Source organism: Oratosquilla oratoria, chromosome 12 (genome assembly GCF_046742065.1).
Source record: "Oratosquilla oratoria isolate Oo_2021 chromosome 12, ASM4674206v1, whole genome shotgun sequence".
NCBI classification, from domain to species: Eukaryota; Metazoa; Arthropoda; class Malacostraca; order Stomatopoda; family Squillidae; genus Oratosquilla; species Oratosquilla oratoria.
The window spans coordinates 66,659,172-66,729,362 of record NC_134788.1 but is presented as its reverse complement, the minus strand read 5'-3'; the positions used below and the strand labels follow the sequence as shown (position 1 = coordinate 66,729,362).

The 70,191-nt window shown below is 40.7% G+C and overlaps 1 protein-coding gene across 1 annotated transcript; it reads right to left on the bottom strand.

Annotated features, from left to right (window-relative positions):
* Positions 1-9,567: 9,567 nt before the first annotated feature.
* On the bottom strand, positions 9,568-50,746 carry LOC143031963 (uncharacterized). The gene is made up of 3 exons (XM_076196364.1): positions 50,600-50,746; positions 15,479-15,598; positions 9,568-15,231 (listed from the first exon to the last, which is right to left on the bottom strand). Exon 3 carries the CDS (start codon positions 14,767-14,769, stop codon positions 13,060-13,062), a length of 1,710 nt encoding a protein of 569 aa, XP_076052479.1. The 5' UTR covers positions 14,770-15,231; positions 15,479-15,598; positions 50,600-50,746; the 3' UTR covers positions 9,568-13,059.
* Between the last annotated feature and the right edge of the window lie 19,445 nt (positions 50,747-70,191).

Sequence of the window (70,191 nt, the reverse complement as noted above, 5' to 3'; positions counted from 1 at the left end):
ACCACAAGATCCAGTCTCCGAAAGAAGATACTCCACCTCACCCCTACCGTCCTCACCCGAGAATAACGCAATATCTGCAAGCTCAGCACCTCACTCGGTAAGCATTCCTAACCAACACCCCTCTATCCCTTCAATCAGTAATCCCAAGCCGAGACCGGACACATCCATTCAGCAGAGATCCAGCGCACCAACTCCTAGATCGACACGACATCACGACTTCAGTCAAGACGCAGTGGACCCAGGCCGACGAGACACATCCGAGAGACAATCTCATCCGCCATCCACAACTACCGTTACCAATCACCGTGAGTATAAACCATAGACTCCCACTAATTCCCCCTTTTTTTTATCATTCAGGAGCCGGACGAGAACCCGCCTCCACCCCCACCCCTCCATGACCAGCCAGACCAGGGAATTCGCAGCGGTTAGGCCCAGACTCGCCTAACCAACCTCCACCCCCCCCCCTCCAGCCAGACCCGGGAATTCGCAGCGGTTAGGCCCAGACCAGCCTAACCCACCTCCAACCCCCTTTTCAGTTTCTACCGTACCGCAGAATTAACCTGTATGAATCAAATTGTAACATTGAACTCCAGTACCCTAGACAGTTGCACATACAAAGAAATCAACCCCAACAAACCCCTTCACGTACACATTAATACAAAATACTTCCTATTCTTCCCACGAACCACACTCGTTTCTGTAATTTGTATAGAAAACCCCTCATCTTGGCAAAAACAAGTCTGTGGACCTGTCTCAATTCCCGATTCATGCGAAATCTTCTTTGAAAACACAAGATTTCAACCCAACCACCACCACAACATCCTTCGTTATAACCTCACCTCTGTCCTCGACCCCATTGAACCCCTTCCAATACCCCTAAACCCCCCCAAACCTCTTTCCATTTCCTTAAACCCACAGGACTACGTAGCCCTACTAAACACCACCCATTCAAATATAATGGACACGCTGCAATTCACCACCCCCACACTCCCATCAATCGCTATATCCCTCAGTTCCTTCGCCCTTCTAGTCCTGCTCCTACTCATTTGTAGATTGGTATATGTTTGTGCATTAAAACGCACTGGCTAGAAGATCTGAACCCCATATACTGTAATATGTCTTAACCATAAGATTGTAATCCATATGTAACTTTACGACAATAACCCATCAAAGGATGTTAGAACCTTTCATACATTTGACCTTATTACCACTCCAATTATCCGACTCCCAGAAACGAGTCATAACCCAGAAAACTACTTCCCAATATCTTAACTAAAGGGAAGAATCCCTTTATTCCTTGATGACCCAAGAGTGCAACTCACAGAAATGACCCCTTTTATTCACCAGTGACAATAGACAAAATCCAGTCATAGAACTGACACATAATGATCTCCCAGAAAGGAGAGAAGTGTAAAGTGGTGGAACCGAGTGTACAAAGAAAGGGAAGAGAAAGAACGGAGTGGTTAACCCAGTCTATTAACTAACACCCTTTGATGAACAATGAGTATGCCATGATACCTATTAAACCACAACCAACAAACAATGACAATTAACCCCCCCCCCTCAACACCTATTAACCCATTAAATTCCGATGACAAGATGTCTTGTCATTTGGTCAAATAAAACAAAAAATCATAAAACACCAAAATGTTTGATCAAGAGCGAAGCGAGGAGTGACGTCATATTTTTCTGGTGTTTGATCAAACATTTTGGTGTTTTATGATTTTTTGTTTTATTTGACCAAATGACAAGACATCTTGTCATCGGAGTTTAATGGGTTAAGGTTCAAAACAGGTATCACGTCATACTCGCCATATCTATATATATGTATATATCTATGTATGAAAATAAATTTAACAAGCCCCCTCGCCGCTCCTTATTCCAGGTGACAGGAGTCACCTCTCGCCGGGAGGGAGGTATTATGTAACCATAATCTCACACATTACAACACAATGGAAAACTACACAGCAACACACATACGAACATACATACACACACACCACCAACCTCTTCCTTCACGTGACTAAACCGTGAAGTACCCCTGATTCCTAAGAACACCTTTTACCCATATCCAATATACTATGTAACCTAGATTGATAACCATAATATATTTATGAGCAGAAAGAACTAAACATTTTAACCATTGTAAAGTAAAATAGTATCCAAGACTTATATCACTGTAATAAATGTATGATATTAGATACCGTGCACCATTCATTATTGCTGATGCAAGAAATTTGGAGATGTACACCACCCGAGAGAGGCGACAGCCGTCAGTCTTTTGAGGTGGTAGGAAAGCAGACAAGGGAGGTCTGCGAGTGTAATCATTTTCGAAATAGACTTCTCGATAAGTCTTTGAGATTTTGATTTTTCCCCACCTACGGCTAGAACATTTACACTGGTGGCAGCGCCACCCACCCCCCGAAATACGTGACACGTATAGACACAGTGCCAACGTAAATGACATGCATACCTACATTACTCGTCGAGTAATTCGAGTGTTCGAGGACCAAGTGACTTTGTGTACTTTTCAAAGCACTACAATTGAATTGTAGTTCGCTACTAACGGGTAGCCATAACCAAAGTGCATCAATTGCCGCTACCCAACAACTCAGCACAATTGTGACCTGTCACAATTAACCCCGCTACAACGAACAGTAGACCTGCGAACCATCGTCGCCACGACTCATCCCAGTAAAGATATTCACCGCGGTGCCAAATCTACAGAGCGGGAAGTCAGGGTCTACCATCTAACTGACAGATCACCCCTGCTACCATCCCCTTTGGCACCCCCCCCCCCACCTCCTACGGGTCCAACTACACACCCGGCTCTCTACATCATCCCAAGACCACCTAGCTGATTCAACGGTCTGCTGTGCAAGTAACTCTTCCAGTCAAACCTTTAAAACCATTATTTTGTCCTTTTTAGCTACATTATATATATATATATATATATATATATATATATATATATATATATTTACATATATAAATACGTGTATGTGCATGCATATTCTTATATTCTCAGAATACTTCATCTTGGATTTCAATTTTCTTTGAAAGTGAGCAAGCAAAAATTATATATATACATAAAACTAATTATAGAATAACATTTTAGGTTGACCTTCATCAACAGCACAAACCCCTTGCTCTATAGAACCACCTTCGGAACCATGAACAAGTAATATATCCTTTTTTTTTGTTCATATGTATTTGTATATTGTCTTTCTTTCATGATTGATTACATGTACGACAATAGTAACGATGTCACACAATACCCGATCACGTTCTGCGGCTAGGAACCTAGTCGAATCAGTAGATCATAGCTTTATGAACATAGACGGCTCCGACGGAGCACAGGAAGCTGATCCCCAACCGCCCCCCCTCTACACCATAGAAGATTACGCGAAACGCGTAGAACTTGCCATGCACTTGATCCACAAAGAAGTCAAAAAGAACCTAGAACAAGAAAAACAAAAGACAAAAACCAAACAACATAAATACTCTCGATCATTCTCTCTCACCCCAGGTGATGTTGTCATGCTTAAACAACACAACAGATCTAACAAACTTAAACCAAAGTTCTTCGGCCCCCTGGTAGTAGCGAAAACGCTAAGTAATAATAACTACCACCTTATTGACCCATCAGATGACACCCTCATCACAGCACACGGAGAAAAACTAAAACAAATAAAATCAAACCTCGACGTAACCTCCATCCTAGATAGGCATAGATTCCTACCAAACCAACCTCCACCCTTTCCCACGGTTACAGGACCACGCTGAAACGAGTTTGAACACTCTGGTGAAGACTTGGGGTGCTGTGGAAAGTCCGAAGCATAGGCAGGTGAACTGGAAGGTGTTGCCCTTGTGGACGATTCTGAGGAATTTCCTGGAGGAGGGATGCACTGGTATTTGGAAATAGGCATCTTGGAGGTCCAGTGACACCATGAAATCCCCTTCCCTGATAAACGCCCTTACGGACTCTGGGGTGTCCATTCGGAACTTCGTCAAGGAAAGGAACTTGTTGAGTGGAGACAAATCGATGACTGGTCTCCACCCCCCTGTTGTCTTTTCTACTAGGAGTAGTCTTGCGTAGAACCCTGGGTCCGGAGTCGAGACTTCCTCTAAAGCTCCTTTCTGGAGCAGAACGGAGATTTCCTCCGCTAGGGCCCGCCCGCGAGCCGAGTCCGGGTGGTAGCTGCTGACTTGGATGGGATAGGGGGAGAGGTTTGGGACAGCGTGAAAGGGAAGACGATAGCATGGCTTGATGACTTGCAGAGTCCAGTCCTCCGCCCCGGCCTCTTCCCATGCCCTCCAGTAGAGAGAGAAGCAACCCCCTATCTTCTGCGAACGGGCTGGCGAATTCCTAGAATTTTCTGTGTGTGTGTGTGGGGGGGGGGGGGTCCGGAGCCTCTATGATGTTTGCGTCTATGTTCTCTATTCAGAAAGGGGCGGGGCTTTTCTGTCTGCATTTTCGACTTGGAGTGGAGGGGTGGCTTTTCTTCTTTCTTAGAGTGAGGAAACGGCTGTCTCTGCGTCTGAGAGGTCTTAGGGGCTGATGCGTGGGTTGGCCTTGGCATCGAGGTAGTGACTGCTAGTCTCTCGATGGCTCTGTTATGCATCAGTTGGTTTTTGCTAGTGATTGCTGAATCCACCATGTCCGGGGGAATCAGCGTGTGGGTTAGAAAGGGGGCCCTCTTCAATGGAGCATAAATTTCTCTGAGGAGGGGGTCACTGGGGTCCCCTCGGATGGTGTCTCTCCTGCGTGACTCGATATTGGCCCAATACGTTGAGAGGCAGGCAGCTTGATGCTTCAGGGCTCTGCTCGAGCTTTTCAATAGAGCATGGAGGTCGTATTCCTCCTGGGGTTGCAGCACGGGTAAAAACTCCTTTACTGAAGCCAAGATGCGTTCCAGCCAGGAGTTCACCGCGAGAGAGAGAGCCAGGCACTGAACGAGGTCCCTGGATTCTCTGCCGGAAAAGATGACGTTTCTTCTAAGTAGTGAATCCACGTCCGCTTTGACCAGCTCTGGTAACCTAACCGGGATCGAGACTTCTTTGAGGTTTATCCCTGATGGGGTGTAGAAGCGTTTTTTATTTTCCACTGGAACAGAGAGCCAGCGCGCTTTCTCGGTTGCCCGTTTTGTGAGTGAGTCGGAGGCCTGGCTCATGGCTCTTACCGTCTGTGTACTCCATGGGAGTTGGATTGGAGGTGATTTTGTTGTCTGAAAATTGCCCTCTTAAAGATTTCCGACTCGAACGTGGCTTCCTCTTCTTGTGGAGGGTCCAGTTGATTAGCTCTCCTAACTTTAGTGAGGATCTCTGAGAAGGAGGGTTTAACAACCATCGGGGATTCCGACTGGGAATACTGTGAGGTTTGGTAACTTGCCCTCTCATCCACGGTGCTGTGGACGTCGTCGTCGTCGTAGTTGGAGTCTGTCCGGTCAGCGAGAAACACCGCGTCTTCATCCTCGTCACTGATCGGTTCGGGGGTGGGGGGTTCCGATCAGCTGGAACATGTTCTAGGGGGGCTCTTGTGGGTGTTGAATCCTTTCGAACTTCCGAGTTCAACATGAACTTTTCTTGAGTTGCCCGGATGAATTCACGTTGTTCATCCACCATCTGTTCTTCCATTGTGTGAAAGAGGGAATAGATAGTGGGGAGAAGTTCCTGTAAATGCCCGCTTGGAGAGTCGCGATTGGGTTAGATGGTCCGGGGGACCGTAAGGGGAGGCTCTCTCTTCTGGTCGAGGTGGTTTTACCCGCAAGTAACGCACGCGTAGGCTCACCTCTGTCCTCGTGATCAAAGGGCATGGAAAGGTCTCCGTTGATCACCCGGCTCTTCCTATGATGGGTTTTAGGTGTACTGCGGGATTCCTGAGTAGAAGAAGAGGCTGAGGGGCTCTTTTTCTTCGAACCCGGGTTCTTTGTCCGTTTCGGAGTCGAGTTTCCGGGAAGGGTCGAGGGCAAGCCGCAAGCGACCTCATCCGGGAAAAAACTCGTACAGGAGCGGTAACTAGAGGTGGCCGGAGGCGTATGTCCGTCTAAGCTAACCGCCCTGGTTGAAGGAATGGAGGACAACTTGGCCTGAGATTGACTCGAGGTGGACGTTGTACAACCTTCCTGTCTACTACGCTTTGGAGGGAGAGAATTGCTCGTCTCCTCTGAAGTCGTAGTCTGCCTTCTCTTGTTTGTTTTTTTGGGGGGGGGGTGAAGGTGGAAGCCATTTTCTATGCTTGCGCACCTTTTCCCTGCATGCGCTTTCTTGTGAACATGAAAGTACACTGACAACTGACTATCATCCCATTGAGTGCACGTCGCACACGGGGATGAAGGTGAACACTTTAGAGCCCTGCACTTGATACACCAAATATGAGGGTCCGCTTGTGCTGGAGGGAGAGGAGGGAGGCAGGGATATCTCCCTTCGGCGAAGGCACACCTTTCTTGAACAACAACACTAGAACCAGATTCCATACTTACAGTGAAGGGTAGGATACCCGGTGGCGGTTAAGGGAATGATACAGGAAAGGAAGAGGGCACTCAAGAAATTCCAGGGCACAGGATGCCGTAGGTAAACCCCGATGAAATGTAAAGACGACGAACTCCTTAGCATCCTGGGAGTGAGCTGGCGACGATCGAAGCGGGTTGCCTGATTTTCGTCGGCACACAAAACGTAAATATTGAACCGTTGATTAATTAACGGTTCGCTGTCGTTCCAATAAGGGATTTTGACTTCACTATCGTCCCAATGAGGGATATATATAAAACAAATTTGGAGCAGGTGTTGTTGAGAGATGTTGACTCGTTGACTACCACGAAGAGAATGGTGTATAGTGTGCGAGACTTGTAGTAGAGGGGAAGGGCCCCCTTGCCCCAATAGGGCCCCTTACTGAGGATAAGCGTTTCCCAGACGCACGGAGTGAGGATTTTAATTTAGCGGTAGAAATATTGCGCTACGCGAAGTATCCTATCGTAAGGAGTACCGAAGAGTTTGTATTTTTCGGAACAAATGTGGTAACCTACACCAACCAGGGAATCGATGTTTTTGCACCAAAATATGCTAATCAAGCAAAGGGATCACGTGGGCACACATGCTCAGACGAAATTTTGGCCCCCATTGGCATTCTTGTAGAGAGTGGAGCCAAACAAGATGATAAACGAACATCAAAGGAAATGTTTGATCCTCTGCATGGGTCACTTTTGTACCGTGCTGGGCTAAGTGAATCAACATTCACTTTGCTTTTACAGGCCACATGTTTTGATGACCACAACACCACACGGGAAGAACGAACCAGAACTGACAAAATGGCTGCATTTAGGCACATTTGGGAAAGGATGTTAAGAGATTGTATGAAGGAGTGATTGTGCCAACAGCACTGTATGGGGGCAGAAACATTGAACATAAGAGAGAAAGAGAGGAGGAGTTCGAATGTGTTTGAAAAGAGGTGCCTGAGAAGTACGGCTGTGGAGTCGGAGTCGGAAGCAATTACGGTGTCACTGGAGTCGGAAAAAATATACCGACTCCGACTCCAGTTAAATATACACTTTATAAGGCCTTCGTTTAGTCTGTAGAGTTAAGCCGTGCACACTCTTTATAAGTACATTATATGAAAAAAACATTTTATCAAATGTAATAAATCTCATCGTCTTATCTTCGTGGTCATTCCACTAAACCCCCAAAACGTCCTAGTGCAATGCTGGCTTTCAAATTTATACATAGACCGATAAACATCCAAAGTATTACTTGAATAAATTAAACACCTCAATATTACACCTTCTGTTGACACACAGTCACGGGAGCTGTAATATTCCTGTCAAGTTCCATATGCATCGTTTCCATCACTCCATCAGTTTGGTGGTTTCTCCCACTGCTGTTTTGCCAAACAGTAGGATAATTATTATTTCAACTGTAGACTAACGCAATAATACTATCTCTTCTCTCCTTTCCCCTTCTTTTTTCCCTCTATACTTTTTAACAATGAATTGTTGAAATAAGGATATTTAAAGTTGAAAAAAATCACGTTTCAAACATGTACAGCTGTATCTTGTTTTGTACCCGTATCGATAAGATCGGTTCCAGAACCAGAGTAATGTCCATCGCAATAATTGCATAGCAGTACCAGTATGTAGTTAAACCAAGAGGTACTTGAGTCAGTAATTTCAGTACATTAAGATGAAAGAAGGTATGAAAACATATGAAGGATAATGATACCCAAAAAGTGTGTATATATATATACCTTTCAGTATCATACATGTTCAGCTGTAACACTCGACCTTGTACCGTACTCATATCAATAAGGTTTATTTTTTCTATATCTACTGTTTCCTTTCAAGAAATTTGCCTAAACTTCTTTTCTAAAGTATTCTCATTTTTTTTTATTTTGTATTTGCAAAACTATATATGTAAAAAAATCTTCCATTATATCTTCTTATCAGGTTTGTATATCCTTTATAAAGGTTATATTTCAACTTTTGTTATAAAGAATAGATAAAGTATTAATGAAGAGGTCAAACATAGGAAAGCCACACTATAACATATACAGTACTACTTCTCATTAACGGACTAAAAGGGGGGTAACGGTGCCCGTGGTTGATGTGAATAATCCGTTGATTTGGAGTAGTTTTTGGGTGATTGCATAATAGTGATTGCACAGCAGCACTAAACAAGAGGAGCACCAAAAGCACAGCGAAAACACCGCATACACAGCTAATTAATGTCCGTTAATGAGAGGTCTCACTTCTTTGATATAAACCAGTTATAATGATATAAGTCTACTCAAGATTGGAGCGTATGTGTTATATAGGCTTTATGAAATATGTAGGCCATAATCAGTTGATTACATGAAGAGGAGTCGGTGTCGGAGGTGCCAAAAATAGAGGAGTCGGAGTCGGAGGTTTTGTGTTCCGACTCCACAGCCCTGCTGAGAAGTATGATTAGGGTTACCATGCTGGATAGAGTGAGAAATGAGGTGAGGAGGAGAACGGGGGTGGTAAGGGAGTTGTGAGACAGGGTGGATGAAAAAGTAATGGGATGGTTTGGACACATGGAAAGAATGAGTGAAGATTAGTGAAAGAGGCGTGGAAGGAGTGAATGTGAGGGGGTGACCTAGGATGAGATGGATGAAGTAAAAGGGGCACTGGGAAAGAGGGAAATGTCTGTTGAGGAAGGACAGAAGATAGGGGTGAATGGAGAATGGTTATATACAGATTTTGCTGTCATACATGAAGGGGAGTGGATGGGGGATGAGGGTGATGGGGTATGTGTGAAAAATAAATTGACGTAGCCCAAAGGAATTTCTCCTTGTCTTTTTCCTTTTCTGCATGAGGGGATGAGAGTTGCTGTGGATGTGCTGTCATATGACACTGCTTCTGATCCAAGGCAGTGGGTGAGATGCAGGGATGACCCATCATCCAGGAAGTGCAAGATACGAGGGAGGGAAGGGGGTGTAAGGCTCTTTTAGTATTTTTTTTTTCTTTGCTCATGTTATTCCTTAACAGTAGGTCTTTGTGGGAAACTCTATTGATTTTTTCTCTTTTCCAAATAGAATTTGATATATTAGGTAAATAAAACACTGAAATTGTATCAAGTATTCAAATTTATTAAGCCAACAAGAACTATTTGAGGGGGGGAATTGATAAGATACTTATTATTTTATTTCACTAGTTGTAAAATGTGTGCACGCATGCAGGCACATAGATTAGAAGGAACAGGGTTCATCATACAAATCACACTGGAATAGATTCTTACCAGTGTGAGTCACCATGTGACATTTGAGAGACCTGAGTGAGTCCTCATATGCTTTGTGCGACTCCTTTTATGAGAAAGCTGCATCACAATGGCTAGGACCCTTGTAAAGAGCGAGAAAAAAAGGTGGACACAGATGGACGTCACAGAGGTCATGGGAGACTACCAGGTAAAATTCTTAATGAATCTAATATCAACATTAAACATTAATAATTAGAAGGATAGACCCAAGCTGTTGAATAATGAGAAAAACAATGAGAGGGGGTTGGAAGAAATAACGCTAACAATCCTCTAAGGCTGTTTGATTGGGATACTACAGAACCGAAACAGCTACAAGGTTATCACTGGACAGTCAATCTGCTGTTCCACTGTGACTGCAGGAACAACTACTGCCATGACCATACAGTCTTCTGCTGGCATGGTTACTGCCACAACTATGTGGTCCTCTGCTGGAACTGGTACACTGCAAGTGCTGTAACACACAGCCACAACTATGTGGACTTCCTTCACTGCATGGCTGCTACACATTTCACGAAGTTCGTCAAAGATTACAAAGGCGGAGCATGCTGACAGGAGACCTTTTGGTCCATATCGAGGTCGGATGCGGAAAAAATTTATGATAATAAAATAATAGATAAAAACTATAACAATGTAAATAACAAATAAAGTACATAAATAAATGCATAGGTAAAGTTAAATAATAAACAAACAGGTAAATAGTAAATAATAAAAAAAACGACATATAATTAATAATAAATGAAAATCAAACAGACAAGTGATAACAAATCAAAAACAAATATAAAATAAATTATAATCATTACAGCATCTTGCTTAGGTGTTTATCTAAATGATTTTTAAAGCTTTGAACTGAACTACATAGCACTACCTCAGCAGGAAGTTTATTCCATTCATTAACTATACGGTTGGCAAAGTTGTTTCTACCTACTTCCAAATTGAATCTATTTCTGGACAGTTTGAGACCCTTGTTTCTTGTCTGATTCTCATGCAATGTGAAAATTTTGTCACTTTTGATGTTGTCAATTCCCTTTAGAATTTTAAAGACCTGTATCAAGTCACCTCTTAGTCTACGCTTTTTTAGGGAAAACAGATTCATATGTTTTAGTCAATTTTCGAATGATTTATTTTTTATATTTGGAATCAGTTTTGTGGCTCACCATTGCACTTTTTCTAGTCTGTCAATGTCTTTAATGAGATTTGGTGACCATACAGAAACAGCATATTCCAAATTTGGACAAACTAACGATTTATATAGCTTGTTAATGAGTGATGGACTTTTGAAATCAAAAGATCGCGCAATCAGTCCTAGAATCTTATTTGCTTTCTCAGAGGCTGAAATACACTGCTTGGATGATTTGAGGTCGTTACTGATAATTACGCCGAGATCTTTTTCACTATTCACTTTTGTTAACGAATTTCCAAATAACTTGTAATCATACTTACTGTTATTTTTACGTATGTGCATTACCTTGCATTTACTTGTGTTAAATTTCATTAGCCACTTTTCAGTCCATTGCTGTAATTTATCTAAATCTTCTTGAATATCTAATTGGTTAAAATGATCATTTGCCATTCCGTATCATCAGCAAATTTGGAAACATTAGATTTTAGTCCATGGTCTATATCATTTGTATATACTATGAATAGAAGTGGCCCAAGAACGGAACCCTGAGGAACTCCACTTGTAACATTTTTCCATCTAGAAGTTTTCCATTTAAAACAACTATGTTTTTGACCATTCAACCAATTACTAGTCCAACCTAATAGGCTACCACTTATTCCGTGTAAAGCTAATTTAGTAAGTAGTCTTTCATGTGGGACGGTATCAAAAGCTTTTGTAAAGTCTAGATATATTAAATCTATATGGTTTCTTTTGTCATAATTCAAGATAACTGTGTTGTAGGATTCGAGTAAGTTAGTCACGCAAAAACGTTTCTGTCTGAAACCATGCTGGCTATCATCAAACGGTTAGTTTCTAAATGATGTTCGATAGCATCTCTGATGATAGTTTCCATTATTTTTCCTATGGTTGAAGTCAAACTTATAGGCCTACAGGTATTTGGTTTCTTTTTGTAACCTTTTTTTTAAATATGGGAGTAACGTTAGCTAGCTTCCATTCTCTTGGGACATCTCCAGATATCATGGATTTCTTGAAAGTAATTTCTAATGGAACAATCTCATTTTTAAATTACTTTAAGATTCTTGGATGCCAACCGTCAGGCCCTGGTGTTTTATTAACTTTGAGTTTATCTATACACCTTTTAACTTTTTCTTTTGTTATATTTACCGTAGTAAGTTTACCCTAGACTTTTCACAGGTTTCAGTTTGGAGTTCACTTTGAGGTGCATCGTTTACGAATACTGAGCTAAAATAATTGTTTAAGATATTACACATTCCTTCATTTGAATATTCAAGTTGACCGTCAGCAGATAATAGTGGACCAATGTGATTCCTGACAACCTTTTTATCTCTAATGTAACTATAGAATTCTTTGGGATTCTCTTTGGATTTATCAGCGATGTTCATTTCGTATTGTCATTTTCTTTTTCTTATTGTCTTTTTTAAATCTATTTGCTACACTTTTTTAAATCTAATTGCTACACTTGCTCAACGGCTTCTACCTTCATCAAACAACTACAACTGGAAATGAACAACTGGAACAACTACAAATTAGACTCCAACTGGGGCAATTACAAACTGGGGTGCAAATAGAAGTAAACTGGCAAACTGTACTACAAATGAAACCCAACTGGCTACAACTAAATCTATACTGCAACCAGGTCAGTGAACAGATTTGAATAGATGAGGTGAAGAGTGCCATCTACGACTAATTAGTCGTCCACATACATGGACTGCAAAATGATTCAGGTACTCATGCCTCATGGGATCAAACAGCTTGGGTCTTTACCAGGAGAACAATTAACATTTTTTGTACATAAATTGAGGACAAATTCCTTATAAATTGAACTGTAAGAATGAATTTTGTTCACTCTTGAATGACCCTACAGGTAAAACAAAGGGAATGCCATGCTGGATTCTAAGTGTATAGGTATCAATTGTGTAATTGCCTTTCTGCTGGCTTAATCCAAGACATCAGAAAAGTGTGAGCTTTTCATCATATAGGTCATACAGGAATGGCTTCTCTCCAATGTCCATACTGTGTCTTGTGAGAGAAGTCTTATGTGAAAAACCAGAATCAAAGAGGTCACACTGGAAAGGCTTCCCTTCTGTGTGAGTCTTCATATGCTGTGTGGTATAACCCTTTTATGAAAAAGCAAAGCCGCACAGGTCACATTAAAAAACCTCTCCTGTGTGGACCCTCATATGTTGTATGAGATTGCCCCTTTGTGAGAAAGCAGATTCACATACATCACACTGGAAAGGCTTCTCTCCTGTGTGGGTCCTGATATGTCTTGTGAGATTACTCTTTTGTGTGAAAGCAGAGTCACACAGGTCACACTGGTAGGGCTTCTCTCCGGTGTGGGTCATTGTATGAAATTTAAGTTGACCCTTATCTGAAAAAGCTGCATTGCACAGATTACACTGGAAAGGCTTTTCTCCTGTGTGGGTCCTCTTATGGATCTTGAGAGAATCCTTTTTTGAAAAAGCAGAATTGCACAGGTCACACTGGAAAGGCTTCTCTCCTGTGTGGGTCCTCCTATGCCTTACGAGAGTAGTCTTTTGTGAGAAAGCAGAATCACACAGGTCACACTGGAAAGGCTTCTCTCCGGTGTGGATCATTGTATGATATTTAAGATCATTCTTTCGTGAAAAAGCTGCACTGCACAGATCACACTGGAAAGGCTTTTCTCCTGTGTGGGTCCTCATATGGTTTGTGAGATCACTCTTTTGTGAGAAAGCAGAATTGCATAGGCTACAATGGAAAGGCTTCTCCCCAGTGTGGGTCCTCATATGCTTTGTAAGATGACTCTTCTCTGAGAAAGCAGAATCACACAGGTCACATTGGAAAGGCTTCTCTCCTGTGTGGGTCCTGATATGTATTGTGAAAGAGCTCTTTAGTGAGAAAGTAGAATCACACAGACCACACTGGAAAGGCTTCTCTCCTGTGTGGGTCCTCATATGCTGTGTGAGATATTGCTTTCGTGAAAAAGCAGAATGACACAGGTCACACTGGAAAGGCTTCTCTCCTGTGTGAGTCCTTGTATGCCTTGTGAGTTCAGACTTTGTTGAGAAAGCAGAATCACACTGGTCACACTGGAAAGGCTTCTCTCCTGTGTGGGTCTTCTTATGCTTTGCGAGATATTTCTTTTGTGAAAAAGCAGAATCGCACTGGTCACATTGGAAAGGCTTCTCTTTTGTGTGGGTCATCATATGGCTTGTGAGAGAGCTCTTTAGTGAGAAAGCAGAATCACACAGGACACATTGGAAAGGCTTCTCTCCTGTGTGGGTCCTCCTATGCTGTACGAGACGTTGCTTTTGTGAAAAAGCAGAATCACACAGGTCACACTGGAAAGGCTTTTCTCCTGTGTGGGTCCTCATATGCATTGTGAGACCACTCTTTAGTGAGAAAGCAGAATCACACAGGTCACACTGGAAAGGCTTCTCTCCTGTGTGAGTCCTTGTATGCTTTGTGAGATCATACTTTGTTAAGAAAGCATAATCACACTGGTCACACTGGAAAGGCTTCTCTCCTGTGTGGGTCTTCTTATGCTGTGTGAGATATTTCTTTCGTGAAAAAGCAGAATCGCACTGGTCACATTGGAAAGGCTTCTCTCCTGTGTGGGTCATCATATGGCTTGTGAGAGAGCTCTTTAGTGAGAAAGCAGAATCACACAGGACACATTGGAAAGGCTTCTCTCCTGAGTGGGTCCTCATATGCTGTATAAGATGTTCATTTCGTGAAAAAGCAGAATCACACAGGTCACACTGGAAAGGCTTCTCTCCTGTAAGAGTCCCTGTATGCTTTGTGAGATCACCCTTTTGTGAGAAACCAGAATCATACAGGTCACACTGGAAAGGATTCTCTACTGTGTGGGTCATCATGTGATCTTTGTGTGAAAGTTTTATTGCACAGGCCAACCTGGAATGGCTTCTCTCCAGTGTGGGTGATCACATGAAATTTGAGATGATTCTTTCATAAGAAAGCTGCATTGCACAGGTCACATTGGTAAGGCTATGGTGTGGGTTCTGATATACTGTGTGAGAGAACCCTTTTGTGAGAAAGTAGAACTGCACAGGTCACATTGGAAAGTCTTATTCCTGTGAGGGTCCTCACATGATCTTTGAAGTGACTTTTGTACCATTTGAGATCATGCTTTCATGAGAAAGCAGAATTACAAAGATTACACTAGAAAAGCTTCTCTACAGTGTGGATCATCACGTGATATCTAAGATAATTCATGATATAGCTGTGCTGTAGGTGTCACACCAGATCCTCTTCATCATGTCACACATATGGATTCTATGGATAGCTCTTCCAAAGGAATGGTGATAGTTACCCTCTTCCTGGAAAAAAAGTAATCATATGTTTGACATCTCTTTGAAATTGTGTAATACACTATAATAGGATTGTGAATGTTGTGTACACAAACCATTTAATATTCAAGTCCCTTTGTACCTAAACAGACCCTTTGTACTTGCTATAACATAAAATAGATACAAATACTAACAGATGAGCTGTTATTATATATTGCATTCTACTTTTTTATTAGAAATGTACTGAAAACCATCCAGTAGCTACATGCATACTCACCCCATGACAACTGGAATGACTCAAATTTTTCAACCTACAGAGGCATTATATACACAAAACCTGGTCATCTTCCAAGAAGCCTGTGACTCCCTTACTAGTTGTGACACTTGTGTCATAATGCTGTCAAAAAATAAACAGATAAAATGAAATTAAATAAGTTCTCTTTGTGGAACCTTTATTTGATATATTATCTCAGTTTAGAAGGTGTCCCTGCCTATTAACCTTAATCAATTCTGAAGTTGGATATTATACGAGTTTTTATACCATTTGAACATATCCCTCATTGAAAATGACAGCCTAATTGCTGAGATCATTTGATCAAGGAATGTAGTTGACAGTGAGGATGATCACTGTCCCAACTTCTTCAATGATGCTGAAGAATGTGCTACCAAACTTCACCATGCCCCTACATCTAACTGGTTTGTGACATACTATAACAAAAATAGAGGTAACTTTATATCCATGATGCTAAGTATCTAGAGAGATTGGAGTGTTCCCTACAAATAACCTCAAAATATAGGGTAAAGATGATCCGAGGTAAGGATTTAACACCATCCATGATGTTCCTCCATCTACCTTGCCCATCAGATGGAATTTACAAATCCATCAAACCACACTGAACATTCAATTCCTGCAAACCACATATCTACAACCAAGACATACACAAATTCTCAGGAATATTAATTATGCCCTGACAATGTTCACATTGACAAAAAGAAAGAGAAAATAGTAGCATGCTCATGTTCACATTTTATGGTTCATATCTCCCTGAGTGAATAAATATTGGTCCTTTTTCTCTCCCAATAAAAGCTTTCATCAACTGTCTTTTACAGTGTTACCAGTGTCATGAGTTTCACCATGGAAGGAAGAACTGTACAAATTGTCTACGATGTGGTCATTGCTCTGTCCGTGACTTAAACCCTACTCCTAATTGTGAATTAGAACTCCATTGTTTCCATAGCAGAGAAGCTCACTTAATACATTCTCAACAAAACATTCTTGAACAAAACATTCTTTAGCTGGCTAGACTTGGTAGTACCAAGGAAGTTCTTCATTTTAGACAAATGGATGGTGCGGCAAAAAGATACGTCTCCTCCCTCCGCTCCATCAAATACAGTTAGGGCACCTTCCTGCCTTTCTCAACCACCAATTGTCCCCCTCCCCCATCCCCACTCCTATATAAATCCTGCTCCTGCTGTTACAGTCCAGAACAAGTTCTCTATTTTGTAAAATCACACTGTATCATCACCAAATCCCTCCACCTCATCTTAAGCAAAGCATTCCATTGCATCTTCAACAAAACCCTCTTTTACATCATCAGCAAAACCCTCCACAATATTCTCAGCAACATCACAGACTCCCAAAAGAGAAGCCCATATCGCAGAAGTCCATGCTCACACAGATTCCCAATCAATTACCCATACTAAGGATAGTAAATCCATACACACCTTTTCAACAACAAAATCTGGTATACAGCAATGTGTTACCAGAATTTTTCGCTAGACCCTCTGATATCCATCCCTCCAAATCCTCATAGAAAAGGAGATGAGATATAAGAATATTTCATGGAATTAAGAGATTACAGAGCTAAAGAAAGAAATCATGGAATACATTGTAATGTACGACACGAGTGAATAGAAAAAGAATTAATCAAAGTAAAAATGAAAGGAAAAACAAAGATACCACTAAAAGTGAGGCCTAAAAAAAGAAGAGGTGAATGAACAAATTAAGGAGGTGACCAAGAAGGTTGGAGGAAATATAGGAGAGGAAGAACTATGGGAAATCAGAAAGTAATGGAAAAAAGACCAGGAAAACCAAAAGATAGATTTTAAAGAAATTATCCAACAAGTGCAAGAGAATACAAAAGCAACAGTTGTTAAAGTAGTCAAAGAGAAAGAAAACTGGGTTACAGATACAGTGGAAAAAAAGTATGTACATAGTAGTATATGGTATAGAGGAAAAACATAACTTAGGTACTTAAGAAAAAAAAGAAATAGCAAGAAAAATTCTGAAAGAAGTGCAAAGCAAAGAGTAAGAAATAGAAGTGCATAGAATAGGGCAATACACACACACACACAGCTTTCCCCATAGAGTAATAGACATTTGGAACAAGTTAGATGAGAAAGTGGTGTGTGCTAAAACAATACACAAATTTAAAAACAGTCTAGATAAAATGAGATATGAAGATAGGACACCACACAAACTGGGTTAAATTCTCTAATGAGGATATAGGTACAGGTAAACGTCGACTTACGATGGCATTAGGTTTCGATAGAGCCATCGTAAGACGATTTCATCGTAAGTCGATCCCCAATTTGTGTATCACTGTTCCGTGGTCACTGTACCTAGCCTACCTGTATATTAACCACCAGAGATACTGAATATAGCCTATTAAACATGTACAGTAGTTTATTTAATTATTTTTATCCTTTTTTACCATATTCAAACACTATAATATGTATTTTCAGTACGGAACTTAAATCTCGCGGGCAGCAGCCAATGCCAGCCGTACGACGTGACGTAATAATACTCGCATCATAAAATATAGTCACCGCTTATATCGATCGTTCTCTCTTTCACCCGCGAATTTTGAAAACCACAGAGAATGGGATTCAAGGCACATTTGAGAGAATGTAAAAACACAGGGGCGACTACAATAAATATAATCAAGACGCCGATATGGCAGCGTCGCGAATCCACTTGCTCCTCATGACGTTTACGTGTGCGGCACCGTATGGAAGGGGTTAAATTATCATATCGTCGTCGTCGTCGTCGTCATCGTAAAGTCGAACAATCGTAAGTCGCGGCCATCGTAAGTCGACGTTTACCTGTACTATGTTTGCATCTTTCCAATCTTGCGGTACCTTTCCTTTTCTTAGTGAAAAGTCTATTATCTTGTATAATTTGTCTGTCAGTTCATCTATACACTCTTTCAGTATCCAATTTGCAATTGTGCCCAGTCCATGTGATTTCCTGACATCTAGGTTTTTTTATTTGGTCTCTTATTTCTTTCTGTGATACCTTTATTTCTTTCATTTTTGGTGATCTTTCTTGTTGTCCATCTTCCCAAAATTGTGAGCTCTCAATTGTAAACACAGACCTGAAATGTCTGATCATAACTTCTGTCATTTCTGTATCATCTATATATTCTTTATCTCCACACAATTTCACTATTTCATGTTTATCCTTTAGTTTTTCATTAATATATCTGTATAAGAGTTTAGGTTGATCCTCACATTTGACTATAATAACTTTTTCATAATTTTTTTCTTTCCTGCATATTCGTTCCTAAGTTTTTTATATGTTTGTTATTTGGATTTTTTTCTTTTTCTTTTTTTTTCCAGGCTTTGTCTCTTGTCTCTAGCCTCACTACACCTTTTGTTATACACTTTATATAATTTTTTTTTTGTACATATTTGTGAATTCCTTCCTTGTATTTTTCTTTGAATATGTTCCATTTGTCTTCCATCTTTGTTTCCTCATTAGAAAATTTATCCCAGTTTGTGTTTTGGAAAGATTTTCTTAGTTTTACAAAATCCATTTTGTTGTACATGAATCTTCCTTCTCTATGTTTATCATTCCTACCTACACTGTGCTGTTCTTTTAATTCAAATTCTATTACCCCGTCTGGGGTATTGGTTACTTGTTATTGTGGCAAAGTAGCATGCAGTCGATACTTTAGGGTCTATATGGGGCGCCCCTACGGACCAGAGCCACACATCATTTTGTCTATGATAGAAGAAATTCTGTTCATACAGAAATGATGACACTTTTATACTACGACTGTCCCTCCGTTATGCTGTCCCCCAACCCCTTGTTGCTGTCCTGTACCATTTCTCTGAGTATTCTCTTTCTGATTGGGGGAATTCCCTGTGGTGGGGGAAAAGAATACTGCCACCAAGTTTTCCCACTTGGATCGTAAGAGGCGAGAAGAAAGGGACGGGGAGAGGGACTAGGCATCCTTCTCCCTGTAGCCCCAAGGGGCAAATTCCTAAAAATCAAAGGAAAGGCATAAGGGGTGCTGGAGGGCCTCGGGCCAGCACCCTAAGGTTTGGGTCTTTTAATGTGCGTGGATGTGGTACAGATGAGAGTAAAAGGGAAGAGATAGGTAGTATGTTTGTGAGAAGAAAGTTGGATGTGTTGGCTTTGAGTGAAACTAAGTTGAAAGGGAAGGGTGAGTGTAAGTTTGGGAGTGTAAGTGGGAGGTTATCAGGAGTGAAGAGAGGGCGAGGGAGGGAAGGGGTGGCTATTCTAGTAAGTGAGGAGATAGGTAAAGGGGTAGTGGAGTGGAAGGAGGTTTCCTCAAGGATAATGTGGATGAAGGTGAAACTGGGAAAGGAGATGTGGGTCTTTGTAAGTGCATATGGGCCAGGCAGTGAAAAGAGCATGGAAGAAAGGGAGGCCTTTTGGATAGATTTAAATGAGTGCATAGAGGGTTTAGGAAGAAATGTCAATGTAATAGTACTGGGAGACCTTAATGCTAGGGTGGGAAATGGTCCAAACGATGGAGTGGTTGGGAAGTGTGGAGTTCCAGGAAAGAATCGTAGTGGAGAGTTGATGGTGGAAATGTGTCTAGAAAGAGAGTTGATGATAGCAAATACAGTGTTTCGGAAGAAAGTCAAGCATAAGTACACATGGGAGAGGGTGGTGGAGGGAAGGGTGGTAGATAGAGCGCTAATGGATTATGTAGTGGTAAATAGGATTATGATAGGAAGAGTTAAGGATGTACATGTGCTAAGGGGAGAGGGTGGGGGAATATCAGATAATTTTCTTGTGGAAGGTAAGCTGAGAGTGGAGGATAGATGGAGAAGGAGGAAAGGGACAAAAGGTAGGGAGGTTCTTAGAGTGAACTCCTTGAATGAAAAGGAAAAGGAGAAGGAGTACGAAAAGAAGCTGAAGGAGGAGTGGGAGGGAGTAAAGGATAGAGCAGAGATGGGTGTGGAGGAGGAATGGGGATGGTTCAAGGAGGGAGTCTTAAAGTGTGCAAGGATGGTGTGTGGAACAAGAAGGACAGGGGGAAATAGAAGAAAGGGTAGTGAATGGTGGGATGAGGAAACAAAGAAGGCTGTAGAAGAGAAGAAGCGAGCATTCACAGATTGGTTACAAAAGAGGACAGGGGAGTCATATGAGACATACAAAGAAAAGAAAAGAGAAGTAAAGCAAAAGGTAAAGGAGGCAAAGAGGAGAGCAGATGTGAAATGGGGTAGGAGTATGACAGAAAATTTTGAAAGTAATAAAAAGATGTTTTGGAAAGAAATTAAGAGAGGAAGAGGAGGCGAATCAAGTAGGGAAGAAAAGGTAGAAGGTACAGATGGAGAGTTGATAATGGAAGAGATGGCAGTGAGGGGAAGATGGGCAGAATATTTTAGGGAGTTGCTGAATGTGAAGGAGGATAGGGAAGGAAAGATAGCTGTAGTGGGAAATGCGAAGAAAATGAGAGTGATGAGTGAGGAGAATGAAGGAGAAATAAGGAAGGATGAGGTGAAGGCAGCTGTAAAGATGATGAAAGCAGGTAAGGCACCTGGTCTGGATGGATGTCATGCAGAATGTCTGAAAAAGGGAGGTGCAGTGATGGTGGACTGGTTGGTGAGGTTATTTAATGTTTGCTGGAGAGAGGGTAGAGTACCGGAGGACTGGAGTAGTGCCTGTATAGTTCCTCTTTACAAGGGAAAAGGGGACAAGTGTGAATGTAGTAGTTTCAGAGGGATTAGCCTGTTGAGTGTAGTAGGGAAGGCTTATGGGAGGATCTTAATTGAGAGGATTAGGAGAGGAACAGAGGGAGTAATTGGTGAGGAACAGTGTGGATTTAGGACGGGTAGAGGTTGTGTAGATCAGATCTTTGTGGTAAGACAGATATGTGAGAAAGCTATAGGTAAGGGGAAGGATGTTTTTTGGGCTTTCATGGATCTGGAAAAGGCTTATGATAGGGTAGACAGAAAGGCACTGTGGGAGGTTATGCAGATTTATGGGATAGGAGGAAAGCTTTTGGGAGCTGTCAAGAGTTTTTATGAGAGTAGTAGAGCATGTGTTAGGATTAGAAATGGAGAGAGTGAGTGGTTTGAAGTAAAGGTGGGACTTCGTCAAGGATGCGTTATGTCGCCCTGGCTGTTCAACTTATACATGGATGGGGTGGTGCGAGAGGTGAATGCTAGGGTAGTGAGTCAGGGATTGGAGATGGTTAAAGAAAATGGAGAAAAGTGGGAGGTGAGCCAGCTGTTGTTTGCGGACGACACTGCGCTTGTGGCAGGGTCAGAGGAGGGATTGAGGAAGCTGGTGGCAGAGTTTGGGAGAGTATGTGATAGAAGAAAGCTAAAGATAAATGTGGGTAAAAGTAAGGTGATGAGATGTACAAGGGGTGAAAGTGGCAGTAGACTGGAAGTGAACATTAAGGGAGAGCGACTGGAGGAAGTGGATAGTTTTAGTTACTTGGGTGCAAGTGTAGCAGGAAAAGGTGAAGTGAAGGTGGAGGTAGAATGTAGATTGAGAGAAGCGAGTAAATGCCTTGGTGGTTTAAAGAGTGTAATGAGGAATAGACATTTGGGAATGGATGCGAAGAGGAGACTGTATGAAGGAGTGATTGTGCCAACAGCACTGTATGGGGCAGAAACGTGGAACATAAGAGAAGAAGAGAGAAGGAGTTTGAATGTGTTTGAGATGAGGTGTCTGAGAAGTATGGTGGGGGTTACTAGGCTAGATAGAGTGAGAAATGAGGAGGTGAGGAGGAGAACAGGGGTGAAAAAGGATTTGGGAGATAGGGTTGATGAAAGAATATTAGGATGGTTTGGACACATGGAAAGAATGAGTGAAGAAAGACTAGTAAAAGAGGTATGGAAGGCAGATGTGGAGGGAGTGAACATGAGGGGACGTCCTAGGATGAGGTGAATGGATGGGGTGAAGGGGGCTTTGGGGAAGAGGGGAATGTCTGTTGAGGAAGGAAGGGAGAGGACGGAAGACAGAGGTGAGTGGAGAATGGTTGTATATGGATGATGTTGTGACTGCATGAGGAGGAATGGGCGGGGAAGTGGGGGGTGGGGTAGTATGTGTGAGTGAATTTTGACGCAGCCCGAAGGGATTTCTCCCCGTCCTCGCCTTATATGCAAAGGGGGACGGAGAGGGGGGGTCGCCGATTAAATGAAGCGGCCTCGCTGTGGATGTACTGTGTCTTGCGACACTGCTTCTGACCCAGGGCGGTGGGCAGGGTGCAGGGATGACCCGTCATCCAGGAGGTGCTCAGATGAGAGGAAGGGTGGGAGGGGTGTGGAGTGTATTTAGGGATGAAATGGGTGGGAGTGTTTTTGTGCCTTTCCCTTTTTGGCTACCTTCCTTGGAAGGGGGAAAAAGTCTTGGTATATGTATGTATGTATGTATTAGTATATGGTCACTCTTTCCAATTAGTGTTTTATACTCCATTTTGTTCACAATATTTGGTTCAGAAGTTAATAGTAAGTCTAGATTTGATGGGTCCTCGTTGTTTCTACATCTAGTGTTTTCCTTAACCCACTTTGTGTGTGTGTGTGTATTTACCTAGTTGTATCTTACGGGAAAGGGAGCTACGTTCGTGGTATTCGTCTTTGTATCTCATTTGCTCTTAAATTCATCTGTGGTGTTTGCACACACTATTGTTCCAGACATCCACCACTCAGTGTGGAAAGCTGTTCTTTTTCAGATACCTTCTATAATTGTCCTTTTTGAGTTTCTTTTCATGTTCCCTTGTATTTCTTTTATCCCAATTCAGTAAATCTTCTCTATCAAGGATTTCCATACCTCTTATGATTCTATAAATGGTCAATAGGTCACCTCTCTCTTCTTTGTTCCAGAATTGGTAATTCCAGTTTTGACAATAACTCCTAATATGGCAGTTTTGAAATGTTGGGGCCACCTTCATAGTTGCTTTTTGGATTCTTTCAATTTTCCTTATATTCTTTTTAGTACTGGGTGTCCATAGTGTCACTGTGTACTCCAGTCTTGGTCTTATCAGTGTGACTGGTATTTTCTTCACCATTTCTTCATCCAAGTAGGTAAAAGCCACCTTTATTAACCTTAGCAAGTTGTAGGTTTCTCCAATGATTTTATCTATCTGTTTATCAGGGGACATATCTCTAGTGATGATTATTCCCAGTTCTGGATCCTTCTGGGCATTGAATTGGCAAGTTCGGTAAAGTAGGTGGCGTCCATTGTTGCCCACATCTCCTTCAGCTTTCTATGCCTTTTTTTTTTTGGCTACCCCCGTGTAAGGGGGAAAAAGCTTTTGGTATATGTATCAAAAGTAGATGAATTAAACATCTGGAAGAAAATAATATACTGAATCCAAAACAATTTGGATTTAGACACCGAAGATCAATTGTCACTAACTTGATTTGCTTTTACTAAAGGCTAAGAGAAATAATGCAGGAAAGGGTCGGATGGGCGGATTGTGCTTTCCTGGATCTACAAAAAGCACTTGATAAAGTACCACACAAAAAGCTATTAAAAAGAATTGAAACAATAGGTGGTGGACAAGGAAAGTTATTGGAATGGATGGAAGATTTCTTGAATGGGAGAAAAATGAGGGTGGTACTTAGAGACAAAATCTCGACCTGGGAAGAAATAATAAGTCAAGTCCCACAAGGTTCTGTATTGGCTCCGATAATGTTTGCCATATAAATAAATGACATGAAGGAGTGAAATGTTATATGAACTTCTTTGCAGATGATGCAAAACTGCTAAAGAAAGTAAGTACAGAGGAAGACTGTGAATCACTACAGAAAGACCTGGACAAAGTCTGGGAATGGAGTCAAAAGTGGGAAGTGAACTTCAACATCAAGAAATGTAGTATAATGGAGTTTGGAAAAAGTAAAAATAGAATATCAGGGCAATATAAAATTGGTACAAAGGAAGTTAAAAAAGTTATCTTGGAAAGGGACCTAGGAGTAATTATCAGCAAAGACATGTCACCAGACAAGCATATCAACAAAATCAACAAAATAGTTGGAGAAACCTTCAATTTACTAAGATCAATGAAAGTGGTCTTTAACTATTTCAATGAGGAAATGGTAAAGAAAATATTAGTTACACTGATAAGTCAAAGATTGGGGTATGCTGCAACATTATGGACAACCAGTACTAAAAACAATATAAAAAAATTAGAAAGTTGTGACTGCAGTGACTGCAGTGACTGCGTGACTGCGTGAGGAGGGGTGGGCGGGGGGGTGGGGGGTGGGGTGGTGTGTGTGAGTAGATTTTGACGCAGCCCGAAGGGATTTCTCCCCGTCCTCTCCTTATATGCAAAGGGGGATGGAGAGGGGGGGTCGCCGATTGGGTGAAGCGGCCTTGCTGTGGATGTGCTGTGTCTTGCGACACTGCTTCTGACCCAGGGCGGTGGGCGGGGTGCAGGGATGGCCCGTCATCCAGGAGGTGCACAGATGAGAGGAAGGGTGGGAGGGGTGTGGAGTGTATTTAGGAATGAAATGGGTGGGAGTGTTTTTATGCCTTTCCCTTTTTGGCTACCTCCCTTGGAAGGGGGAAAAAGCCTTGGTATATGTATGTATGTAGAAAGAATTCAAAGAGCAACAATAAAGATGGCACTAGCACTCTAAATTGACATACAAAGATTGTCCAAACTAGAACTACCAACCCTGGAAGAAAGAAGAGAAAGAGGAAATCTACTGACCATTTACAGACTTATGAAAGGGATGGAAGTCCTAGACAGAGATGATTTATCAAAGTGGGATAGGAGAAAAACAAGAGGACATGAAAAACTCAAAAAGGATAGTTATAGAAGAGATCTGAAAAAGAATAGCTTCCCACACAGAGTGGATCTGGAGCAAACTGGATGAGGCTACAGTGTGTGCAAAAACTATACAAGAATTTAAGAACATATTTGATGCTGAAAGATACAAAGACGGGTCACGACAAGCACAGCTCTCTTCCTGTATAATACAACTAGGTAAACACACACACACACACATATATAATATATATATATACATATATATATACACACACACATTAAGGCCTTTTCCCCCTTATAAGGGAGGTAGCTCAGTCAAAAAGGCTCACACCCATTCCCAGTACCATTTCCTCCCCCTCATCTTAGCTCATTATGAATGATGGGTTATCCCTGTATCCCTCCCACTGCTCTGGGTCAAAAGCAATGCAGCAAGACACAGTACATCCATGGCAAAGATGCTTCACGGGACACTATGAGCATAGCTCCCCTTCCCGCAAAATACAACTAGGTAAATGCACACACACGCACACACACTCAATTGGATACTGAAGGAATGCATGGAGGAACTAACGGATAAAATACACACTATAATAAAATACTCATTCAAAGAGGGAAAATTACCACAAGACTGGAAAAATGCAAACATTGTACCAATACAGGTATATAAAGGAGGAAGTAAGGAAGATCCAACTAACTACAGACCAGTCTCCCTAACAAGCACAGTAGCTATATGTGAAAAGGTGATTAAAAGTAGATGGGTTAAACATTTGGAAGAAAAATCTATACTTAACCCAAGCCAATTTGGATTTAGACAAGGAAGATCATGTACAACAAATCTAATCTGCTTCTAGTCGAGAATAATAGATATAATAGATGAGAGAGAAGGATGGGCAGACTGTGCCTATCTAGATCTACAAAAGGCATTTGACAAAGTACCACACAAAGAATTAATAGGAAAATTAGAATCAATAGGTGGCATTGCAGGTAATTTATCAAAATGGATGGAAGACTTCCTGACTGGGAGAAAAATGAGGGTTGTAATTACAGACAAATACTCGAAATGGGAAGAAATGATAAGTGGGGTTCCACAAAGGTCAGTACTGGCTCCAATCATGTTTGCCATATAACGGTACATAAACGACATGGACGAAGGGGTTGAATGTTAAATGAATTTCTTCGCAGACGATGCAAAAATATTAAAGACAGTATCAACAAATGAGGACTGTGACTCATTACAATCATACCTGGACACAATCTGGAAATGGACTCAAAGGTGGGAGGTAAACTTTGATGTCAAGAAGTGTAGCATAATGGAGTTTGGTAAAAGCAAAAACAGAATGTCAAAAAATTACAAAATTGGTGAAAATGAAATAGAAAAAGTGCACTCGAAAAAGGACCTTGAAGTGATAATCAGCAATGACATGACACCGGACAAACCTATAAACAAAATAGTAGGTGAAACATACTACCTGCTAAGGTCAATGAAAGTGGCATCTGAATACTTGGATGAAGAAATGATAAAAAAAATATTAGTCACATTGATTAGACCAAAACTGGAATATGCAGCGACACTATGGACACCCAGTACTAAAAAGAATATAAGGAAACTAGAAAGAATACAGAGAGCAACAACAAAGTTGGCACCAGCTCTTTCCAAATTAACATACGAACAAAGATTATCGAAGCTAGAACTACCAACACTAGACCAAAGAAGAGAAAGTGATCTACTGACTATATATAGAATCATGAAAAGAATGGAAATCCTAAAGATTTACTAAAAAATGACATTGGAAAAACTAGAGGTCATGAAAAGAAACTCAAAAGGGACAACTATAGAAGAGATAGGAAAAAGAATAGCTTCCCACACAGAATACTGGATATATGGAATAACTTAGATGAAAAAACAGTGTGTACAAATACTATTCACGATTTTAAAGAATAAACTTGATGCTGAAAGATACAAAGACGGGTCACCACGAGCATAGCTCCCTTCCTGTATAATACTAGGTAAATATATATATATACATATATATAGATATTGTAAGTAGGCCATTGATAATGCATGTATTGTTAAAGTCAACAGCTGTGATAGCATTATTCTGTTTATAGAATTTCTTTTCTATGTTACGCACCAATGTGGATGCAGATTTCTGAGTAGAGTACTGAAGTCCATGGTATTTTGCTCTAGATGTCTTTTGGCCTTAACTGGCCATCTTCAGGTGTTGACTGGTCAAATTGTTGACAAAGAATGACTTAGTCATTGTTATCTGACGCCTTATATACTTTAGTGTAAAAGGATAGAAGATTAGTCACACATGACTTACCCTTGGAGAAACCATGCTGTGAATCACAAATTAAATTATGTCCTTCGATGTGTTCTCTGCGTCTATTTACTATTATTGATTCAAGCATTTTTCCCATAACCGATGTCAAACTGATTGGCCTGTAGTTGCATATAGACGATCTATCTCCCTTCTTAAAAACAGGAACAACGTTTGCCTGCCTCCAAGCAGTTGGCACAAAACCAGTGTCTACCGATTTATTGAATATTTCAGTTAACTGGTCGCAGATTTCAAAGTTACACTCCTTAAGCATTCTTGGAAAAATTTCGTCTGGACCCGGAGATTTTGTAGCTGTAAGTCTTTCAATCTGCTTGACTACTTCTTCTTTACTAATGCTGATATTAGATAGACTACTTTCTTCATCCCATCTGTAAATTGGATCGCAGTCAGGTACTTTATCTAACCTCTCATTAGTAAACACCGATAGGAAATAATTGTTAAACTCCTCCCTCATTTTTTCCTCCGATTCTATCATGACATTTTCATCATTTTAATTGGTCCTATTCTTTCTTTATTTTTTGTTCTATAGAGGTGAAAGAAACCCTTTGGGTTGGATTTTGCTTGATTGGCAACCTTGATTTCATAATTACGTTTCGATGTATGTGTACTCCTTTTAACCAGCTTTGCTATTTCCTTATATCTTGATCTAAGGTGTGATTTCCCGTTTTCTATTTTTATGTAAAGTCCTCTTTTCATTCCGATCTCATGTTTCAATCTGCCCGTCATCCATTTGGTAGTATTACTATTTTTCCGTATTGACTTTAGGGGGATAAATGTGGTTTGTGCATTAATAATTAGATCAGTTAGATTGCTATACATTTCTTCTAAATTGCTGACCTGACTGTTGGGCCCTTGCCCCCAAATGACCTGACCTAAGGTATGCATATTACCCTCTGTGACCCGACTCTTTGTCCCGACCTGACTCCCAGCCCCACAACAAGAACCGACAATGTTTGAAACGTCCGTAAGACATTTCGTATTAAATTTCAAATAGGTTTTTATATTGTCAAAATTTGCTTTCCTGAAGTCTGGTACTTGAACGTTATTCGTACTTTTTAATTTTTCCCAAATAACATTAAATATTATTTCTTGATGATCACTAGAGCCTAGACTATCTCCCACTATTACGCTGCTAATTTGGTGCTCATTATTTGTTAAAATTAAGTCCAGGGTATTTTGTCCCCTTGTAGGATCAGTAATCACTTGTATTAGGAAATTATCCTGCACCACATCTAGGAATTTCTTCGCTTCATGATCTCCTATTAAAGTTTCCCAGTCAATTTTTCTATAATTACAAGCGACCTTCGGTGATGACTAACATCACCGCTTTGGCCTGCGGCGCTAGGAGCTCTCTTCACTCGCAGTTTAGCTGGTAAACTAAGATATTCTTCCCTTGAGCCAGAATATTTGTAATCAGGATTGTCCTTTAATAGCTCACCAAACTTTCGAACTATTCGTTGGAAATCATTTATCATAGCTATTCTAGGTTTTAACCTTTTTATGTTTTTGTACAATTTTGGAAATAATTCCATATGTTCATCTTTAAGGCCACGGGACAATATCTTATTACGATAAACCTCTTGTCTTTCTATTCCCTTTGTTTTAGTAACCCACATCCAATAATGCCTCTGTCGTTTTCTCTCCAAAGCTAAAGCTGATTTGCCGTCAATGGACATGTTGTAGTAGCAAGACAACCAAATTCTATGACAGCTATACGCTTTTTCTTCAATGTCTTCTTTATTAGCTGGTAAACTAAGATACTCTTCCCTTGAGCCAGAATATTTGTAATCAGGATTGTCCTTTAATAGCTCACCAAACTTTCGAACTATACGTTGGAAATCATTTATCATAGCTATTCTAGGTTTTAACCTTTTTATGTTTTTGTACAATTTTGGAAATAATTCCATATATTCATCTTTAAGGCCACGGGACAATATCTTATATGCTCATTCTTCAAAATGTCGGGAAACATAGTACCTCGATCAATTCTGTTGGCTCGGCCGGGGGCTTGGCTGCGCAAACAGCGGCCTATGGCCGCAGCTTTCAGCGCTCAAATCCCTCGTTTTCCCCTTCGGCCTCGACCCCGGGGCGAAACCCCAACACGGGATCCCCAGCACAAAGAACACGAAGAAGAACGCGAACAAGAACGCGAAGAACACGAAGTAGAATGAGAAGAATGCGAAGAAGAATGCGAAGAAGAACGCGAGGAAGAACGCAAAGAAGAATGCGAAGAACGCGAGGAAGAAGAACGCAAAGAAGAAGAAGAAGGAGAAGAACGCGAAGACAATATCTTATACGCCCATTCTTCAAAATGTCAGGAAACATAGTACCTCGATCAATTCTGTTGGCTCGGCCAAAAATTGACAAAAGTTCCCCAGCACGAAGAAGAACGCGAAGAAAAACGCGAAGAACACGAAGTAGAATGAGAAGAATGCGAAGAAGAACGCGAGGAAGAAGAACGCAAAGAAGAATGCGAAGAAGAAAAAGAATAAGAAGAACGCGAAGACAATTTCTTATACGCCCATTCTTCAAAATGTCGGGAAACATAGTACCTCGATCAATTCTGTTGGCTCGGCCAAAAACTGACAAAAGTTCCAAATTGAGTGAAGTTTATTTTTAATTATATATAAAAAATCTCCCATGATCACATTTTTGTATTGGGCCGCTCTGTGAATTTCATGAATCATGGGATCAGTCTGCTCAATGCTGAGGTTAGGAGGTCTATACATGACGCCAATAATAACTTTCTTATTCTTGCCTATAATCTCTACCCAAATAGATTTCGTAGTCCTCTTCCTTAATCGAATTGTTGATAATACAGTTTAATGTATTCTTAACGAAAAGTGCTACACCTCCCCCATTCCTGCCAACCCTATCCTTGTGAAAAAAAAACTTATATCCTTCTATTTCGATTTCCGGAGAGAAATGTTTATCAGCCATATTGATCCAGGATTCAGTAATAGCTATAATATCGAAATTTTCTACACATGCTTTACCTCGCAGCAAATCAATTTTGTTAATTATGCTCCTGCTATTTGTATAGTAAACTTTAAGTTTATCTTCCCTCCACCTGCTTTGGTGATTCTTTTCACAGTCCCTCTCTAAGTTGCTTCTATTGCCTAAACTATATTCCGATACTTCCCCCCCTACTCCCACATAATCTACCCGAAAAAACCCTGTAGGATGCCTACTTCTCGCTCAAGGGAATCAGCAAGGAGCCAAAATCCTCTGGGCGACAAGTGCACCCCGTCCCTTGTGTATAGGTGATTCTTACCATAAAAGCAGTCCCAGTTGTCGACAAATGCCCATCCATTGGCCTTACAATGTTTTGCCAGCCTGCAATTCATTGCAATAGCCCTAGAATGCCACATGCCTCCAACTCTATGCCTCAGAAGGATTCCACATACAACAGGAACACCTCCCCTATTTCTAATCTTGTCTAGCGCATCCCGGTACCGCGCAAACAATTCCTCACTACCTAACTTACCTATATCATCTCCCCCGGCACTTAAGCAAACTACTGGGTCCTTACCTTCCCCTACTAGATACTCTTCAATCCTATCTCTAACATTTTCTATGCCCGCGTCGGGGAAACACACCTGCGTCCTATGTTTCCTATCTTTATCGTAGAAAGCCCTGTCTAAGTACCTCACTTGACTGTCTCCTACTACCAAAATCTTGCCTGTGGGCAGGGATCCAGTGTCTGCCCTTCCCTTCTTCTCTTGAATTTCAGTAATTTCTTCTTCCAGCAGATTCATTAGTATTTGAAACAAGTTCTTGCATTTCAGCGGGGCTGGTGAGGACTTTTTTCCACTTTTCCGCATCTTATTTTTCACCGTATTCCATCCATGCTCATCACTAATTTTGTCTTTTTTATTTTGGGCCTTCGAGCGGAGAACTCAATTCTCCTCTTTAAGGCACTTAACAGCATCCTCCAAGGCTTCAATTCTACTAAGTAGAGATTGTACCTCTTCGGCGCTGAACACGGTAACACAATCACTCGCCATATCACTAACTGAAGCAGCTACCCGGTTGACCTGACCTGAGTGGCGACTACTGCTCAACTACACGACGTTCACCTCTTGCATTTCACTTGTCTTGGGGAGGCAGCTGTTCTTTAAGACTAAATTGGATGTCCTTCTTGTCTTATAGTAAATGACGAGGTCGATTTTTGAAGCCGGGTTGGTGGGTGTGACGTTCTTATAAATTATATTTTTGAGGGTTTTCTCGTCATCCTTGTAGGCTGAAGACATAGTACCACTATAGAAGAGTTTCAAGTTTTGTGTAACTGGTTGTTGTTGTTGTTGTCGTTCCCTAGACTGTCTGTCCGAGCAGTCCCGTCTCCCCAAGGAATGCCACAGCCGAAACTGGGTTTTCCCACAAATCCTTTATAGAATGTATGTTGTGTTGTTTGTGTGCATGATTGTGTATAATGCAGTCTTCCATTATGTGTTGTATGGTATGGGGTGAAGTGTTACATCCTGGGCAGCTGTTCACAATGCGGTCATCCAGCCTCTTCTGGTAGCTTAGAAGTGCTGGGTGGTGGCCACACCGCAGTCTGGCCAGGTGGACTCTGTCCTTTCGTGGGAGAGAGGATTCAGAAGGGTGGACATCAGGGGGTCTGGCATGCAGCAGTGTGTTGTCTTTCAGTGTGTTAATGGAGCGGTGAGTGATATGATTATGAATATGTTTCCGGAGGCTGGAATTTGGTGGTTGTGGAGGAAGAGAAGAGAGTATCTGTGTGTGATACAGGTCTTTGGGTGTTGTTTTAATGTTTCTTGGTGTGTGTGGGTGTTCTGCTATGTAGTGTAGCGGGCGTGATGTGTTTGTGGTGGCTGCGGCAAGTGTTTGTGTGCCTCTCATGTCGAGGTGGTCCTTGACTTTGAGGACTTTTGTTTCATGGTGTAAATGGTCTGTAGGTGTTGTATTTGTGCAGCCTGTAATTGTTTTTAGGGCTTTGTTTTGTATGATTTGAAGGGTTTTGTGGTGTGCCTCACTGAGATTAGGAGCCCATGCAGGACTCGCATAATTCATCACTGAGCGTATGCATTGTTTGTATATTGTTGTACAGGTACTCCTCGTTTAACGACCTACTCGGTAAACGACAACTCGGAGTAACGACGGGCTTTATGACAGACCAATATTCGTTTGACGTAAATCTCCCGAAGTTACGACGTCGTGTACGATAATTAAGTTGGTTGAGGCAAATTTGTATGTTATAAATGAAATTGTATGGTGGATATTACCTGTGAGGTAAAGTGTTCTGAAGCTTAGGTCTACATTACCATCCTGCAAGCTGCAAAAACTACCTGGGGTACAGTGTATACCGGTATTGGTAAATTTTTTGTTTCGACCATGGGCGCAATATAACAATAGAAAATTAATTACTAATTTTGTAAATTATAATGTATCAACGTAGTATGCAATTTTGTGAGCGGAAATGAAAAAAAAATGCTAAAACAGATTTCGTAAGTAACGAAGTCATGTCGGACGAATGATACACCATGCTTGGGAAGAGATGACAGTAAAGGGTGGAGACGACTCATAGGGAAATGTTCTACTCGAGATGATTATTGACCATACAATGACACAGTGGATACAAGAGAACACTGGGTATAGAAATGAAGAACCATCGGGACTAGACCTAATAATCACATCTGAACCTAGAATTGTGGAAAAGATTGAATATAAGACACCAATAAGTAAAAGTGACCACATATTGATTGAACTGGAACTAAATGAGGAAAAATACACGAAAAGAAATTAACAATATAGAAAAGGAAGAATGATATATGATTTTTTTTTTTTTAATAAAATAAGAGAATTCTTTCAAAGAGAAAACTGGGAAAGAATATACAAGGAAGAAACAGTGGAAGAGAAATGGAATATTTTGAAGAAAAAAAATTATAAAAAAAAAAGGAGTGGAAAAGTATGTCCCAAGACAAAAACAAGAAAAAGAATATGTAAAGTGCTGGTAAAACAAAAGTTGTAGGGAGTTAAAAGACAAAAGAGATAAAGCTTGGACCAAAATGAAGAAATACAAAAGACCTGAAAAATGGAAAACATATACTTGTTATAGAAATGAATATGTACAAGTGTGCAGAGAGGAAAAGAGAAAATATGAAAAAGATGTCATAGAAAAATGTAAAGATCAACCAAAACTATTTTACAGATTTGTAAACAACAAACTGAAAAACAAACAAGATTTAGAGAAATTACAAGGAGTTGAATACACAGAGGAAATAGAAATGGCAGAAATTATGAGCAAGCATTTTAAATCAGTGTTTACAAGGGAGAGCATACAACCTGGGGAGATTGAATGGAAAGAGAAATTCCCCCCTATGAAAGAAATAGAAGTAACAAAGAATGAAATAATGAAACACTTGAGTAATCTTGATGTCAGAAAATCACATGAACCAGATGAAATAGCAAACTGGATTTTGAAAGAATGCAAGAATAAACTGGCAGACAAAATACACAGCATAATAAACAGTTCCTTGAAAGAAGGAAAAGTTCCAAAAGATTGGAAAAAAGCAAATATAGTACCTATATATAAAGGGGGAAATAAAGAAGACCCTACCAACTATAGACCAGTCTCTCTAACAAGTACAATAGCAAAAATTTGTGAAAGAATTGTCAAAAGTAGATGGGTAAAGTATTTAAAAAAAAAACGTGCTAAATCCAAGGCAATTTGGATTCAGACAAGGACGATCATGTGTCACCAATTTAATATGTTTCTATTCAAAGCTAATAGATATAATACAAGAAAGAGATGGATGGGCTGATTGTGCATTTCTAGACCTAAAAAAAGCTTTTTTTAGGTCTAGAATACAAAGAATACAAAGAGCAATTACAAAATTGGCACCAACACTCAAAACTATCATATGAAGAGAGATTAGCAAAACTTGAGCTACAGACACTAGAGCAAAGAAGAGAGGAGATTTGATAGCTATTTATAGAATCATGAAAGGCATAGAAATTATTGATAGAGAGGATCTAATAAAATGGGATGATAGAAATACAAGAGGAGACTGAAAGAAAATCAAGAAAGACAGCTATAGAAGAGATCTGAAAAAGAACAGCTTTCCTCACAGAGTAATAGACAGTTTAGGAATAAGTTAGATGAAAAAGTGGTGTGTGCAAAAACAATACACGAATTTAAAAATAGTTTAGATAAAATGAGGTATGAAGACGGGACACCACGAGCATAGCTCCCCTTCCCGTAAAATACAACTAGGTAAATACACACACCATGGGCTTTTCCCCCCCATATAAGGGAGGTAGCTAAGTCAAAATGTTCACACCCAAACCCAGCCATTTCACTCCCATCCATCACCATTTCCTCCCTCTCACCTTAGCTCATTATGAATGATGGGTCATCCCTGTATTCCTCCCACTGCTCTGGGTCAGAAGCAATGCAGCAAGACACAGCACATCAATGGCAAAGATGCTTCACTGAATGGGACCTTTCGCAGTCAGGCTCGTAGATGCCTATTAGTGCTAGAATTTTCAATTGTCTCAGATTTCACGAGGCAAAGGGGTGACTTAGCTAATTTGGAAACCGATATTTAAAAAAATATATACAATATGAATTGCTGCATAAGTGTATTTAAAATTAAAAACATGACTCTTAATGTAATATTTTTTACTTACTGGTGTGTGATAAGGCTTTGTTAATTTAATTAGAAGATAAAACTAAAAATAGGTAATTATTTTTACTGAAGTAAGTATGAGCAGTAAAAATAAGAGGATGTTGATTTCGGTTTGAGCATTTTATCTGAGAGCGTTGGAAAATAATGGATATCACTGTCACGCCCTGTATATGAAGATAATCTGTGAGACAAAATATAACAGCGGTGGCGGACGTACGAGGTGGGTTGCGTTTGTGTAAACAATGGCCTCTTAGATCTGCTGGGAGCTATTTTCAAATAAACATGACTAATTCTGTGTGTGCCGTGGCAGACTGCACGTCAGATTCAAGAAAAAATAAGAGAAAGACAATACCTAATTGTACCGGAAAAATCGTAGTCCTACTGTCTTCGATGCAAAATTATATTTTCTATACATTACATGGATTTGCCTATTGCTTGGTGCATTCAAATGAAAGTATATATCAGTATACGTCCATTGAAGTCGGTAGAAAATGACAAATTGCTTGGCTTGATACAATTATAGGCTGTTTTACGAATATCATCTGTAATTATAAATAGAGGCACAAACAATGTTATATGCCATTTGCAATCATGAAATTAATTGACTTAAATTTCAGACACAATAATGTACAACGACACACCTCTGTAAGCTTATAAAACTTGCCCAAAAAAGTATTTATTTTCCGGCAAGAATTACAAAATCTGGCGGTATCTGGTATCAAATCACTTACTGCGAAAGGTCCCATTGGTGACACCCCCTCTCCATCAGCCTCATACAGAAAAAGAGAAGACCTTAAATCAGGCTTACACTGTCATACAATGTATAAGGAGACTTACTCAATTTTTGGCCAATCAGGAGACTAAATTTAATTTGTAGGAAAGTCTTATACTAGTGGTCACACCTGGTCAAGATTGAGGGAAGACAAAGAGAACACAAATCAGAGGCCTCACCTACCCAAGCTGAACATATAGGTCACATGACCTTCATCCAGTACCTATGTATGACTGCTTAAGGAGAGGTATAACTGCTCATATTATAATGCAATGACTTCTAATTGATATGACATGGACATGTGGAGTGAATATAAAGAAATATTTTACTCACAAAAATATCATAATCAGTGCCCACTGAATTGCAACTGAACTTTATGAATTCTTGATTTTCCTACTGTATGAAGGAGTGATTGTGCTGACAGCACTGTATGGGGCAGAAACATTGGAACATAAAAGAGGAAGAGAGAAGGAGTTTGAATGTGTTTGAGATGAGGTGTCTGAGAAGTATGATGGGGGTTACTAGGCTAGATAGAGTGAGAAATGAGGAGGAGAACAGGGGTGGAAAGGGAGTTGGGAGATAAGGTTGATGAAAGAGTATTAGGATGGTTTGGACACATGGAAAGAATGAGTGAAGAACGGCTAGTAAAAGAGGTATGGAAGGCAGATGTGGAGGGAGTGAACATGAGGGGATGTCCTAGGATGAGATGGATGGATGGGGTGAAGGGGGCTTTGGGGAAGAGGGGAATGTCTGTTGAGGAAGGACGGGAGAGGACAGAAGACAGGGTGAATGGAGAATGGTTGTATATGGATGATGTTGTGATGGATGAGGTGGAATGGGTGGTGAGGTAGTATGTGTGAGCAAAATTTGACGCAGCCCGAAGGGATTTCTCCCCGTCTTCTCCTTTTATGCATGGGGGAACAGAGAGGGGGGGGGGTCGACGATTTAATGAAGCGGCCTTGCTGTGGATGTGCTGTGCCTTGTGACACTGCCTCTGACCCAGGGCAGTGGACAAGGTGCAGGGATGACCCGTCATCCAGGAGGTGCTAAGATGGGAGGGAGGGTGGAGGGGAGTGTATTTAGGGATGGAATGATTTTATGCCTTTTTCTTTTTGGCTACCTCCCTTGTAAGGGGGAAAAAACCTTGGTATACGTATGTATGTGATTTTCCTACTGAGGAGGACTGAATGGAGCTCCATCCCCAATAACAATGTAAGTAAATAGAATACACACATTGATAAACATAAAGATAATTGCCAATCTCAACTTTTTAATTGCTGCCAATGTTAACATATTAAGCTCAAAATGCTCACAATGATTAGAGCTAGCCAATGATAGAGTTCAAGTTTGCAGCTGTGAGACTGACGCATATAGGTACGGGCACAAAAAAAAAATAATAATAACAACCCTTAAATTCTTGTTGCATATGAAAAGCCATTTCATTAGAAACAAAACACTTATTATTTTTTTTAAATAGCTTGAAAAATAAGGGAGCTACAATTTTCTAAATGATTTTTCTATTCCAATTTTTTGGCTAGATTTTACCATAAAGTGTGAGAATTAAGGGTGGTAGTTTGTAAAGATTTTGGTAAAGAAATATGCATAAACTCGAAACCACCCGTCCAATTTTAATGAAATTTGGAATACTTGGGTTTTATAGGTCAACAAATCACCTATGTCAAAAGTAATGTGGAACACCTCCATCATACCAAATTTGCCTTTTCATGGCAACTATCAAGTTGTCAATTTAGATATGATCAGTATAACCAAAACTTCTGCCCTAATTGACATACAACTTGGCATGTGACGGTTTCATGGGTCAACAAACCACCTGAGCATGTCAAAAACAATGTAGGACCTTCCTTTTATACTATTCTTACTAACACCTACCATGTAACATGTTCCATCAATGTAATATATGCGGAGCCAAAAACAACTCTACCATTACATTTAAAAAGTGCATATATAGGTGCCTTAGCCCTTACCCTTAGATTGCCTCACGGAACACTAACCAATCAGTACTGCAACTATCCTAAGACCTAGCTTAAATTTACATTGAAATCAGTGAATTGTCTTTACATCAATTTACTGAAATGGAAAAATCAATCAAGTCTTTTTACTTTCAAAGGAGTTATTTTGTTTAATCATGTTATCTATAATCATGACAATCTGAATAAACAGCCTTATTTCAACAGCAGGTGCAGGGATGACCCGTCATCCAGGAGGTGCTAAGATAAGAGGGAGGGTGGAGGGGTGTGGAGTGTTTTCAGGGATGGAATGGGTGGGAGTGATTTTATGCCTTTTCCTTTTTGGCTACCTCCCTTGTAAGGGGGAAAAAGCCTTGGTATATGTATGTATGTATGTATCTATAATCATGACAATCTGAATAAACAGCCTTATTTCAACAGCTCATATCTGTTATCCCCATGACACCAAGAGGAAAATTTAAGTCTAACCTCTACACCTCAACAAGTCTTGAGACTTCTCATGGTCATGGACATGGTCCATGGCATGGAATACTGACCATATTGCTAATAATTATTTCATATGCTTGCTATCATAGCCACAGCTGGCTATATAATAGGTACAGCATAGCCTCTCTGTCTTAAAATTCATAACATAACAATTTAAGTATTATTTGTGAACAACACCCTCTACGACTACTACATGTAGTATCTCTGACATGTCATGCATTACCAAACACGACTAAGTATCGGAGAACATGCCTACACATTGATGATTGAGGCACAGCTGTTTCATTACCAATGATCTTAAAAATTTTCATTTCCAAGAGAAAATAGGCTGAAAAATATGAATATTACATTAAAATCTCATCTTTAAATTTTTACTCGAAAAACTAATTTGCAATGGCTAATAGCCAAATTTGCGTTTAAATCATTTTCTTCTTTAAGAAATTAGCATAAACTTGCAGAACAGCAAAACAATTTAATCATTCTGCTCATCCACTAAATGCTATAAGCATTCAAATTGACACCTACCCATTTGAATGGGTTGCAAAAAGATGGCGGTGTAAACATTACATCCCCTAATGGTGGCGCCGACCGCAGATTCGCGTGTACCTACCTACATATTACCCCTTTAGGCTCACCTGTGCAAATTTCCAATGATCTTAAGTTGCTTATTTCCTAGAAAAAATAAGGCTAAAAAACATGAATATAACATTAAAATATTTATATATAGATGCCTTACCTTTAGATTTTTACTTGGAAAACTAATTTGTCAAGGTTAATAACCAAGACATGATATTGAAACTCAAAATGTGTCAAAAAGAAATAATCACAAGTTTCTAAAAACCATGTACTTTAATGCTCAAATAACCGAGACATGGTTAAATGGTACAGAGTTCGAAGCTGAATTTAACATTGCAGGATTTAAACACTTTCATCAGGATAGAAACCACAAGAAAGGTGGGGGTGTTCTGTTGTATGTTAAAAACAATGTTCATGCTTGTGTTTTAGAGAAAGTGAAACAGGATGCATATAATAGTTTGTGGGTTGAGTTAACCCAAACAAACAGACAAAAAAATTAATGTAGGTGTAATATATAGGCCAAAGACATTATCATTAGCAGAAGACAAACTGTTATTTCAAGAACTGTCTAGTTTATGCAATCAGTATTTATTGATAATGGGTGATTTCAAATTTACTGACATTGATTGGATGACCCTTGAACATGGCCATATAGGTAGTCGCTTGATTGATTTTCTTGGTGACAATTACTTAGTTCAGCATATAAAAGAGCCCACAAGACATGGAAACTTACTCGATCTGTTGATCACTAGCCGCAAAAGCATGGTAACTGATGTAGAATTCAGTGAAACTGTTGCAAATAGCAATCACAACTTAGATTCAAACTCCTAGAAATTTTTAGAATGGATACTTGTGTTTCTAAAATACCCAATTTCAGTAAAGCTCAGTTCATAGGACTACGTCAGGAGCTTCAGCTTACAGATTGGGAGGCAAAATTAAGTGAAAGACCTGTAGATCAGATGTGGGAAATATTTCAAAATACGCTCACTAAGATGATTCATACTTACATTCCTTTTAAGGACAGACGTCCCCCAAATCAGGCTCGCCCAAAGTGGCTTGACAAAGAAAAAAAAAAAGGATTGCTAAAAAGAGACAGGCTTATAAGAAATATAAGTGCTCCGATACATCAAATGACTATGAAAGTTATATATCAATACAGATTTAAAAAAGACAATAAAAAAAAGAAAACGACAATACGAAATGAGCATTGCTGATAAATCCAAAGAGAATCCCAAAGAATTCTATAGCTACATTAGAGATAAAAAGGTTGTTAGGAATCACATTGGTCCACTATTATCTGCTGACGGTCAACATGAATATTCAAATGAAGAAATGTGTAATATTTCAAACAATTATTTTAGCTCTGTATTCGTAAATGAAACACCTCAGAGTGAACTCCAAATTGAAACCTGTGAAAAGCCTAGGGTAAACTTACTCACTACGATATATATAACAAAAGATAATATTAAAAGGTGTATAGATAAACTCAAAGTTAATAAAACACCAGGGCCTGACGGTTGGCATCCAAGAATCTTAAAGGAAATGAAAAATGAGATTGTTGTTCCATTAGAAATTATTTTCAAGAAATCCATCACATCTGGAGATGTCCCAAGACAAAGGAAGCTAGCTAACATTACTCCCATATTCAAAAAAGGTGACAAAAAGAAACCAAATAACTATAGGCCCATAAGTTTGACTTAAATCGTAGGAAAAATAATGGAAACTATCATCAGAGATGCTATCGAACATCATTTAGAAAGTAACCATTTGATAAATGATAGCCAGCATGGTTTCAGACGGAAACGTTCTTGCGTGACTAACTCGAATTCTACAACACAGTTATCTCGAATTATGACAAAAAAAAAACAATATAGATTTAATATATCTAGACTTTACAAATGCTTTTGATACCATCCCACACGAAAGACTACTTACTAAATTAGCTTTACACAAAATAAGTGGTAGCCTATTAAGTTGGACTAGTAATTGGTTGAATGATCAAAAACAGAGAGTTGTTTTAAATGGAAAAACTTCTAGATGGAAAAATGTTACAAGTGGAATTCCTCAGGGTTCTGTTCTTGGACCACTTCTATTCATAGTATATATAAGTGATATAGACCATGGACTAAAATCTACTGTTTCCAAATTTGCTGATGATACAAAACTGTGCGTGATGGCAAATGATCACTTTAACTAATTGGATAAATTACAGCAATGGTCTGAAAAGTGGCTCATGAAATTTAACACAAGTAAATGCAAGGTAATGCACATAGGTAAAAATAACAGTAAGTACGATTACAAGTTATTTGGAAATTCGTTAACAAAAGTGGATAGTGAAAAAGATCTCGGCGTAATTATCAGTAACAATCTCAAATCATCTAAGCAGTGTATTTCAGCCTCTGAGAAAGCAAATAAGATTCTAGGACTGATTGCACAATCTTTTGATTTCAAAAGTCCACCACTCATTAACAAGCTATATGAATTGTTAGTTCGTCCACATTGAGAATATGCTGTTTCCATATGGTCACCGAATCTCATTAAAGACACTGACAGACTGGAAAAAGTACAACGGCGAGCCACAAAACCGATTCCAAATATCAAAAATAAATCATTCAAAAATCGATTAAAATATATGAATCTGTTTTCCATAAAAAAATGTAGACTCACAGGTGACTTTATACAGGTCTTTAAAATTCTAAAGGGAACTGACATCAAAAGTGACAAAATTTTCACATTGAATAAGAATCAGACAAGAAACAATGGTCTCAAACTGTCCAGAAATAGATTTAATTTGGAAGTGGGTAGAAACAACTTTGCCAACCTTGTAGTTAATGAATGTAATGAACTTCCTGCTGAGGTAGTGCAATGTAGTTCAGTTTGAAGCTTTAAGAATCATCTAGATAAACACCAAAGCAAGATGCTGTAATGATTATAATTTAATCTATATCATTTGTTTTTGTTTTGTTATTTGTCTGCTTGATTTTAATCTATTATTAGTTATATGTCAATTCATTATTATTTACTATTTACCTGTTTGTTTATTATTTAACTATACCTATGCATCTATTTATGTACAGTCAAACCTCGGTTATCGAACGCTTCTGTTCTCGACCAAATCGGTTTTCGACCAAAAAGTTCGATAATTTTACGTCTCAGAACTCGACCAAATTTCGGCTCTCGAACAAACCGAAAGAAGCCGAGCGTACCCGAACGCGGCTCACTCGCGAGCCGAGAGAACTCGAATGCTAAGGACGCTTCCTCCGTAGCGCATTTGCGATCAAAGTTCATTCCGAGCAGACGTGTTCGTTCTTATTTACGTAAATCTGACATTTTTTCATCTTTGCATCGTGTATTAGCCCCTAATCATGGGTCCAAAGAAAGCAAGTTCAAGTGGTGAAGAAAAGAGGAAAGTAGTGCGCAAAACTATTGAATTTAAAAAAGAATTAATAGCGAAATATGAATCTGGCGTTCGTGTGTCTGCGTTGGCTAAGGAGTTTGGGATGGCGAAATCGACGATAAGCACCATCCTAAAAAATAAAGACCAGGTTAAAGCAAGTGATGTGGCTAAAGGATCAAGTGTTTTTAGCAAACAAAGGCCACAGGTATTGGAGGAAGTGGAGAAACTTTTGCTGATTTTCGTAAATGAGAAACAGTTAGTGAAGATGCAATTTGTGCCAAAGCAAGACAATTGTATGAAGATTTGATAAAAAAAAGATCCTAGCATTATTCCGGAAGGGTTTGATTTTAAAGCAAGCAGAGGGTGGTTTGAAAAGTTTAAGAAAAGTGGGATACACTTATTTATGGTAAACAGTATACAGTGCAGTTTATGGTGTAAAATAGTAAAAAAAAAAAAAAAAAAAAAAAAATAGAAAAAGTTGTTTTTTAGACTTGGAACGGATTAAAATTATTTACATTGATTATAATGGGAAAAATTGTTTCGGTTTTCGAACAAATCGCTTTTCGAACAGCCTTCTCGAACGGATTATGTTCGAAAACCGATGTTTGACTGTACTTTATTTGTTATTTATATTATAGTTTTTATTTATCTATTATTATTATGATTTTTTCACATCCGACCTAGATATGGACCAAAAGGTCTCCTGTCGGCATGCTCCGCCTTTGTAATCCTTTATTTGTGTTTAAATCGGTGAAAATTTGTTCACTTTTGAAGAATTGGGCATACACTTGCAGAACAACAAGACAATTTGAATATCATGTGCATGCGCCGAATGCTCCAAGCATTCAAACTAAGCCAAACAAATTACAACGGGCCGTATAAGATGGCAATGTAAACAGTCAATCGCGATGGTGGCGCCGCACGTGGTTTGGCGTGTACCAAATATCTTTATGGTATACCAAAATTAGTTAGGTGAAACACCGCTAGAGGCGCCACCGTCTATGATGTCCGCCAATAGCTCGTCTTTTTGGCGCACGCCAGTCAAACGGCCAAATTTACATATCGCAGGAAATTTAATTCATAAAAATGTTGCGCGAGTGTATTTTACTATGATCATAGTAAATTTCAACCAATCACATCATTAGTTACATATCGGTACATAGACCCATGAAGAAAACATGTCAGCTTGTATTCAGCAGTAAATAAATTTTCTTTTGTTTCAATGAGAAAAATGAGCTAGAAAACTCCAATAAACAAACCCAAAACAGACCCAAATAAACGGATGCTACTATTCTCACAAATTATTCTGATACCAAAACCAGGGAAGGGTATCACAGGAGAGCTGAGAAATCGTAAGTAGAAAATGCATTTTTTCTATCAGGTCGGGTAGCGACGTTAAACGTATTGTGGCATCTCAGCTGCCGATGCAAACATGTCCATTGAATCATCTTTGCATGCTTTATCATAATCTAAACTGGTACTCTAACCTAATGTAAGGTAGTGTAATCCAGTTATATCTTGCTATTGAACATTGTGTGAATAACTGCATTTGTTGATGTGTCATTCCTTGGGCCGCTATATTGGATTTCCGCCATATTGGCTAATCAAGGTAATAGTTATTTCGTAGTTCTCCCAACTTTCCGATGCTTGAAAAACGAAGTCTAGGGCACTTCCAACCTCTCAGGTCAATTTAGCACTACGTCTCCAAAAGTGTTGTTACAATGTGTGTATGGACTTGGCTACACACTTTTTGGCCCGATTTCCTGGGACAAAATAGACCTGATTTGGTACCTTTCAAAATGCAATATCTCGGGAAATAGGGCAGCTAGATGGATAATTCAAATTGCATTGTACTCAGTCACTTTCTGCATCCCATGAGAACTACTTCAACTCAAATTTCAGGAACTCCATTTTCATGTTGATCTAGCTATCTATGTAAGATTACGTAAGTGAATATTAAGAAAGTTTTTACTCACAAGAATATCACCATCAGTGCACACTGAATTCAGAGTGAACTTCATAAATTATTCATTTTCATACTCCAGATCATGTTAATTTGAGGTATTTACATATGGGCTCAAAATACTTAGAATGATAAGAGCTAGCCAATGATATTGGTAAGAATTGCAGCTGTGAGAACAGCAAACATCTCTATACCGTACAAAAATGTTTGCCAGTCTCAATTTTCTAAAAATTGCTGCCAAAATATATATCAATTTGCACTACTTATAAATAGGGTTCACAATACTCAATGATAAATGCTAGCCGATAGAGGTAAGAATTGCACATGCGAGACCTAACATAACCTAATCTTACCCCTTGGCAGCAATGTGCACATCCGCATGCAGTGCCACCATCGTGGACGGAACATTTCCACTGACAGTTTTAGCAACCCATTCGAATGGGTTCTCCTCAGTTTGAGCTCTGTTAGCATTCAACTCCTATGCAGGTAGTTCAAAATATCTTCCTGTCCTAGAGGTTTAGATGCAGTTTCCAAAAAACTGATGGAGCTTCACTGATTTAAACATAAATTTGGATCACAGCAGTGGCAATTTAGTATTCTAAGTGGAAATCTAAAGGGAAACTATACAATAACTTTTTAATGTGATATTCGTGTTTTCCCAGAAATGAGTGACTTCAAGATTGTTGTTCATGATGCGGCTGCACATTTGCCGCTGGAAAACAAGTTTTGGAGTGTCAGGTTTTGCCGGTAGATGCCATCTAGCAGCAATCCTTCTATTTTTGAGGAACTGAATCTAAACTTTTTGAACAGGAAGACATTTTGAACCACATGCCCATGCATCAAATGCTACCGAAGTTAAACTCAGGAGAACCTAGTTGAATAGGTTGCTCAAAATTGCAGCAGCAATATTTAAAATTCCAACTGCAATGGTGACGCTCCCCGTGAACTCACGTGTGCAGTCTTGATTGTTGCCATGGCAACATGATCAGTGTTAGTAAGAATAGCAAAAAAGGAAGGTCCTACATTGTTTATGACATGCTCAGGTGATTTGTTGAGCCATAAAACCTTCATATGCCAAGTTGCATGTCAGTTGAGCCAGCGGTTTGGATTTATGGATGATTATCTCTAAATTGACAATACCTGTAGTTGCCATGGCAACATAATAGGTGTTAGTAAGAATAGTATAAAAGGAAGGTCTTATATTGTTTTAGACATGCTCAGATGATTTGTTGATCCATAAAACCTTCACATGCCAAACTGTTGCATGTCAATTGGGCCAGTGGTTTGGATTTTATTGATGATAATCTCTAATCTGATAACATAATAGTAGCCATGAAAAGACAAATTTGGTATGATGGAGATGTCCCAAATTGTTTTCGACATGCTCAGGTGATTTGTTGACCCATTAAAACCAAGTATTCCAAATTTCAATAAAATTGGACCAGTGGCTTAGAGTTTGTAGGTACAGGTAATCCTCGTTTTACGCGGGTTCACATTTACGCGATTTCACATTAAAGCGGTGTCCAAAACTAGGGGGTATTCCTCACATTACACAAATTCCTCAGAGTAACGCGAAATCCGGAAAGTTAAAATACGCGGGCTGCGATTTAGTTCCGTAAGGCAGCCGCTAGGTGATGCTAGCTGATTCCAGCCTCCGCATCCCTCTCGCCACCAAGCTCCATTGTTTACCAACGCTTCGTTGTGTCAGCATCTCTGTGTTCATCCAAATCATCAGTGTTCTTGTTTACCATGGCTCCCAAGCGCCCAGCGACATTTCCAGCCTGTGATGGTAGGCAGAAGAAAGCAAGGAAGACATTGACATTGGAGCAAAAGCTGGAAGTTCTGGACAGGTTAGATAAAGGGCAGAGAAACAATGTGATTGTGGCGGCAATGGGCCTCAGCGAGTCTATGGTGAGGACCATAAAACAAAACTCCACCAAGATTCGTGAAGCTGCCAAATCAGGAACGCCTCTACAAGCTAACAAGTCATCATATTCTCACCCTATGGAGATGGAAAGGATGGAGAAGATGCTTGCAACTTGGATTGAGCATCAAAATAAGACTCGTGTGCCGGTTAGCTTGGCGCTGATTAAGGTGAAGGCGCTGTCTATTTATGACAGCATTGAAGGGGACAAGAAGCCTTTTTCTGCCAGCAACGGGTGGTTTAATAAATTTCAAAAAAAGGCACAGTTTTCATAATTTGAAGTTGGTTGGGGAAGCTTCTTCAGCTGATGCTCGAGCTGCAGCCGAATTCCCAGAAGAGCCCAAGAAAATTATAGAAGACGGGAAATTATTCATCAAAGCAAGTGTTCAACATCGACGAAAACCGGCCTCTATTGGAAGAAACTACCCAACCGCACCTACATCTCCAAAGAGGAAGCTTCTGCCCCCGGATTCAAGGCATCTAAGGACCGCTTAAACGCTGCTGTTGGGGGCCAATGCAGAGGGCGACTACAAACTCAAGCCAGCACTTGTGTATCACTCAGAGAATCCCTCGAGCCCTCAAGGTAAGAGTTGTAAAACTAACCTTATTCCATGTTACCATTTTCTATGCAAAAGATTGTGCGAATGAATTTTTTTAGACCGTATAAAATCTTACGTTTCTTTTTTTTTTGCCAGGGTTACGACAAGGCCTTCCTGCCAGTTTATGGTACGCCAATACGAAAGGCTGGATGACTGGGTCGGTGTTTTGCGATTATTTCAAGAATAAAACTGCACAGGGAGCTGGAGGTGTACTGCAACAAAGAAAACATCCCCTTCAAGATCTTGTTGATTGTGGACAACGCGCCAAGTCACCCAGCATACCTGGCCGATATCAGCAACAACATCAAGATCGTGTTTTTACCGCCAAACACGACCTCGCTCATCCAGCCTTGTGACCAAGGGATAATCTCGACATTCAAGGCGTATTATCTACGTTCAACATTGGCGAACCTTGTGAAAGTGACGGAGCAACAAAACATCTCAGTCCTACAAAAATGGCGGCAGATCACGCTAAAAGAAGCTCTCAACTACAACAATGAATCTGGGAGTGAAGAGCCAACATCATGCTGCAATGGAGTCTGGAAAAAATTGTGTCCTCAATTCGTCCACGACTTCAAAGGATACAGCATAGACGACAATGTAGCCAAGGCCAACGTTAAAAGTCTGCGTCTAGCACAGCAAGTTGGCTTCGAGGATTTGGAAGAGGAGGACATCGACAACTTGCTTCAGTCTCACACACAAGAGCTCTCCAATGAAGATTTGTTTGACATCGAGAAAGAGAGTGAAAATGATGGAGGAGAAAGAGGAAGCAGCAGCAGCAGCAGCATCACCAGGACCACAGCGAGCCCTCACAGCTGCCAACTTGTCTGAGTGTATGGACTCGTTGATGCATGCAATGAGGGTCATAGAGGAGAATGATCCTAATGTCGAGAGGAGCAGCACCATCATACGACGTGTGATGGAGAACATGGCTTGCTATAATGCTATGTTAAAAGAAAAACAACAAAAGACAAAACAACAGCCGATCACAAACTTCTTCCGACAACGCACACCAAGTCAGCTAACCAGCGAATCGGAGACAGGCACCGAATCGGAGATGGACGCTCCCGATGACCCTGCCGCCCCTGCCTCACCACAAACATCACACACACACACACCGAGTCCGATATAGCGCGCAGTGACACGTCAGGGGGTGAAGCCTAAGTTAGGAATCTACAATAGTAAACACAGCGAGCGGTGAGTGTTGTGTTGTTGTCAGTATGGAAACGTGTGAGAGCAACATCTCAGCTTGCGGGATGGTTTCCTGACCCATGATTTTTTTCATTGTCCAAGGGTAATTTTATTTTCATAAAAGTAAAAATAAAAATGAATGTAGAAAAAAACTTGAAAGAAATTTATTCATCCTTGAATCGCAATAAGCTGACGCAACAACAACAACAAAATCTTGCAGATCAGCAGATGTAATCTACTTATCAAGGCGTAAAGGCCAATTAACCAGAGATCCCAAATGTGGGTGGTAAATCAACAACAACAAGGCAGGTCAGAGGTTATATGCTTAGCTCGTGGCTCAGCTGCAGGAAGGATTATGGTATTGGAAACACTTGTAACAGCAAAGTAGTGAGTTTAATTCCTCACATTACGCGAAATTCACATTACGCGCTGCCTTTTGGAACGCATCTAGCGCGTAAAGTGAGGACTACCTGTACCCCGGAATCCGCGCGCGGCGCCACTGTCGATCATGTGTTGTTTTCATGGCCAAATGTTGCGGCCCACTAGCTTTTGTTTAGTTCAATTTTAATGCTTCCCGCGCTTTGCGCATGCGCAAGATATTCAAATTACCTTGTTGTTTTGCAAGTGTGAGGCTAATTCTTGAAATAGAAACAATTTTTCAGCGACTTAAATGGAAATTTGGTTATCAAACTCGGCAACATAGTTTTCTGAGTAAAAATATTAAGGTAAGGAATGTCTAAACATAATTTTAAGTTACATAAACAAGTTTTTCAACCTATTTTCTCCCGGAATTGAGAAGCTTAATATAATTGACTTCTTCGTGTTTGAGCTACGATCCCGGAATTTAGCTATATCACCCATGAATCTGATGCGTCCAGTTCGTGTTTGTTGTTGTTTACACATCACCATCATGCCATGTCCATGAAAAGTGTCACGACTAGATACTCGTCTTGACACACACTACTACTTGACTACTTTCTACTACTAGTATAGTCTAGTAGTAGAAGACTTCTACTACTACTTCTACTTCTACCATGAATCTGATGCGTCCAGTTCGCGTTCGATTTTGTTTACTATTACCATTGACAACCAAAATCACACAATGACGGTTTTTGCTCAAATGCATAATTCATATACAAAAAATAGCATATGGTTGCATTATTTGACCTATTTTCTTTAAAATGTGTGATTTCCATGTAGAATGATCGAAGAGAAGTTACGTTTTTATCCTCTACAAAATTATCAACCGGCAACTAACATCATTGTTTGGGTTTCGTCGGCGTTGGTTGCCGGCTGATAATTTTTCAGAGGATAAAAACGTAACTTCTCTTCGATCATTTTACGTGGAAATTATCCATTTTAAAGAAAATAGGTCAAATAATGCAACCATGTGCTATTTTTTATATATAAATTATGCATTTGAGCAAAAACCGTCATTGTGTGGTTTTGGTCGGCGTCGGTCGACTTCGGTCGGCGTTTAGCGACAGCTTCATGGTTGCCATGAAAAGGCAAATATGGTATGATGGAGATGTCTCACTTTGTTTTTGACATGCTCATGTGATTTGTTGATCCATAAAACCCAAGTATTCCGAATTTTAATAAAATTGGACCAGTGGTTTAGAGTTAATGTGTATTTCTTTACCGAAATCTTTACAAATTACCACCCTTAATTCTAACACTTTGTTATGGTAAAGTCGAGCCAAAAATGCGGGCTAAGAAAATAATTCAAAAAATCGTATCTCCCTTATTTTTCAAGCTATTTCAAAAATTTAAAAAGCATTTTGTTTCTAATAAAGTTGTCTTTCATATGCAACAATAATATAAAGGTTAATTTTTTTTTGAAAATTTTGTGGGGGTACCTAGAGTTTGTGTGTATTTCATATCCAAAATCTTTACAAATTACCACCCTCAATTCTTGCACTTTGGTTTGGTAAAATCTAGCCAAAATTTGGGATAAAAATAAATAAAAATTGTATCTCCCTTATTTTTCAAGCTATTCAAAAAATTAAAAAGTATTTTGTTTTTAATGAAATTGTCCTTCATATGCAACACAAATTTATTTATTTTTTCTGTGGCAAAAAAATTGGAATCCCAGAAAATTTCAAAATGCCATACCTCCCTTATTTTAATAACGATTTAAGACACTAAATAAGCATTTTGTTTGTTATGAAAAGGTCTTTTACCTGCAACAAGAATTAAAGGGTTAAACCAAACTTGGAATTTCGGTGCTCGTACCAACCCTTGGTTGGTAAATGTAAAGATGTTCTACTTTTTTTTTCTTATAGCTGCTGACGTTACTATTAGTTTGCAGCACTTATACCTGGAGTTCAGAATAAATTAGAATGATAAGAACTAGCCAATGCTAATGCTATTGGTAATTGCAGCTGTGAGATTGGCAAACATTTTGATAAGTATCCACGGCCATACATTTACCCTTGCTCAGAATACCATATACAGTGCGAACGAGAATGGAAGAGTAGCAAATGCACTAAGTAATCTTACCCCTATATCATTGCACTTACGAATTCAAGAAGAAGGTGCATTTGTTTAACCTGTACAAATCACAGCCACGAAAACAAGTTCTTAAAATAAATGACCGAGTGCAACTCTATGCTTGACGAGTTATGGCGCCATATGTAAACAAAAGTCATAAGGGTGGGGGTGAAAGTTCAAAGTTTTCTGTAGATCTCTATTTTAATTTTCTATATTTCATATTTTAAATATATCTAATATTTTTTCTTCAGATTATATTTCGAATTTTCTATTTTTCATTTCTATTTCATAATATTCGCATTTTCTATTATTTTGGTTTATATTACTATTTCAATTACTATTTTCTGTTTCCTATTTCTAATTTTACATCTATGTTTCATTTCTATTTTCTACTTCTATTTTCTATCTCTACAATTTTTTCTATAATTCTATGATGCAGTTGTGACTTGTGATTGCTGACACGACAGAGCAGGAGTCCTTAACACACTTTCCCATGTAGCCCACACTTATGTATTGCTGTCCTCTAGCCTCCTGGAAACCAATTCAACACTGAATAGAATCAGTTGGCATTCACTAAACACCACTAGTTTTTAATTTGAGGTCTCGATCGTAGAACACTGACTCCTTAGGAGCCCATGTCGGGACCACAGGTTGAAAACCACCGCGATAGAGGCGGTGGTTTTCTATATTTCATATTTTAAATATATCTAATATTTTTTCTTCAGATTATGTTTCGAATTTTCTATTTTTCATTTCTATTTCATAATATTCGTATTTTCTATTATTTTGGTTTATATTACTATTTCAATTACTATTTTCTGTTTCCTATTTCTAATTTTACATCTATGTTTCATTTCTATCTTCTATTTCTATTTTCTACTTCTATTTTCTATCTCTACACATATTTTCTATAATTCTATGATGCAGTTGTGATTGCTGACACGACAGAGCAGGAGTCCTTACACAATTTCCCATGTAGCCCACACTTATGTATTGCTGTCCTCTAGCCTCCTAGAAACCATTTCAACACTGAATAGAATCAGTTGGCATTCACTAAACACCACTAGTTTTTAATTTGAGGTCTCGATCGTAGAACACTGACTCCTTAGGAGCCCATGGACCACGGATTGAAAACCACCGCGATAGAGGCGGAACACGGGACTAGAAAGAAATTGTCTAAAAATGAACAAAAACAAAACTGAAGTGATGTATGTAGGACGCACAAAAGGAGGGTATAAGTATCACAGCAGGAATACTTCAGTGAAGGGTGACATTTTATGAATGATGTCAAATAGTATTCTCAACTTCGAGCTTTTGTTGTGGTTAGGTTCGCCGGACAAGCCAAGGAAATTAAACTAAGGCACACAAGATGTAACGCATACATGAATTAAATGTATACAGGACTAGAAGGTCCGGCCGGGTGGGAGCCTGCGAGTGTCGTCGTGGGCTGGGAGCGAAGGGCCACTTGAAGCTTGGAAATTCTTATTTACCGTGTCACTTGGATCTTCAAGTTCATAATAAGTGCTTTTTTATCTTTAATAGATCAATTACTTTATTGATTTAATCACTTTTATCCATAATGACTAAGGTGTTGCTTTTATCAGCTTTGGTTACGTGTAGAGATGTGCCTTCCTTTAAAGTTAACATGGCTTTAACAAAAAGATTTTTGCCAAAGGAAAGAACCTACACGAAAGAAATGTAATAGAACCTTGCTTAATATCAGGCACTTTTGATAGAAAATATAAACTTAAGCAATGGGTATTTTGTATTTGATAAATTAGTAACTCAAATGGTGACCAAGATGTTTCCGCCATATTGAACCATATGTGTTGGTCAGGTCGATGGAGGTAAGGTCACACACCCCCACACCCGCCTTGTATTGTCTCCCCCCTACGGTTGCTACCTGACACACTTAAACACAGCTCTGTATCTCTTTCAATTAGTCTGAAGATGTAATATACGAAAGTACACTCGAACCTCGAAAGCCCGGACCCCGAATGCCCGGACCCGCGTATGACCGGACGAAATGAACAAAGGGCGAACTTTTCAAGCAAAGTTCCCTATTTGTCTGGTAGGTGGCAGCGACGGCTGCACACGTGTACTCAAACCCGTCCCAGTCAAGCCGCCGCCAGGGCTGCCGTTTCGTAGAATTTTGTACCAAAATGTAGTAAAATAGCGGCATGTGGCAACCACAAGGACATGAAAATGTTTCTACATATCAGCGGGCCGTTAAAAACATTAAAAAACTCAAACTTTTGTTTAAAAATCATAGAAATAGTTATCAAATAATAAATGGTACATCAAAATATGACTTTTATTGGTAATTGTGTTACTTACAAAGTATCATACACCCACTCCCCGTTTAACGACCTACTCGATTAACGACAACTCGGAGTAACGACGGGCTTTATGACAGACCAATATTCGTTTAACGTAAATCTCCCGAAGTTACGACGTCGTGTACGATAATTAAGTTGGCTGAGGCAAATTTGTATGATGCTATAAATTAACTTGTACGGTGGATATTACCTGTGAGGTAAAGTGTTCTGAAGCTTAGGTCTACATTACCATCCTGCAAGCTGCAAAAACTACCTGGGGTACAGTATATACCGGTATTGGTAAATTTTTAGTTTCGACCAAGGGCGCAATATAGCAATAGAAAATTAATCATTGATTTTGTAAATTATAATGTATCAACGTAATATGCAATTTTGTGAGCGAAAAAAAGGTGCTAAAACAATTTTCGTAAGTAACGAAGTCATGTCGGACGAATGGTACACCATGTTTGTTATGATAGATGCAGATGTCGAAGAAATGAAAGGATGATAAATTCGTCTAACCTAAACTAAACTAACATAACCTGTGTTTGATAAATCATTACCTGCAAATTAAATGTCATCTGGCTCGTCCTCGTTGTCGTCGTCGTGAGAGACGTTGGCAGACGACAAGATGGCGTCCCGAACCTATGCTACCGACTTCGTTCATTAGCATATTTTCTTGTAGCATGGTATTTTTTACTTTAATTTCCGCCCACAAAATTGCATATTACGTTAATACATTTTAATTTACAAAATTAATAATTAATTTTCTATTGCTATATTGCGCCCATGGTCGAAACTAAAAAAAATACCACGGTATTCAATATGGAATGTCAGCATACGTGGATTTGGTCATATACGGTAATTTCAGGAACCTAACTACCGTAGATAAAAATTAAATAAAGCTTTAATGTACTGTATAAAAGAGGGAAAATACACGAAAATAAAGATACATATATTGCTGGACATTGTACATACAGTACATGTACGTATATGTATACACTTTCGCTTAACGACCAATTCGGTTAACGACGGCACGATGGTGCCAATTGTCGTCGTTAAACGAGGAGTGGTTGTACCCTCAAATATACGTTTTTACCTTGTAGAAAAAATTCTACGCTAAAGTTTCAGCTTTCTTTTAGCGATAATAATATAAGAAAAATAATTCTTATATCTTACTGAATATGTTAGCGCATGGGGGCCTTATATACATTCATGAATAATAATAAAAAAAAACGAACCAAAATTTTGTCAAAGTTTAACAAGTACTGTATATCTTGGTATGAAAGTCTGCACACGTCCGAGAAAAATGTATGCCCCGGTATGGCAACACTCCCATTCTACACGGCAGTGTAGAAAACGCGGCAACCCTGGCCACCACTGTCCCGCGTGCATACCTTCCGATATTCACAGTGTACGTAATAAAAAAAATCAGTACAGTACACTGTATATACAGTACATTTACATGCCTGTATTATAATTATTACAGAATTATTAGTATCATAGTATTATTATTACAGTATTGTTACTATTACAGTGTTAGAGTATTATTCTTATGTGTTTCTATGCCATATACATTACCAATACGTATACCGCCACAAAAATCTACGGGTGTTAGGGCGATATTTTTGATGACCGGACTTTTGGCATGACCGGACCACCCTTCCCCCAATTAGTCCGGCCTTTCGAGGTTCGACTGTACTTACTCTCTACAAGTTTCTCTTCTGCTGTGGTTATTTTACTTCACACCACACGGTCCCTATGCTATTTTTCCTGCCGTCTAACTTGTAACACAGCCAAACCGCGTCCCTCCTTCATTCCACGCACACAGACATGCACACACCCGTGGCCCTCACTACATGGCCCACGCGCACTGACCCGCGGGCAGTCCTCCCCCCTCCCCCCACCTTTTCCTGGGGTCACCAACTCCTTGTGCCTTTTGATCCCCACCTCCCACCCGGGAGGTGCCAACCGCGCGCCCCAGTCTGTGCCGCATTCACCCCCCCCCCCACACACACACACCTTGATCTCGAGATCAATTTTATTCTTCGTCTCCTCCATCTCCTACTTCATAGTCCTGCAGCCATCTCGAAGGACGCGTGTCGCGGCGGGGTCTCCGCGACACCGCCCCCTCATTCACCACCAAGTCGTGACTCTCTTCGTCATCTTCTTCGTCACTCACCACACGACAAAGATCCAAAATATGTACCGGCACTCCCTCGACAGAGGCGTTGTTCCGTGAATTCACCTCCGTTACGATTCCTCACCCGTATCTTCAAGCCAAACTCGTCTATTAACTCCCTCAGGATCCCAAGATGGCATTCCACAAGGACCTCTTCAGCTCCCTTCGTGCGTACTCTCTTCTCAGCCGTTAGCACTGAGTTCATCCACCCCACTACTGTGGCTGAGTCAGTCCTGATTTCGATCTCACGCAGCTCCCATTTCAGCGCAAAATTGACTCCCTTCATAGCCGCGTCCAAATACAATACGTTGATGTGATGATAGTTATCCTTTTTCGCTGCCACGCTCCATCTTCGTCTACCACGCCTCCTATCTCCAAGACGACGCCGGTTGCTATGCTACTAGCTCCATCGTACCACACTACGCCTGGGCCCTGTTGTGGTGCGCTCCACTGTCCTCTCACTGGATCATGTTTCATCCGTTGTACGACGTCACGTATCATCGTTAGCGTGGCCTCATCAACCTTCTCTCCCCAATCCTTCGACCCTGACCGCCTCTTTATATAGCTGCACGCTACACTGAGCCAACCGGCGATCGGGTAGTGACCCACCAATTTGCCACACAGGAAGAAGAGCTCTCGTTTGCTCATTTCGTCCGTAACCTTCGGGATCTCGTTGCTTTTCCTGAACATCAGGTTTCCAGTCCCGTCTCTCTCCAGTCGCAATCCCAACACCGCTCCCCCTTCCACCGTCCCGGCTCCTTCGCTACTCATCCGTACCGAGCCAAATGTTCCACTACGTCCGTCGCTGATACCACGCTACCATCCACACTAGTATGTCATCGAGGTACGAGTCCGTGCCCTTCTTCATCGTTTCAGTCTTCTCCAGCACGGTCTTCAGGATCCTCGGGACTGAACACAACCCAAACCCCAGTATGGCAAGCAACACGTTTTACCTTTATATCTTACTAGTTAGTACTTCCATAGCTTCTTCGCCACGTGAATTTGTAGGTAAGCCGCCCGCAGGTCTACAATCGTGGACGTTCCCCTCATTTTGGCGCCATCTGCGTAGGGTCTCATTACACAAGTCTACAAAATCATCGCCAGTATGACACCTCACGAACTGGTTTAGGTCTCGGTTGGCTGTACCACTGCCATCAAGGGCAAGATTCCACCCTCCACCGGTTCCTCCCAAGGACTCAAAATGCCATCATCATCAATCCACCGCTCTACTTCGAGGTCAAAGTCGTCCCTCACCCCCTCTCTGAGAGTCTGCTTGTAGCAGTCGACTTTGTTCTTCAAAAGAGGTGAGCCTTCTTTCAGAGACCACTCTACACTTCTGGCCATCAAATTTCGACAGGAAGTCTTCGTCCTTAATCGTGCAAGACACCGCTTTCTCGACAGAGTTAAGCTTTACGGTGGCACTGGCCTCCACGGCCCTCATTGCCATTCCTACGTCCACTTCCGACCTCAGCCGGGTCCTCGTCCATTCTCCCTTACGTGCTCGAGTCGCGTATCGCTCCAATCCTCACTTGTCCGGCGATAAACGTGACTTCTCCAAGGTGAGTAATTGCATCCATTCCCAGCACCACGTCAATTCCCAATCTAACTGTTCTAATGACGAGCACTCTTAGTAGTATCGGAATGCTCTCGACCATCATTTCAATTTCCTGGTCACCTTGGCACTTTGTCTCCCTCCCGTCGACTGTCATCAGGGCCACATCTCCCTGTCTGAACTCTTGAACCACGTCGGTCATCACAGTCGTGGTTGAACAACCGGTATCTATTAGCACCTTCGGGCGTCTTCCCCCCAGCCGGACATCCACGTCAGGAGCCTGGCGTGGGCTATCAATTCGTCAATATTCGCCGTCACCGCACTATTTATTTCCTGTAGTCCAGCGGATATGCGACCTGGAAAACCATTCACGAACACCATCCTCACTAGTTTCTCCTAGCCTTCGCCCTCGAACGTCAAGAGGCCAGCTAACCTTCTAATTTCGTTGACGAACACATCAACCTGCTCGCCTGCCCAGCCTATCATTTGCAGCTGACCAAACGCATCAAACGGACTCTCACCGAAAGCCTCTTTTAAAATTTTCTTAACCTTCCCCGCATCCAATTGATAATCGACAGCTATTTTCAGATAGATGGCCATCACGTCCTTCTCTAGATTAAGGGCAAATATGTGGTCACGTCCGTCACTACCGTAAGCTTCGCTCCCAAATCCGCCTTTTTAAGCCACCTGGCTACGACTCCATTTCCATCAAACGGCCTTAAGGTGATATTGCTCATCTTGAATGGCTCCCTGGTGCTCATCGTCTCGCCCATCTTGGTGCCTAAATAGCTTGTCAACTAAAACGGTATTTTTTTTTACTGTATTTTTGTAGAAATCCCGCTCCTGCAGTTGCTTCTGCTTCAGTCTTTAATCCTCCTTGGATTCACACGACACGGTCCCTATGCTATTTTTCCTACCGTCTAACTTGTAACACAGCCAAGCCGCGCCCCCCTTCATTCCACTCACACAGACATGCACACATCCGTGGCCCTCACTACACTTGCCCAGGCGCACAGACCCGCGGGCAGTCCCCCCACCTTCCGGGGTCACCAACTCCTCGCGCTTTTTCAGCCCCTCCCCAACCGGGGGTGCCAACCGCGCGTCCCTGTCTGTGCCATATTCACCTCATCCACACTACAGTAACATTGTTATTTATTAAATCATAGTAAGAAACATAATTCTCATATTATTACATCTTTCCCGTCAAGAATCTTATGGAATATTGTATTGAAAAGGACAATGCAACACTCCTGGGAACATATGTAATTATCGAAAAGATAAAGAAATTCTATAAATATTTGTAAAGAAATTGCAAAATTGCATCAAATCATTATAGATTTAGCCTTGTAGGGGGCTTCACCAGTCTGCCTTTAGATGTTCTAATCTCACTGAAGCTATTACTGACCCTCTAGATGTACTGTACCTTCATGTCTAGTGCACTTGTCACATAAGAACATAAGAATGAAGGAGACTGCAAGAGACCATGAAGCCTACACTAGGCAGTTCCATGTCTAATACCACCTGTCATCCTGTGGCTGGGAAAGGTGATTTACTTACTTGTTTTCTATAGAAATCCCGTTCCAGTGGTTGCTTCTGTGTCAGCCCTTAATTGTCCTTGGATACACATAGCACAGCCCCTATGGTGATTTTCCTACCATCTAACCTCTGCACATCTCCCACCTTCGTCCACTCACACACACATCCACACACCCATGGCCCTTGCCACCCACACTGACGCGTGGGCATTCCTTACTTCTGGGGTCACCGAATGTCTCTTTTACAATCAGGCCATCCTTCTAAAATAAATATTCTAAGTGTTTGAAATACACTTAGTATTGTTTTTCAGAAACTAAATTACCTGCAGCATCTAGCTGTTCATTTGTTATAAAATTTATTTGAACCTCTAAATCTTCATTTTGTATTTCTTCATCCCAGCTAACTCTACTCAGAGCATCAGCCATGTACAGTGCATATCTTTGCCTTTCTTATGTTGTACTTGCAGTGAATATTTCTGAAGTTTTAGAAGCATTTTCTGTAACCTCAGAGGGACTAAAGACGGGGCTTTCTTAAAAATACTCTCTAAGGGTCAGTTTCTACAATTACAGTACCTTACTTCTGCCATACAGATAAGAATGAAATTTTTCTGCTAGGAGTTCTTTCTCTATTTTGGGTACAATTTCTCTGAGTCTTGGTTAGGGACATGGCAGCATAGGCAATAGGGTTATGATCTTGTAAAACACATGCCGTTACAGTATATCTCAATGCACCAATGATCAAAGTGACTGGCTTATAAGTATCATATCTCAAAACTGGTGCTTCACTGACCATGTTTTTAAGTTTTTGAAAACGTGTCTCTTGAGCTCCTTCCCACTTGAAATATTTTCCCTTCTCTAGCAAACCTCTCAGAGGTTCATTGATAAGAACATAAGAATAAAGGAGACTGCAAGAGACCATAAGGCCTACAATAGGCAGCTCCATATCCATCACCACCTGTTGTCCCCATCCATAAAGTTGTCTAATCAATTTTTAAAAGAACTGATAGTTTCAGCGCTTACTACATGGTTACTAAGTTTATTCCATTCATTGACCACCCTATTAGTAAACCAATTCTTGCCTATTTCCTTCTTAAATCTAAATTTGTCCAGTTTATACCCATTACTGCGAGTCCTGCCCTGTTGTTTTATCATGATGACTTTGTTTGCATCTCCCTTGTTATAGTCTTTGATCCACTTGAACACTTCTATTAGATCACCCTGCACTCTACGTCTTTCCAGAGAGTGTAAGTTTAGATATCAGACATATTTGGAAACTTTCCTAATTAATCATTCCCAGAAATCTTAGTAGTTATTGCTTATCTCGAGGGACTGAAAACTCCTTAATGGATTTTACCTTCTTGGGGTCTGGTCTTAACCCATCAGCCGTTAATATAAGAACAATGTACTCTGCCTATGAATACAGTATTAAGAGGTTCTCTTGTAACTGTCTAGCCTCCACTTTAGTTGATACTGTCCTAAATGTATGAGTATTATCAGCAAGAGAAACCCCAACCAAAGTTGCACTTGTTCATTGATGTCTGCTATAAGATTGAGAAAAAGTAGAGGGTAGTATACTGAGCTTTGTGGCACTCCACTGGTGACGAAGGTTCAATAAAAAATTTAATGTTTTTATCCTTTATATGAACATGATTTTCAAATATACAATACTGGGTTATAAGGGGAATTAAATGTAATAATTTGTTCTATATTTGTACATAAAATCCTTAAGCTTATTGGGTAGTATGACGAAAATTATTATTCACTTTGGAGGGCTCATCTTTGAACAAACCTGCCGGTCCATTCAATTTTCCTGACAAAATGAATAAAGATACACAGAAAAAATGTATATGCACTTCAAATTAAGATATCACCAAATCATCAGTCAACAACTATCGACCACCACGTGTCTCGTACCAGTTTAGTTTCTGATTAAACTAACTAAAGTCATAGCATTGGGCTTAGGTGGGGTTTGCAAATGTATTGCACCAAACATGGTACACCTCACTTGAAAAAAAATGTCCCCCCTTGTAGGTCTAGGTATGGTGAGTAGGGATTCAATTCAACAGACACATGGAGCAATATTTATGGGCCTATTGAAGTGCACAGTCTATATAACAAACCCCACCCATGACAAGGAGGTTCCCGTAAGGGAGTACTTACTTTAGAAGCCTGAACAAACATTCATTGGGTAACAATGTTAAATCTCCCACAACTGGGAAAGCCTATTAACTCTCTGGCTGGCCAAACCCCATGAAGAAGAAAGCTCCACTGACAAAAAGGGCTAAGAGCCCCCACCACTGGGAAGTCCTCATAAAGTACCTCCATTGGGGATTCTCCATTAAGAACCAACACTGAGGCAACCTTGATGAGAGCTCCCAATGTGTACATTTGGTTCATGTGTATACTTATCATACATTCATGTAAGTTTCAATTTGGGATTTCTATACAATTGGCAGTTGTCAAAAAGTCTATCTAAAGGAACACCATGTGAGGACAGGGCATCTATTAAGACAGCTTTATCAAGTACCAATTGGACAGGAACACTCTGATTTTTTCTCTTTTTGTTGGTACTTTATATTGCTGTAACAAGTGAAACATCATGCAAACAAAGACTCCATCCTTATGTGCTTTTTTTTTTATAAACCTGGAATCTATCTTTACAATTCAATCATAATACATAGATTTAAGTTGTTATATAGATCCAGATTAGGCTATATTGTGAGTGTCAGGTAATAGTCACAGAAAAAGTCATCATTTTAGCTAAGAAAAAAAGGTCACAATTGTTATATGGTGGCCAGTAATAAAGTAACGGGAAAAGCTTTAATTTTGGCTATGAAAGCAAGTCATTACTCAAAAATATTCAAGTCACCGTGCCCTATATTAGTCTCTTCTCCACTGTGACAAACTGCTGTGCTTAGCGTACCCCAATGCATTTTCTCTCACCTACTTTAATTTCTACTGAGCACAATGTGACAGATTTCCTTTGCAACTGATGATTTTCTGTGAGAACTTGAGAGAATAAGCTATCCAAACTTGTTAACATATGTAGCTATTTTGACCCCCTACTACACATCCTGTTTTCATTTGTTTCTTCATAATAATGGCAAGTCACAATCTCTTTTCATACACTAATTCATAGAAAGAAGAGTCCCTTTCTTCTGTGCTCACATTCTCACTTGACACTCAATTAGTAATACAATGGAGAACGCAATGACTCAGTGGATAAAGGAAGTGACCTGGATAAGAGGAACTGACATTCCCACACGGTATCTTCCCCATCTGGGGTATTGGCTGCATGTTGCTATGGCAATGCCAAAGTAGCAGGCAGTTGATACTTTAGGGTCTATATGGGGCGCCCCTATGGATCAGAGCCACACATCATTTTGTCTGTGATAGAGGAAGACTGCTCACAGAGAAATAATGAAACTTTCATTATTGCTACTGTCCCTCTGCTATGGTGTCCCCCAACCCCTTGTTGCTGTCCTGTACCATTTCTCTGAATTTCATTTCCTTGCTTCGCCTACCCTGTGGTGGGGGTAAAAGAATAATGCCACCAAATATTCCCACTTAGATTGTAAGAGGTGGGAAAAACAGGACGGGGATTGGGACCAGGCATCCTTCTTCCTGTAGCCCCACAGGAGATATTCCTAAAAAAAGTAAAGGCATAAGAGGGTCTAGGAGTTTTCCAACCAGCACCCTAAGTTTTGGATCTTTTAATGTGCATGGATGTGGTACAGATGAGAGTAAAAGGGAAGAGATAGGTGGTATGTTTGTGAGACGAAAGATGGATGTGTTGGCTTTGAGTGAAACTAAGTTGAGAGGATGGGGCAAGTGTGAGTTTGGGAGTGTAATTGGGAGGTTATCAGGAGAGAAGAGAGGGTGAGGGAGAGAAGGGGTGGCTATACTAGTACGTGAAGAGATAGGTAAATGTGTAGTGGAGTGGAAGGAGGTTTCCTCAAGGATAATGTGGATCAAGGTAAAACTGGGAAAGGAGATGTGGGTTTTTGTAAGTACATATGGGCCTGGCAGTGAGAAGAGTGTAGAAGAAAGGGAGGCTTTTTGGATAGGTTTAAATGAGTGCATAGAGGGATTAGGGAGAAATGTCAATGTAGTACTGGGAGACCTTAATGCTAGGGTAGGAAATGAACCAATTGATGGAGTGGTTGGGAAATGTGGAGTTCCAGGAAAGAATTGTAGTGGAGAGTTGATGGTGATGTGTCTAGAGAGTTGATGATAGCAAATACAGTGTTTCGGAAAAAAGTCAAGCATAAGTACACATGGGAGAGGATGGTGGATGGAAGGGTGGTAGATAGAGCATTAATGGACTATGTAGTGGTAGATAAGAGTATAATAGGAAGAGTTTAGGATGTACATGTGCTAAGGGGAGAGAGTGGGGGAATATCAGATCAATTTTTGGTGGAAGGTACACTGAGAGTGGAGGATACATGGAGAAAGAGGAAAAGGACAAAAGGTAGGGAGATGCTTAGAGTGAACTCTTTAAAGGAAAAGGAGATGAAGTACAAGAAGAAGCTGAGGGAGGAGTGGGAGGGAGTGAAGGATAGAGTAGAACTAGGAGTGGAGGAGTGGGGATGGTTCAAGGGATTCATAAAGTGTGCAAAGATGGTGTGTGGAACAAGAGGGATGGGAGGAAATAGAAGGAAGAGTAGTGAATGGTGGGATGAGGAAACAAAGAAGGTTGTAGAAGAGAAGAAGCGAGCTTACACAGATTGGTTACAAAATAGGACAAGGGAGTCATATGAGATACAGTACAAAGAAAAGAGAAGTAAAGCACAAGGTAAAGGAGGCAAAGAGGAGAGCAGATGTGAAATGGGGTTAGAGTATGACAGAAAATTTGAATGTAATAAAAAGATGTTTTGGAAAGAAATTAAGAGAGGAAGAGGAGGAGAATCAAGTAGAGAGGAAAAGGTAAAAGTTGCAGATGGAGATGATAATGGAAGAGAAGGCAGTAAGGGGAAGATGGGCAGAGTATTTTAGGGAGTTGCTAAATGTGAAGGATAGGTAGGGAAAGATAGTTACAGTGGGATGTGCTAAGAAAATTACCGTGATGAGTGAGGAAAATGGAGGAGAAATAAGGAAGGATGAAGTGAAAGCAGCTGTTAAGATGATGAAAGCAGGTAAGGCACCTGGTCTGGATGGATCCCATGCAGAATGTCTAAAATCGGAGGTACCGTGATGGACTGGCTGGTGAGGTTATTTAATGATTGCTGGAGAGAGGGTAGAGTGCCGGAGAACTGGAGGAGTACCTGCATAGTTCCACTTTACAAGGGAAAAGGGGACAAGTGTGAGTGTAGTAGTTTCAAGGGGATTAGCTTGTTAAGTGTAGTTGGGAAGGCTTATGGGAGGATCTTGACTGAGATCAGATTTTTGTGGTAAGACAGGTATGTGAAAGAGCTATAGGAAAAGGTAAGGATGTCTTTTGGGCTTTTATGGATCTGGAAAAGGCTTATCCCTGTCTGGGGTATTGGCCGTTTGTTATTGTGGCAAAGTAGCATGCAGTCGTTACTTTAGGGTCTATATAGGGCGCCCCTACGGACCAGAGCCACACATCATTTTGTCTATGATAGAGGAAATTTCTGTTCATAGAGAAATGATGACACTTTTTTATACTACGACTGTCCCTCCGTTATGCTGTCCCCCAACCCCTTGTTGCTGTCCTGTACCATTTCTCTGAGTATTTCTTTTTCTGTGGTGGGGGAAAAGAATACTGCCACCAAGTTTTCCCACTTGGATCGTAAGAGGCGAGAAGAAAGGTACGGGGATTGGGACTAGGCATCCTTCTCCTTGTAGCCCCGTAGGGCACATTCCTAAAAATAAAGGCAAAGGCATAAGAGGGGCTGGAAGTTCTCGGACCAGCACCCTAAGGTTTGGGTCTTTTAATGTGCGTGGATGTGGTACAGATGAGAGTAAAAGGGAAGAGATAGGTAGTATGTTTGTGAGAAGAAAGATGGATGTGTTGGCTTTGAGTGAAACTAAGCTGAAAGGGAAGGGCAATTGTAAGTTTGGGAGTGTAAGTGGGAGGTTATCAGGAGTGAAGAGAGGGCAAGGGAGGGAAGGGGTGGCTATACTAGTAAGTGAAGAGATAGGTAAATGTGTAGTGGAGTGGAAGGAGGTTTCCTCAAGGATAATGTGGATGAAGGTGAAACTGGGAAAGGAGATGTGGGTTTTTGTAAGTGCATATGGGCCTGGCAGTGAGAAGAGTGTAGAAGAAAGGGAGGCCTTTTGGATAGATTTAAATGAGTGCATAGAGGGTTTAGGGAGAAGTGTAAATGTATTAGTACTGGGAGACCATAATGCTAGGGTAGGAAAGGATCCAATTGATGGAGTGGTTGGGAAATGTGGAGTTCCAGGAAAAAATTGTAGTGGGGAGTTGATGGTGGAAATGTATCTAGAAAGAGAGTTGATAATAGCAAATACAGTGTTTCGGAAAAAAGCCAAGCATAAGTACACATGGGAGAGGGTGGTGGAGGGAAGGTGGTGGATAGAGCTTTAATGGACTATGTAGTGGTAAATAGGATTATGATAGGAAGAGTTAAGGATGTACGTGTGCTAAGGGGAGAGGGTGGGGGAATATCAGATAATTTTCTTATGGAAGGTAAGTTGAGAGTGGGGGACAGATGGAGAAAGAGGAAAGGGACAAAAGGTAGGAAGGTGCTTCGAGTGAACTCTTTAAATGAAGAGGAAAAGGAGGAGTACAAGAAGAAGCTGAGACAGGAGTGGGAGGGAGTGACGAATAGAGTAGAGGTAGGTGTGGAGGAGGAATGGGGATGGTTCAAGGAGGGAGTCATAAAGTGTGCAAACATGGTGTGTGGAACAAGAAGGACTTGAGGAAACAGAAGGAAGGGTAGTGAATGGCGGGATGAGGAAATGAAGAAGGTTGTAGAAGAAAAGAAGCGAGCTTACACAGATTGGTTACAAAATAGGACGAGGTACAAAGAAAAGAAAAGAGAAGTAAAGAAAAAGGTAAAGGAGGCAAAGAGGAGAGCAGATGTACAATGGGGTAAGAGTATGACAGAAAATTTTGAAAGTAATAACAAGATGTTTTGGAAAGAAATTAAGAGAGGAAGAGGAGGCGAATCAAGTAGAGAAGAAAAGGTAAAAGGTGCAGATGGAGATATGATAATGGAGGAGAAGGCAGTAAGGGGAAGATGGGCAGAATATTTTAGGGAGTTGCTAAATGTGAAAGAGGATAGGGAGGGAAAGATAGCTGCAGTGGGAAATGCTAAGAAAATGACAGTGATGAGTGAGGAGAATGGAAGAGAAATAAGGAAGGATGAAGTGAAGGCAGCTGTTAAGATGATGAAAGCGGGTAAGGCACCTGGTCTGGATGGATGCCATGCAGAGTGTCTTAAAAAAGGAGGTACAGTGATGGTGGACTGGTTGGTGAGGTTATTCAATGTTTGCTGGAGAGAAGGTAGAGTTCTGGAGGACTGGAGGAGTGCTTGTATAGTTCCACTTTACAAGGGAAAGGGGGACAAGTGTGAATGAAGTAGTTTCAGAGGGATTAGCTTGTAAAGTGTAGTTGGGAAGGCTTATGGGAGGATCTTGATTGAGAGGATTAGGATAGGAACAGGAGTAATTGGTGAGGAACAGTGTGGATTTAGGACAGGTAGAGGTTGTATAGATCAGATTTTTGTGGTAAGACAGATATGTGAGAAAGCTATAGGAAAGGGGAAGGATGTTCTTTGGGCCTTTATGGATCTGGAAAAGGCTTACGACAGGGTAGACAGAAAGGCACTGTGGGAGGTTATGCGGATATACGGGATAGGAGGAAAGCTTCTGGGAGCTGTCAAGAGTTTTTATGAGAGTAGTAGAGCTTGTGTCAGGATTGGAAATAGAGAGAGTGAGTGGTTTGAGGTAAAGGTGGGACTTCGTCAAGGATGCGTTATGTCAACCCTGGCTGTTCAACTTATACATGGATGGGGTAGTGCGAGAGGTAAATGCAAGGGTGGTGGGTCAGGGATTGGAGATGGTTAAAGAAAATGGAGAAAAGTGGGAGGTGAGCCAGCTGTTGTTTGCGGACGACACTGCGCTTGTGGCAGGATCGGAGGAGGGATTGAGGAAGTTGGTGACAGAGTTTGGGAGAGTGTGTGACAGAAGAAAACTGAAGATAAATGTGGGTAAAAGTAAGGTGATGAGATGTACAAGGGGTGAAAGTGGCAGTAATCTGGAAGTGAGTATTAAGGGAGAGCAACTAGAGGAAGTGGATAGTTTTAGATATTTGGGTGCAAATGTGGCAGGAAAGGGTGGAGTAAAGGTGGAGGTAGAATGTAGATTGAGAGAAGCGAGTAAATGCCTTGGTGGATTAAAAAGTGTAATGAGGAATAGAAATTTGGGAATGGATGCTAAGAGGAGACTATGAAGGAGTGATTGTGCCAACAGCACTGTATGGAGCTGAAACATGGAACATAAAAGAGGAAGAGAGAAGGAGCTTGAATGTGCTTGAGATGAAGTGTCTGAGAAGTATGATGGGGGTTACTAGGCTAGATAGAGTGAGAAATGAGGAGGTGAGGAGGAGAACAGGGGTGGAAAGGGAGTTGGGAGATAGGGTTGATGAAAGAGTATTAGGATGGTTTGTACACATGGAAAGAATGAGTGAGGAAAGACTGGTGAAGGAGGTATGGAGGGCAGATGTAGAGGGAGTAAACATGAGGGGATGTCCTTGGATGAGATGGATGGATGGGGTGAAGGGGGCTTTGGGGAAGAGGGGAATGTCTGTTGAGGAAGGACGGGAGAGGACAGAAGATAGGGGTGAATGGAGAATGGTTGTAAATGGAAGATGTTGTGATGCATGAGGTGGAGTGGATGGGGGGGGGGGTAGTGTGTGTGAGCAAAGTTTTAACGCAGCCCAAAGGGATTTCTCCCTGTCCTCTCCTTTATATGGGGGGACGGAGAGGGGGGGTCGCCGATTTATGAAGCGGCCTTGCTGTGGATGTGCTGTGTCTTGCAACACTGCTTCTGACCCACGGCAGTGGACAGGGTGCAGGAATGACCCGTCATCTAGGAGGTGCTAAGATGGGAGGGAGGGTGGAGGGGTGTGGAGTGTTTTCGGGGATGGAATGGGTGGGAATGATTTTATGCCTTTTCCTTTTTGGCTACCTCCCTAGTAAGGGGGAAAAAGCCTTGGTATATGTATGTATGTATGAAAAGGCTTATGACAGGGTAGACAGGAAGGCACTGTGGGAGGTCTTGCAGATATATGGGATAGGAGGAAAGCTTCTAGGAGCTGTCAAGAGTTTTTACGAGAGTAGTAGAGCATGTGTCAGGATTAGAAATGGAGAGAGTGAGTGGTCTGAGGTAAAGGTGGGACTTCATCAGGGATGTGTAATGTCACCCTGGCTGTTCAACTTGTACATGGATGGGGTGGTGTGAGAGGTAAATGCAAGGGTGGTGGGTCATAGATTGGAGATGTTTAAAGAAAATGGAGAAAAGTGGGAGGTGACCCAGCTGTTGTTTGTGGACGACACTGCACTTGTATCAGGATCAGTGGAGGGATTGAGGGAGTTGGTGACAGAGTTTGGGAGAGTGTATGATAGAAGAAAGTTGATAAATGTGGGTAAAAGTAAGGTGATGAGATGTACAAGGGGTGAAAGTGGCAGCAGACTGGAAGTGAACATTAAGGGAGAGTGACTGGAGGAAGTGGATAGCTTTAAATACTTAGGTGCAAATGTGGCAGGAAAGGGTGGAGTGGGGGTGGAGGTAGAATGTAGATTGAGAGAAAAGAGTAAATGCCTTGATGGATTAAAAAGTGTAATGAGGAACAGACATTTGAGAATGGATGCTAAGAGGAGAGTGTATGAAGGAGTGATTGTTCCAACAGCACTGTATGGGGGCAGAAACATGGAACATAAGAGAGGAGTTTAAATGTGTTTGAGATGAGGTGTCTGAGAAGTATGATGGGGGCTACCAGGCTGGATAGAGAGAGAAATGAGGAGGTGAGGAGGAGAACAGGGGTGGTAAGGGAGTTGGGAGATAGGGTTGATGAAAGAGTATTAGGATGGTTTGGGCACATGGAAAGAATGAGTAAATTAAGACTAGTAAAAGAGGTATGGAAGGCAGCTGTGGAGGGAGTGAACATGAGGGGGCATCCTAGGATGAGATGGATGGATGGGATGAAGGGGGCTTTGGGGAAGAGGGGAATGTCTGTTGAGGAAGGATGGGAGAGGACAGAAGACAGGGGTGAGTGGAGAATGGTAATATGTGGATGATGTGATGTATGAGGTAGAATGGGTGGAGGGATGGGTGGTGAAGGACTATGTGTGAGAAAAAAATTGATGCAGCCCGTAGGGATTTCTCCCTGTCTTCTCCTTTTCTGCAGGGGGGGGTGGGTGCCAATTTAATAAAGCAGCCTTGCTGTGGATGTGCTGTATCTTGCGACACTGCCTCTGACACAGGGCAGTGGACAAGGTGCAGGGATGACCCATCATCCAGGAGATGCCAAGATAAGAGGGAGGATGGAGGGTGGGCGGGAGTGGAGTGTGTTTAGGGATGATATGGGTGGGAATAGTTTTTATGCCTTTTTCTTTTTGGCTACCTACTTTGTAAGGGGGAAAAAGCCATTTTGTATGGTATCCATCCAACCCAGGTGCCTTACCAGCTCTCATCATCTTAACAGCTGCCTTCACTTTATCTTTCCTTATTTCTCCTCCATTTTCCTCACTCATCATGGTCATTTTCTTAGCGTTTCCCACTGCAACTGCCTTTCCCTCCCTATCCTCCTTCAAATGTAGCAACTCCCTAAAATACTCTAACCACCTTTCCCTCACTGCCTTCTCTTCCATTATCATCTCTCTATCTGTATCACCTTTTCTTCTCTACTTGATTCGTCTCCTATTCCTCTTGTAATTTCTTTCCAAAACATTTTTCATTACTTTCAAAACTTTCTGTCATACTCTTACCCCATTTCATATCTGCTCTCCTCTTTTATGCTTTACTTGTCTTCTCTTTTCTTTGTACCTCTCATATGATTCTCTCATCCTATTTTGTAACCAATCTGTGAAAGCCTGCTTCTTCTCTTCTACACCCTTCTTTCCTTCCTCATCCCACCACTCACTACTTTTCCTTCTATTTTCTCCCATCCTCCTTGTTCCACGCACCACCTTTGCACACCTTATGACTCCCTCCTTGAACCATCCCCATTCCTCCTCCACTTCTAGTTTTACTCTATCCTTCACTCTCTCCCACTCCTCTCTCAGCTTCTTGTACCCCTTCTCCTTTTCTTGCTAATTCAAGCAGTTCACTCAAAGTACCTCCCAATCTTCTGCCCTTTTCCTCTTTCTCCACCTATTCTCCACTCTCAACTTACCTTCCACCAAAAAGTGATATGATATTTCCCCACTCTCTCCCCTATGAACATGTACATCCTACTATACTTTTGGTTATCACTATAAAGTCCATTAATGCTCTATCTGCCACACATCCATCCACCACCCTCTCCCATGTGCACTTATGATTGACTTTCTTCCTAAACACTATATTTGCTATCAACTCCCAAGACACATCTCCACCATCAACTCTCCACTACGATTTTTTCCTGGAACTTCACATTTCCCAATCACTCCATCTAATGGTTCATTTTCTACCCTAGCATTAGGGTCTCCCAATACAACTATATTGACATTTCTCCCTAATACCTCTATACAGGTAAAATAAAGGGAACGCCATGCTGCTATCAACTCCCTAGACACATCTCCACCATCAACTCTCCTCTACGATTTTTTCCTGGAACTTCATATTTCCCAATCACTCCATCCAATGGTTCATTTCCTACCCTAGTATTAGGGTCTCCCAATACAACTATATTGATATTTCTCCCTAATACCTCTATACAGGTAAAACAAAGGGAACTCCATGCTGGACTCTAAGTGTGTAGGCATCACTTGCGTATGCCTTTCTGCTGGTTTGATCCAAGCCGTCGGAAGAGTGTGATCTTTTCATCATACAAATCATACAAGAATGGCTTCTCTCTAATGTCTATCCTCATATACTTTGTGAGAGAAGTCTTATGTGAAAAACC

Coding starts and splice junctions, on each gene's coding strand:
- LOC143031963 (XM_076196364.1), bottom strand. CDS start 14,769: ATGATGACCCACACAGTAGAGAATCCTTTCCAGTGTGACCTGTATGAT.